At 39.0% G+C, this 60,948-nt stretch overlaps 1 protein-coding gene across 2 annotated transcripts; it reads right to left on the bottom strand.

Moving 5' to 3' along the window:
* Positions 1 to 567: 567 nt before the first annotated feature.
* Positions 568 to 19,556, bottom strand: PLAAT1 (phospholipase A and acyltransferase 1). Of its 2 annotated transcripts, none has more exons than XM_044255144.1 (5): positions 19,531 to 19,556; positions 12,154 to 12,220; positions 11,528 to 11,666; positions 7,104 to 7,372; positions 568 to 790 (listed from the first exon to the last, which is right to left on the bottom strand). In XM_044255144.1, exons 3-5 carry the CDS (start codon positions 11,664 to 11,666, stop codon positions 689 to 691), a joined length of 510 nt encoding a protein of 169 aa, XP_044111079.1. In that variant the 5' UTR covers positions 12,154 to 12,220; positions 19,531 to 19,556; the 3' UTR covers positions 568 to 688. The 2 variants fall into 2 exon arrangements, with proteins under 2 accessions (XP_044111079.1, XP_044111078.1); XM_044255143.1 differs by lacking the exon at positions 19,531 to 19,556 and adding an exon at positions 17,910 to 18,165.
* Positions 19,557 to 60,948: the final 41,392 nt, after the last annotated feature.

Genomic DNA, 60,948 nt, shown 5'->3' with positions numbered 1-60,948 from the left:
ATCCTTGAAATACTTCAAAATCCAAAGGGAATTATGTAGAAGTAACAGCCCACTCTTGCTTGTCACATACTCCTGACAAACGAGTCACTTCCAGGGAAATCACTGGATCTAAAATGCTGGAGCACAGAATTTTGTCTCCCGTCTACTCCACCTGCATCGACACAGGAACTAAGAGATGGGCGTGCACTCTCAAATGGATTGTTAATCAGAGCTCCTCAAACTGCTTAATGAAATGTTCAAATGTCCCAGTTTCTTTTCTGACCAGAAAGGGAATATGAAGTTAGATGTCAATCTCAACAATTTGGGGCTCTTAACATTTCCTTTAAAATCACATATAAACTGTCCTCTATTCCTTTGAAAAGTAGAAAATAGCCACCCTCAGGAAAAAGGAAAACAACATTTATGGTAGAAGATAAAATATGATGTGATTTTGTTAAGATCTGCTGCTGGCTTGCTCAAAAGGCTACTGCTTCTTGTGCAAGCTGCCACAGCAAATCCTTGCCTTTAGGAAGAAAAATTTCCATGGCTCAATGATGAGATAGTATCAGTAAGCAATTTATTAAAGAGCCTGCCATCCATCACTGGAATTTGGAACAATAATGATGCATTGAAAATAAGTATTCATCCCAGTTTTTTTTTTTCCCCTCCTCACAAATTCCTTCAGTTCCAATATCTCTTCAGTAAATTGTTAATAGTATTTTGCTCTTTGTCTTTTTGGAAACAAGCCCAGGAGTGAGAAGGCACCAGCAGCAGCTGCCACAAACCCAATGGTACTTATTGCTTGGTTGGCCTATAAAGAAATGAGAAACAAACAAAAAACAAATCTTATTCTAAAGGCATCTCTGTCTTAAATCCAAACTTTAGCTTGTTTCTTAAAACGAAGACCTTTTTAATGTACAAAGGATAAATTTAAAGCTTCATGTAAAATTTAACTGTGTATGAACAAATAAATTTATGATTTTTATAATTATGACAAAGATATAGTTAAATACACATATGTATATATTCTTCATATTATTGTGGTCCCCAACAATTTATAACTCATTATGGCACAATTCCTTATAAGCATGGTAGTACATCTGGGAGGTAGTACTCCTGTTTTGCAAAGCTTGGTAAGTTAAGTGATTTGCCTGAGGTCATACCACCATGATGTTTAGAAACAGGTTGAGTCATGAACCAATCTCCTCTAAACAATCATTATCTCCTAACACATACAGGTTTGGTTGGGCCTATACCAGGGTAAAAATCTGTGTGTGTGTGTGTGTGTGTGTGTGTGTGTTTTCTGACTTGAGAATGTTTACTAGCAAAATAATTCAGAGATGTCATCTAAGCTAAATACCTATAAGCTCTTATTTGGTAGATACAATTTCTATTTTGATAAACAAACTTCCAAAGAAGTCAATAATGATGTTAACTATTGTGTCAAAAATTAATTTCTCATGTAGACAAACTAAAATAAACCACTCTCAAGCTCAATTGTCCATAAAGGAGTTCAGACATTTATAGCTTTAAGGATATTAATCACCATCATGATGAGGGATCTAATGAATATTCATGGTTTTCATGGCACTCAGCTAATATTGCCTTCCATCTGTATGAGTTTGAGTGCAATTTTATGACCCAAAGGTCACATTCAGATGCTTCAGAGTCATCAGGTATTCTGAAAACAACAGTTGTTCTCTGGGATTTAAGAATCAGGCTTTCAAATAAAGCAAAACATTTCTCCCAAATGACTCTAGGGATCAACCCAAATACTGGAAATCGGGACCCAGCTCACATTTGAGCGTATCTTTTGTCTAACCCACAGGCCTTCCCCACATAGGTTGCCATCCCCACAGGACTGCTACACAGTGCTACCTCCCCAACTGTAGCTTCCCTGTTGGAAATAGACCACAAGGGCCTGGCCAAGAAAGAAACACAATGTTATACCATTCTGTGGTCTCTAGGGACAAGGCCTGTCATTGTAGCTCCCTGCTCTGCCACCATCTTCAGTTGCCAGGGAGAATGGCACTGGCAAACAACTGACAAATCCAATTTAGTTTACAATTCTAATTCTGTTTGGTTGATTATTTTATTCATACATTTTAATGAGTCACCACCTAAGTTATTTCCCAAGGAAGAGTCAGAATTTGCCGCAGCATAGAGCTACCCACTTGGCACATGGAAAGCCAAAGGGACAGGAAGATACAAGATACAGGACAACATTCCAAAGAGGGGCAAAATCAGTAATCAGACAAGAATCAAGGATTATAAATCAAGCCTAACCCTCATTTAATTTCAGGCAGAGACTGAGATCCCAGGAAGTTCTGAGATGGGGAAGTGTGGAAGGTAATAAACAAATAAGAAGGTGCAATTGGTGCCTTTAGAAAGAGGAGTCAAAAGATAGCTTGGGGAGGTGGCAGAGGCCTATGGGTAGGGTGGTCCCAGCTAAATGCAGACCTAATTCACTCTGTCTCCTTCAGCCGCTCGAAACATAAGAGGTGAGAGAAATCCCACAGATCTAAGAGGTCTGGGGAAAGCAATGTGATCCTAAACCAAAACCCCCTGAGAGCACATATGCCAGATACCATGACAAGGAAGCTACTTCCTACAGTGTAGGCAGTTTCCCAAATCCCAAAAACTTATTTCAAGTTATAGTCTAGATGGCAAAATTCTGAGTAATTCGGATAATCTCTTGGGAGTTATGTGTAATGGGATTTGACCTGCAAGAATATAACATCCCAGAATCTTCTCAGTGAACTATTATGAACAAGAGCTTTTATTTTATAATTTAGGATTACAAAATCACTTAAGCTGACTCTTCACATTTTATCCTTTACAGGGTTCATAAAGAATAAAGGTCGCATTCCGAGGATCTATACATGACCAATGAAACATTAGCTGAATCTGGAGTGCTGTGTCCTGACATAGTGTAGCTGGGTCACAGATGACTGCAGGGCTTATCAAAATTCCTCTTCCCCTGAGACTAAGGCCACAGTGCTATGCACTGAAGCACAGTCAGAGTGTATCACAGTTCAGCTTGTCCAGGCCTATTCAAGGGTGCTGCCATCTTCCACAAAGGCAGGCACATTTTAATACCTTTTAAGACTGTAACAGTGGCAAATGTCTATTTAAATTTTTTTTTTTAAAGAAAAGCCACAGACTAGAAAAAAAAAAAAACATTTCCAACAGACAGATCTGGTAAAGAACTGTTATTTAAAATATACAAAAAGCTCTTAAAACTCAACAAAAAGAAAATGAGCAAGGAACCCAATTTAAAAATCTATAATTGACAAAAGATCTCAAAGGACACATCATCAAATATGATATGCAGATGACAAAGAAGCACATGAAATGATGCTTAACTTCACAGATTTAGGAACTGCAAAGTAAGACAATGAGATACCACTCTGTACGTAGCAGAATGGCTAAAACCCAAAATGATCACAACACCAAATCTTAAAGAAGATGTGGAAAAACAGGAACTCTCATTTATTGTTGGTGGAAATGCAAAAGGGTAGAGCCACTTTGTAAGACACTTTGGTGGTTTCTTATAAAACTAAACACACTCTTACCATACAATGCAGTAATCATGCTCCTTGGTATTTAATGAAAGGAGCTAAAAATTTATATCCACATGAAAACCTGCCCACAAATGTTTCTAGCAGTTTTAGTCACAATTACCAAAACTGAAATCAATCAAGATGTTTTTTAGTAGGTGAATGTACATCCAGGCAATGGAATATTATTGAGTGATAAAGAAAAGTGAGCTACCAAACCATGAAAATAGATGAAGAAATTTTACATGCATATTGCTTAGTATGCATACTGCTCAATTGTTGCCAGAGGTTTAGAGTGAAGGACAGATGAATCCTCAAGCAGAAGATAGAGGAATTTTAAGACAGGAAAATTATTCTGTATGAAACTATAGTGATGTATATATATGTCACTATACATCTCTCAAAATTTATAGAATGTACAACACTGAGAGTGAACCCTAATGTAAACTATTTTAGGAGAGGCAAAACTTTTTCGTGTATCCCCATTAGTTTCTCAGCTAAACCTCATTAATAAAAGACAACTTTACAAAAGAAAACCAACAAGTTTACTAACATATTCATCTCATATATACATGGGAGAAACTCAGGGAAGAGTATCTCAAAGAGGTGGAGTAGAATTCAGGCTTATATGGCATGTTCAAAAAAGAACAGTAGGTTTGTAGAGTAATGACAGAACAAAAGAAAGCACTTTTAGGCTTCCCAGAGCAGCGGACCATGGGAAGGTAAATATATGAGAAACTTATGACAAAATATAGTTAGTTAAGGTTGTCATTTAGATTCCTCTGGTGTCCTCTCCAGGCTGGTAAGAGTCTTAATGATAACCACCAGTTGTCCTGGATGATTAACTTTTGTCCTTCCTGTTAGAGAAGGGCAGAGGGACACCTTTGAAAATGTATGTCCCACTTTTAGGGTTTGCTTCTCAACTGCCTTCAGCTCAAAATAATCCTTATGCCACATATTTTGAGGTGACATATTCCAGCTTTCATCACTATGTACTCTGGTGGGTAACATGTCAGTGTTGGTTCATCTTTTGTAACAAGTATACTACACTGATGTAGACTGTTAATAGTTGGGGAGGCTGTGTACATGACTAATGGGGAGGGCTTTGAGGGAACTCTCTAAACTTCCAGTTCAATTTTGCTGTGAACTATATACTGCTCTAAAAAATAAAGTCTATTATTGTTTTTTTGAATACAGAAAACCACAAAGAAGAAAAAGATGGGGCTACAATCCTTCCACCTTTCTAATCTTTTTAAATGTATTTGAGTTTTTTAAATTGGGATAAAGACACAGCCATTCCCCCTAAAAAAACAGTTCTAAGCTCAAGACCCCAAAGCCCTGAGGAGATCTAAAAATGAATCCAATATTAGCTATTATTAGTAATAATACTATTAATTATTGATAGTAATGAAAATAATAATACAAATACTATAGTTTCTATCAGGTCAACATTTTATTGAAGAGTACCAACAAAGATATATAAAATTTTTTAAATATTGCAATTAAAAATATTCATCCAAGTTTTGCTGGTTTGGTGATGGATAATATGTAATACAGTGTGCTAACAGACTTCAAATATCTCCTATAATCCTCCAAAAAACCTCAGTTTATAGATTAGGAAACTGATAAACAATGTTCCCAAAACCACCCAGCTAACCCCTGGGGAAGAAATTGGTTTAGCTCTGGTCAGCAGAATTCCAAAGTTTAGATGGCTTCTTAAAGCTGTCACAGCACTGTCTTCAACAGAACCTGTTGGAGAACCATTCTAGTTGTTGAGGAATGATTAATTTTCCTGAGTTGATTCTGGGTATGAAAGGTGAAAAGATGAGGGACTGTAAATTAGAGTCAAAGCAAAAAGGTGGTACTAATCCCTTTTTTTAAAAAAGCCACATATATACACAATGGAATACTATGCAGCCATCAAAAGAAACGAAATCTTGCCATTTGCGACAACATGGATGGAACTAGAGCGTATCATGCTTAGCGAAATAAGTCAAGCGGAGAAAGACAACTATCATATGATCTCCCTAATATGAGGGAGTGGTGATGCAACATGGGGGCTTAAGTGGGTAGGAGAAGAATCCATGAAACAAGATGGGATAGGGAGGGAGACAAACCATAAGTGACTCTTAATCTCACAAAACAAACTGTGGGTTGCTGGGGGGAGGGGGGTTGGGAGAAGGGGGGTAGGGTTATGGACATTGGGGAGGGTATGTGCTTTGGGGTAAATTGGAAGGGGAGATGAACCATTAGAGACTATGGACTCTGAAAAACAATCTGAGGGGTTTGAAGTGGTGGGGGGGTGGGAGGTTGGGGTACCAGGTGGTGGGTATTATAGAGGGCACAGCTTGCATGGAGCACTGGGTGTGGTGAAAAAATAATGAATACTGTTTTTCTGAAAATAAATAAATTGGGAAAAAAAAAGCCACATTAAAAAAATTGCTTGTTGAACACAACAGACAACTTTATCATTTGCAAAGGAGAGGGATGGACTGCATTTCCAGCTGTATCACTAGTTTTCAATGCGAAGATGAGCAGGAATTTATGTGGATAGCCTCTGTGTTCTGGTTCAGAAGCAATTTATTGTTACATGTGAATAGAACATTTGTTATATTAATGTATTTCCTAATAAAAATGAGTTTCCAATTAAATTATTTCCTAATGAAAACAAATGTATCCTTTCATAATGTTCCCTCTCCTATCTTCCCAAGCTTCCATGAGAAGAATTGTAAACTCATTCCTTAGAATAGACTTTTATATAACAGATTCAACAGTTTCAAGATACTGGAAAACTTTATTCATTCTCTTATATCACTTTAATAAATCTTTAGCTTAAAACATCCGTGTTGGAATTGGATTGGTGATATTATAGGAAAAAAGAAGGCAAATGAATCAAGCATGCTTTTAGTTAGGAATCTGCTATGCTACAAAATAGTGTGAGAAATGGCAACATTGCATGCTATTTTAAAAATAATCGATCCATTTTTAAAAAATCATCCAAAAGCTCAATGAATCAAAGGAGCTGCTTAAAAGCACACAATTCCTCTGAAACTGGCATTGCAAGGAGACAGAAACCATTTTCAAATCCACCAAAATATGCCTGTCATTAGTTGGCCTCTCTCAGCTAAGAGAAAAGAATCCCGGAGTTACCATCTATGTTTTTGGCAAATGATCTCCCACTTAAAAATGTCAACATTCTTTTCAGAATGTTCTTTTCAGTGCATGAGGTTACTGATTTGAAACTGCTGTATGACAGGGAAATGGGAAAATAGAACAAAACAAAACTCTGAAGGACGGAGAGTAATAGGACTGACAGAAAAGCTATGGTCTTCGTTCTGCTTCAAGTTCCTTCCAGCCCCAAATTCATGATGTCCACATTCAAGCTTTAATTTGGCCATTAACTTGCTACATGACCTTGTTCAGCTAGATTCCTTCCTTTATCCTTTGGAATTCTCATATTTTCTTGTCCTTTTCCTTCTGATTGCTGCCTGGGAGTCTTAGAGTCAGTAGTTACTATTTTTCCAATGTAAGAACCTTTTTATGTATCTTCTAAAGGAAACTCACCTGCTCTGAAACTCCTTCTCCATAACGAAGCAAAGTCACAAAATGCTCACAGTTGTTGACAAGTATGTCATATTCCACCTCCTGTCCAATAACCATCTCTGACCGTTGCATGACTTCTTCCATGGGGAGTGGGGAGTAGGTCCCATCATATTTATTGTTTATTCTGTATGTGTCCTTTCCCACAACATCCCTCAGCAGCTGCATCTTCACCAGGGCTTTCCTGCTGAATATAGACTTGGCGCTCGTAAATGAGGAAGAAATGCCATCCTCTATAAGGAGAATTCTAGTTAGCAAGATCAAGGGACACAACCCAGTGAAACCCAATGCCATATAATTACAGTGCCACACCTTTGGAACTGATGGAGTCACTGAGATCCCTAAAGGAAGGAAGCTCTGTTCCTAACTTACCACCAAACCAGAGGCCACTTAATCTTGCCAGACTGAACAACTCATTCTGTAAGTTTATCAGTAACACTTAGTACAATATGAGTGGGAATATAAGGAAACTCTCTGAATATTTGTATCTGCCCATTAAGCAGATTGGGTGAGAAAACTACCCATTCTTGAGGAATACAATCTCTATCAGTTGGCATTATTGTTAGAGATCTTGGTATACATATGTTCTTAGCACAGTACATCTAAGACCACTGTCTACTTTTTTCTATAAAACACGCTCTTTTTCAGCATCTGAACCTTCTAGACTACTATCTCTGGAGCTCAGCAGTTGTGTATTAGGATCAGTGAGTTCATCCTAGTCTTGAAGCTGTGCTCCTTACCCCTTCCTCTGCCTTTTACACTTGTCCTTTCAACTTGGCTTGAAATCTGCATGGTACAATTTGAAACCTGCATGGTACTTCAGTGCTCTAAAGGGTCAGATAGGGTCAACTGGGGCCCTGCTTTTGTCTTGCCAGTTTCTTTTGACCAAGAAACTAGGTCCTGAAACTGAACCTAACCTAGTAGGTGCGGTCCAATAGATGTGGCCCTAGGCTATGCCCTACCCACCCATCTGTTATATGCCCCATCCCCTGCCACTCCATTTCAGCTGCCTTATTTGGCAAGCATCTGCCTAGACTGCCAGGGACCATAACTGTCAGTATCCGAGCCTGGACAGATGATTGCTCAGTGTTCAGCTCTAACGCCAGGCCCTGGTCCCTCTCCATCTGCCTGAGACTGCTATGCTTGGCTATTTGTTCAAGTAAATCATGGGGTGGGGGGGGTGTCTCCATGTAAATAGTGGTTAGACACTCTTCCTTTTTCTACTTCTCTTTTTTCCTACCTTCCAAGCTCCTTTTCTTCAAGCAGCATTTCCAGTTACTATCTTACACGTTGAAAGTCCTTATACATTACAAGTTCTTAAAGCCTGTATCTCCTAGTTAGAATTCCTAAATTTTTTAAAGACTAGTCTGTTGCAATTAATTTACAGGTGAGGATATTGAAGTGTGGAGAGATAAACTGGCTTGCAAAATATGATGTGAGTAGTTAACAACAGAACCAGGAATTGGATTTCAGTATCTATGATCAAAGCTCCATGCTACAGCCACAGTAATATGGAGCTTAATGTGTGAAAATAAGAAAAGAACAGGAAAATCTCTTTATTATTTTTCAGATGTGAAAACTGCAGAAATAATGTAACATTGCTTAATGGTAATCACCAGACTCCGCAGAAACTAATGGCTCTTTATCATATATGTTATTTTATTTGCCATTTCTCTTTCCAATACTCTAGAACAAGAGGCAAATATCTCAAAATGTTGCAAAAACCACTTCATTAAAAATTCTCAGATGTTTTCAAGATAGTAAGACTAGGATTACTAACACTTTTTCTAAAGGTATTGTGTCCCAATCTATTTAATTGCATATATTTTTTCTTAAGAAATGATTTGTGCTTATTTCTAAGCATTTAGGAAATACAGAAAAAACTACATAAACATGTAGATATAAATCACCCATTATCTACCCACCCAGAAATAACTGTTATTATTTTGATGTACTTCTATTATGTCTTATTAACACATGAATACAGATGTATGTATATGTGTGCATTCACATGTGTATATATTATTTCTTTGCAAATTAGGTATCATATTACATACTACATTTTTAATCTGGAATTTTCAAATAAATATCATGCAAGATTATCTCATGCAATTAAATGTGGCCAGAAATATGATTTTTTAATGGCCATTATAGTAGCTATTGTTTTGGCCTATCTAGCACCCCATCCCACAACTGACTCACTCTTTCTAGAAAAGGTTTTGTATGGGTCAGTTATAGTATCTCATTCTCCTGGGCACAGGGATGGTCCAGTGATGGGCGTGGGATCCACACTATACGAACTAGGATTGTTCTCCATGCTAGTTCTTACTAGAACAGGAAGGGATTAGCTCTCTTCTGTTGGGTCTCAGGACTGTAAAAATGAGAGCCTAAGGATACTGACGGTTAATCAGTTCAGCTTCCTAGAGACACAGTCTGGGAGTATTAAGACAATATACAGAAAGGAAATGCAGATATGAGGCTTGATAATCATGTTCAATCCCTTTCATCCAAGCATCCCTGAGTCCAGTACCATCTTCACCCTTTTTGTAGTTCCCCTCAGTGAAGCAATGAATTTGCCTTTTTGCTCAACCTAATTTGTTTGTTTTCTGTTACTTGCAACTAAGAATTCTGTCAAACATAGAATATGTTTGACATATCTAATATGTCAACTATTAGATATGTCATATATCTGATATTCTGTGGCAAAGTCATAATTCATTTAACTAGTTCCCTATTGAACATTAAGCAACTGAGAATTTCTTTTTTTGTGTCTCTTAGTCTCCTCCACATATTTCATCCATTCCCCTATCCTCTCCCCTCTGGTAACCACACATTTGCTCTCTATATTTATGAGTCTGTTTCTGGCTTGTTTGTTCACTTGTGTGTGTGTGTGTGTGTGTGTGTGTGTGTTGTGTGTTTTAGATTCCATATGTAAGTGAAATCATATGGTATTTGTCTCTCTCTGTCTGATTTATTTCACTTAATATAATACCTTTTAGGTGCATTCATGTTGTTGCAAATGGCAAGAACTCATTCTTTTTCATGAATGAGTAATATTCCATTATTTATATACCACATCTTCTTTATCCATTCATCTATGGATGGACACCTAGGTTGTCTCCCACATGTTAGCCATCGTAAATAATGCTGCAGTAAACATAGGGATACATATATCATTTTGAATTAGTGTTTTCATTTTCTTTAGGTAAATACCCAATAGTGGAATTACTGGATCATAGGACTTTCTATTTTTAATTTTTTGAGGAACCTCCATATTGTTTTCTACAAAGTGGCTGCACCAGTTTGCATTCCCACCAACAGTGCTAGAGGGTTCCCTTTTTCTCCAAATCCTCACCAACATTTGTTATTTTTCTATTGTCTATTTTTTAAACTGTTATAAATGAGGTAGAAGTAAACACTCTTATAAGGAATGTTATTCCACATTTCTATAAATATTTCTGAAGAATAAAATCATGGAAGTACAATTACAGGGTCAGAATATATGAACTCTTTTAAGACTTTTAATACATATGAACACCTGGGTGGCTCAGTTGTTAAGCCTCTGCCTTCAGCTCAGGTCATGATCCCAGGGTCCTGGGATCCAGATGCTCACACTGGGCTCCCTGATGCACAGGAAGTCTGCTTCTCCCCCTCCAACTCACCTCCCCTACACCCCCACCACTTGTGTTCCTTTTCTCGCTATGTCTCTCTCTGTCAAATAAATAAAATCTTTTAAAATAGACTTTTAATACATACTGTTAAATTGCTTTCAGGAACGATGTTAGCAACTTTCATTTCTTTAAACAATAACCTTGATTTTATTTCCTTATAGCCTTAGCCACACTATTATCATTTTAAAATCTTTGCTAATGTGATAGTCATAAAATCTATTATTTTATTATACAATTTCTAGATTACTACCTATAAAGATAGGTATTGGCTTCTGGTATTCTTTTCCTAAAAACTGTTCATAGGTCCTTACCCAGTTGTTTGTTGGGATTTTGATGTTTATGTATCCACAGCATCTAGAATAGCATTTGGCATATGCTGAGTAATCTATAAATAAATGTTGAATGAATTGATATAATTTGTGAGATATATAAAGACAATGATTCTTACAATGTTTGTGACAAATATTTTCCCCAGTGGATTTTTTACTTCTTCATTTTTTTTTTCCAATTCAGAGGTTTTAAATCTTAATGTTAATTGGTCTTTGTGATTTATCCAATGCCAGTTTGGTCTTAGTATGTCCTTCTCTAAACCTGGTTCAGATAGGTTTATCTGCTTTCTATATTTTGTTTCTATTTTATTTCATTATTTCATTCATGATTCCTCCTTATAACAAGAAAACTCAAAAGCTCTTAGGAGTTGCTGTAAACAAACCTTACCTAGAGGTGCTATGTTGATAACATAACCATCACCCAAGTACAGTGCCCAGTGCTGATAGCCAGAACGAAATACTTCAATCAAGTCCCCTGGCTGGGGGTTACCAGGATAGCTCAAACTAAAGCAATCATTAAACGCCATCTGAAATGATAGACACAAAGAAGATCTAGCTGACATGACTTGCCCAAAGAAAATCTGTTTAAGACTTCCATAGAAGTATAGACACACAGAAATTATTGGGATTGCATTCCTTACTAAAGACTTATTAAAATTCATGCTACTGTCCTTTTCTTTGAATGATTCCAACACTGTATTATGTGCATACAGTTGAAAAAGATGTGAGATAGAATTTTGTTTGTTAATTGCTTAATTTTCTATAGCAATGCTTCTCATCCTGGTCAATCCCAGGGCTCCTTTACAATAGTAAGCATTTTATAGTTCCTTCTTTAAATCCAGAAATTCATAGATAGGATAATTTGCCTACATACAAAATTTCCAAAATATTAATCGGATGTCCTATTGGGAATAGAAAGGGGAATTTAATTTATAATAACATCTGTTTTATGTAAACACTCAGTCTGTGACTGTACCAAAACCCATAATAAAGTGTCCATATGCTTGTACTTACTTAGCATGAAAAAGGTCAACATTCAGAAGCAGAAGATGAGAAGTCTTTCCGCCTTTCATATACCAGCCTAGTAAAATCAAAGAACAAGGCATGGGTGGATACTGATATTCTGTGCAAAAAATACCTTATATTGCAAAACTTACTCTATCATTTAACTTAACCAGAGATAAGTTCCAGGCTCAGATGAGTGGCCAGCCAGATATTCAGTCATACTGTAAGAAACAGGACATTGCTTCCTTGTGCCAAACTGTATCGTGCAGGACTAGGCACTTCAGTCTCTACCCACTAAATAATCAGTAAATGCTCTGTGTCATATGACAACCACAAACATCCCCACAGATTTCCACCACTCCCCTACTGCTTCACTTACTGTCTGATTCCTTACTTACTGATTCCAAAAACAGTGTAAAGTAGCCATTGTAGAAGTGAGACAACTTGAAAGGTCAGGGAGTTCACCATCTTGATGAATATGTCTGAAAATTCTGAGTTGGTGAAGGTTTTTTTTTTTCTTTTAAGTCAAAAATTTTCAGAAAGAACATAGAAATCCCTGATGTTTGATTTTTATGGGAGGTTACATTTCCTATGTATGTATGGCATGGAAGTAGAATGACTCAGCAGGTGGAAGTTAGAGACATTCCTCAATACTCAAAGGAGATTTAGTGCTATATCCGTGTTGAATCTCTAATTGACAGCAGTTTCTCATCATCTCTCACTCTAATATAGATATGTATGCTCATTAACAAAATAAATCCAAGTGCCAGAAAGGGAAATTTCCAAAACATCTAAGTTATAATCATAATAGCATAGGCTAAGGACTTGGGAGTACAGACTATCATTTTTCTGGCACTCTAAAAGTCTTTTTTACAACACTTAATATTGGGAGGGTGTTTTCCCAAGTATTTGTGTGCCATCTGTTGAAAACTTCAATCATCACACTGTCACAGAAATCCAGCCAAATGTAAGCTGTCCATCTGTTGAAAAATAACTATTAAAACAACTTTATGGAAACTATTAAGTCTAACCACTCTGTCAAATATGTTTGCGTCTTATTAAGATGGAGTTCAGAATTTGGCCACACGGGCACTAAAAGGAAAAATAGATAATATACTATGAAATAAACAAACACATTTTCTATGAATAGGATTCAGCAAACACACACAGCTGCCTACTAGAATTCAGGGACCTAGCCAAGCTTACAATAATAATCATCCTTTGAACAGAGAGCATTTTTTTTTCAAATGCACTATCTCAATTAACCCTATTTAACTTTTTAAACAACTATTTGAGCTTATTATGTTGCCATTACATTTTGTAGAAAAAAATATACAATAGCTAATGCCAACTTCTGGAAAATACTCATTGAAACCTTCATACAGATCACTTACATTGGGGTTATATCCCAGGAAACCCATTGTTAGCTGAAAATATCACAGGTCAAAACGCATTTTCTTCTTCTAACCCACCAAACACCATAACTTAGCCTAGCCTACCTTCTACAGGCTCAGAACACTTCCATAAGCTTACAGTTGGCAAAATCATCTACTACAAAGCTTATTTTATAATCAAGAGTTGAACATCTCATGTAATTTATTGAGAATTGTACTGAAAATGAAAAATATGGCTGTATAGCTATATGGGTACAAAATGGTTCCCAATGCTGGGGCAGTGGTGGTGAGCTACTGTAACCAGGCTTTGTGAACTAGCCAAAGCTAGACAGGTAGATGGTAAGCCACAGAGGTGGCTGTGTGTAAATGTTGAGTAAGTAGCTCATGGCTTTTGTGTGATTTGAGCTCCTTATCCTTTCAGCCACAATAATTCCATGAAATGGATGATTCCACTGCACAATTTTAATATATTTAACACATTTTCAATTCTGACACATAGTTTGTAAACTGATTTATGAAATGTAAGTTAATTGATTTCATGAACCCTATCATTTATATATATTGAAGGATGGTGGAATAACAAGGAAAACATTTCATATGAGTAGCCACTGAAGAAACTAAGGGAGGAGATTGGAAGCTAATATGTAAGGGGAAAGTGAGTTCCAACAGTAAGTGCTTAGAAACACAGCAATTTACTGCAGAAAGGTACATCAGACATTATCCAATTCACTGCTCTCTAAACTTGTTTTTAGCAGCAGGGCCCTGAATTAAATCAAATATCAGAGGGATCCACAAAAATATAAAACACAAAAGTACCTCCATCCTGGATGAAGTCAGGAAGGAGCATGAGAGTCCCATCTGCTTCTCATTGCTGCTGCTACTGAGGTTCTCTGGGGCCCCAGAAATTCTAGGAATGGAGACTGAATAACACCCATCTAGTTCTAGTACAGCCCCTCATTTTCAAGATAGGGTAACTAGTAACAGGTGGATACTTTGACTCACCAAAGGTCAGATGTTATTTTACAAAAGATTTTCAACAAATGGCAGGAGAGCAATTGAATACTCATTAAAAAAAAAAAAAAACCAACAACAGACAGAAAACAAAACAAAAGTAAATACAAACCTCTACCCAAGTCTCACATCTTATACAAAAAATATTTCAAAATGGATCATGGAATTAAATGTAAAACTATAAAACATAGAGGAGAAAGCACATAAAAGAAATTCTCCAGGATCTAGGATAGACGGGTTCTTAGTCTTGATACCAAAAGTACTATCCATAAAAAGCAAAAATTGGCAAATTGACGTCCTCAAAATTTAGAACTTTTGCACTGAAGAAGACCCTGTTAAAAGCTCAAGAAGACAAGCTACAAAATGGGAGAAAATATTTGCAAACCCCATAACTAAGAAAGGACGAGCACTGAGAACTAGAAAGAACTCTCAAAACTCAAGAGTGAAAGAGCGCGGAATGCAATTAGAACCTGACTACAAGACACAAAGACATTTCACCAGAGAAGAGACAAGGATGTCAAGTAAGCCACGTTAAACATCATTAGCCATTTGGGAAATGCAGATTAAAACCACAATGGGATAACATCACACACTTACCCCAATAACAAAAATTAAAAATACTGACAACAGAAAATGCCGGCAAGGATGCACAGCAACTATATCACTCATTTGTTGGTGAGAACATAAAACGGCAATTGAAGCAATTTCTTTAAAAACTTGTAACTTCCATACAATCCAGAGATGTACTGCTAGACATTTACCCCAGAGACTGAAGACAATGAAGACTTATATTTACACAAAAACCTATACATGAGTGTTTAGAGCAGCTTATTCTTAATAGCCCCAAACTGAAAACAGCCTAGGAGACCTTCAATGGGTAAATAAATTGTGGGACAGCCATACCATGAAATACTGCTAAGGAAGAAAAAGAAACAAACCACTGATAGGTGCAGCAACCTGAGTGAATCTTCACAGAATTATGCTGAGTGAAAAAAACCAATTCCAGAAAGTGTGTTACCGTAGGATTCTATCTATAGAATATTCTTGAAATGACAAAATCAGAGAAAGAGAGAACAAATAATGGTTGCCAGGGGTTAAGGAAGTGGTGAGAGGGAGGAGAGTGTCGCTATAAAAGGGCAACATGAGAGATTCTAGAGATGATGGAAATGTTTTGCATCTTTTTTTTTTAATTTATTTATTTGACAGAGAGAGATCACAAGTAGGCAGAGAGGCAGGCAGAGAGAGAGAGAGGAGGAAGCAGGCCCCCTGCTGAGCAGAGAGCCCAACGCGGGACTCGATCCCAGGACCCTGAGATCATGGCCTGAGCTGAAGGCAGCGGCTTAACCCACTGAGCCACCCAGGCACCCAATGTTTTGCATCTTGATCACATCAATGCAATAACCTGTCTGTGGTATCGCACTGCAGTATGCAAGAAGTTATCACTGGGGGAAACTGGGGAAAGGTGCAAGGGATCGCTCTGTGTTATTTCTTAGAATTACATGTGGATCGAGAATTACCTAAAAACAAAAATATTAGTGAGAAAAGAGTCCAATGCTTTTTTAAAAATATAGGACATAGGATAGGACAAATATGTGGAAGTTATATTGAGGCAGATTTCAGCTGTGTAGGAGGAAAACTTCATCGAAAGTGGTCCAACAATGGCATAGAGCACCTTGTGCAGGTAGCAGTCTGTCATTGGGAATGTTTAAATACAGTCAGAGTTGATAAAAATGACATTTCCACAGTAGTGGTGGAAGGCGAGAGTGATTAGGGCTAGGAGGCCTTGTCAGGTCCCTTTCAGCTCTGATGTTCTCTCCTTCTGTTTCCCCAGCACGCTGCTAGGGGGAATCCTCAAATCAACACCACGAACGAGAGAGAATTATTTCCCCCATTTTAAAGATGAGGCTTATGGTGTCCACAAGCAGTTCAGGAACCTACCCAAAGTCACACAGTGGGAAAGGCCAGAACCCACAACCTGGACTCAGATTAGCCTCCTTCTAAGATCAGGCTCCTTATCCTAACTGCCTCTGCTCATTCACACTGTACTGCCTCCATTGCTGGCATTTCAGCAACCCTTCTAGCACACTCTTGGGCCAGTTAGCCATTGTGAGCTGATTATTATGATCACCATTTTACAGATGAGGAACCTGAGGCTCCGATGAGTTATCTGTCAGACATAAAGTCACAAAGGTAGTAAGTGGCAGAGAGAGAATTCAATTCCATGTCCGTCTTCTTATTTCAGCCTACATATTCCTTCTTTATATCATTGATTAACACCATTAACCAAAGGAACTGCTACTAAATATTTCTTATTTTCCCTCTTCTCAAAAGCCCATCACAGGGAGAAGCTGCCAAAGCACATGGAATATATATTTCATCTAACAACACAGAAAGTTTTTAAACATTTATATGCAGAACCAGAGAGTAATGGGAAATGGAACTCAGGGAATCCCTAATCTTCTCCTGCAGGAGGGGTGTCAAGGTGGGCTAGAAGCATCTAAAAGGCGCCTAGACTCAGACCTTAGACAAATGGCTATAACCTGTCTGCTTGGGTAACTTGATTTACATGGACCACATCTACCCATTTCATCTGGGCACACGAAAATAATAGTGTGCTTCATAAACATGAGATAACACAGAACCAATGAAAGATACATATTTAAAGTCCTCTATTACAATCTCTGTGTGTCTCCTTTAAGATAAAAAAGACTTTAACAGTTCATCTGCACAGAATTGTTTGTCTAGTTCATAACAAAGAGTGGCATGAAGGTAAATCTACAATCTTTATACAAGAAATTTCTCGTTTCAACTGCCAAAACAGGCTACCTTGTTTACAGCTCCTTGTTGGTCCCTCCCAGTGCATCTAAAGATACAACTGTCCCCTGAACAGATAGAGACAGGCTGATTACCTGCTGTTCATGTCCACGAGGCCACCTGTGTTACAGGAATACTAAGAGCACTTTTTCCACAAACTCCTCCCCAAAATGCAAAGCTGCTGGAAATCTGAAACACCGCCACAGATCATCCCTAGTCCAACAATCTTCCAATTTGATTTGGACCCTTTCCCACTTCAGCCAAATTTTTTCATCCATGGTCCCAGTACACTGAGATGGTTCCACGAAGCCCCACATTCCCAGAACAGCTCCTTCGCAACCTCTCAGAGCTGTAAGGCACTTTGGTCCCACATCTTCACTCTATAGCTGAGGAGATGAACCATCCTCCCCACCAGATAAACCACCCTCACTCAACCACTGCCTGGAATCCCTTCAAGGCTCCCCACTACTGACTTCCCATCTTGCCTGCATATGTTCATCCCTATGTTCTACGAAAACCAAACTATTCATTATTCCTCACACTCACCTGGAATTTTGTTGCTAACACTGAGCCTTCTACCTGGTATACGCTGCCCCTTTCCAAATGCCCCCCTAAGTCTCACTTTTAGAGATCCAGGTCAGATGCCGCCTCCTTCCCAGGTCTGCTGGCAGTCAGCCAGAAATGACGTCTCCTTGGTAGTTTCCACGGTGCGTTATCTAACGCCTATTGCGTTTCCCCCCCCCCCTGCGTCAGTTACTGGTGTCCAGGGAATAATCTCTTCCTCTCAGTATGGAGGGTTGGTTCTTGTTTGTCTCTACACCTTCAGTTTCTAGCAGAGCGCCTGGCACAAATAACTGCTGAGCAAATATTTAATGAATGAGGAAATGAGAAGCCCCAGCCCAGGGAGGACAGAGTGGTGGGTTTTTCCAACACATAAATCATATTAATAGTCCCAAATGCCAAAGTAATATCACCATCCCCCAAATCTAATATTTTGTAATACCAATTACTTGTATTATTATCCGTATTCGTTCAGTGAGGACGATAGCTTCAAAAAACTTCTTATGAAAGACCAGTTTCTAGTCCTGGTTCTGCTACTTAATAGCTCTGTGACTTGGGGACTGAGTCTCTCCTTGTGGAGTGGGTGCTTCCATTTGTAACAAGGGCACAAATACTGGTCCTTCGAGTTTTTCACATCTGACAGGTGGTGCAAACAAGGTTATTTGGGAACCTAGAGGTCCTCCCCACCATCCCCAGCCCACCTCGCTCAAGCCCGGGGGCGTCTTTTCCGCAGCTGTCGGGGTCCTGGGGTCGCCTGGACTCGCAGCTGCCGTCCCTCTGGCTAGCGGCCACGGGCCCACTCCATCTACCCTCGGGAGAGGTCAAGGCGCAGCCGCCCACCAGCCGCCCTCCAGCCTAACGCCAGCTCCCCCGCGCGCCCCGGCGCCCCCTGACGCTGCCGCGCACTCTTGCGGGCTCCCGCACTGGCCCGCGCCGCCGGGGTTCACACTCCTCGCTCAGAGGAGCCCTGACAAGGCACCTGCCCTGTGCGCGTGCACGCACACACGCGCACACCCAGCGGTCAAAGCGCGCAGCCCCAGCGCGGAACCTGAACAATGAGGGAGCCACTCTCCCGGGAGGGCCCCCGCCCTCCCCACCCCGGCCCCTAGCCACTGGGATACTCTTGCATCAGATTTTTTATGGTATCAAGGATTGTGCTAGGCACAGCAATTACTAAATTAATGTCTTGTTGAACCTGGAAATGTTCGTGTACACTCGTTATGCATGCACACTGCACCGCTAGAAGTATACACCCTTCTAGAGTTGCGCAGATTCCTTTACCCAGGAAAGGACCCTTAGTGCCTGTGCCCCCAGGAAAGCAGCTCGGTTCTTTAACTCAGCAAAAGTGGAAGGAGGGCGTGGCCTTAGAAAATTTCCCTTTTTCCAAAGACACACACCCCTACTGGATGAGAGCTTGTGAGGCTGATCCAGAGCCTAAGGCTATGAGGACACACATGGACCCTGCACCCTTTGGACTCCTACGTATCACCACCCTCTAACCTAAGATCAGCTTCAGAATGGGAAGAGGAGAGGAAGGAGAAAGGAGAGAGGAAGGGCCTGCCACCCCCTCGCAGCCAGGTACTAGTTTCTCCCAGCCCAAATTTACCTGGCTCTTGATGGGATGGGGCTTTCCTTAAAGACAAGCCACTCTCCTTCTCCAGCTGCCGGTGTGCCCCTCCCTCACCTCTTCTGCCCTTCCCTGCCAAAGTTCTGGTTCTGCAGGTCCTTTATTCAGCATGAATTGGGTGCATGTGACAGAGCAGGGCCTAACTGACTCTCTTTTAGGCCAGGTAGGTCAACAGAGGTTTCCAGGAATAAAGCCGTGCAAGTTTAAAAATAAAGCTGGGCATGAAGAGTATCCCTTTTCTTACTGCTAAAAAAGGGAGGCGAGGAAGACTAGCCAGCTAAGTAAGGAAAGCCTGGTGGACTGCTAAATGAACCTTTTGGAGCTCTGTACAAGACTTTCCTTCAAACAAGTCATAACCTAGATTTTTACTCTGATTTAAATGGAATCACAGCTAAAAGGGAGGAGTCAAGGGCTGAAATAGCTTGCTAATTTTATGTGTTTTGCCACAGTAGGATAAGAATTATGTAAAGATGCAGCTGTCTTTATAAAGGAATCAGGTTTTGTTATGAAAATTAAGGGTGAATCTGTATGGTTTGAAACTAGGTCTGGCTTTGGCAACTTTGGAGACAGAGAGAGAACATAGAAAGACATGGAAAGCATGAGGGATCTAGATATAATCACTGGCAAAGTGGAAAGGAAACTAGAACACTTGACAGGCTGTAGCTTTGGGTAGCTTTTTTTTTTTTTAGCTTATATTTTTATTATATGTTTCCTTTTTGATATATTTTTAGAGTTCTAAGCTGAATCAGATATGCCTTTCAATACCCATTGAATGTCTGTAAGAGAAAGCCATAAACATGCATTTGCTTTATGTTCCCCAACTATTTCCATTGAGTCATCACTGAAGGAAGTGGTTCATGATTTTCTACAAGAGAGTTATTGTGAGCATTTATAAAGCCATCCCACTTATGAGTTAAATTTATTATGTTTGCCAGGTTAATCTGTTTTCTCTAATCGGACACTTAATCATCCCTTCTCCTCTCTGTATTATGGATTCATGAATATGAACCAAGGAGGAATGCTCAGTCAGGGCAAAATGATAAATTATCATTTCTTTTTGGGGGTATTTGTGATTAAATGCATCATAATAGAATTAAAATGAGATAAATCTTATAATTTTACTTCTTGATCCTTGCCAGGTATAGATAAAATGCATTCAGTTCAGAGTAAATTCAATTTGATACCCGAGTGAAATTTGCAGGGAAAACAGAGAGAACCTTGTAGTCCAGGAGAACCCTGAGTTCTCTCTTCCTTTTTACAGGAAGGACTAATAGTTAATCACTCAGTGGTTCTCTATGAAGCAGCAGCACAGAATTCAAATTTCCAGGCAAAAGGAATGAGGAGTTAACCTTGGGCAGTTATAACCAAAGCTGATCTGAATCCAGAGCTGTGATCCCGGGATCTCATGGGCTTCACGTGGTATGGAATGGGAGCAGATGTCAGCTTACAACCAAATCACCATTTTCTATTACTTTGGTTATTCTGTTAACTGAAGCACCACGTGCATGGCCCCCTCAGTTGTTGCCTAACTGGGTTGGTTGAAACACGTTGAAATAACTATAATGGAGACGATTTAGTCATGTTTGTTGCTAAATGAATAAAGTCCACATTCTAGCAAAAGCCTGTGATGTAACAAACCACTATTTGCCATATTAATACATGGAGACTAAAACCAGTTTGTATTGTGTGATGTCAGACAGAGTGCTCAACACGATGTTTGGTGTGTGGATATTTGCACACACACACACACACACACACACACACATCAGTAAATACTTTCATATCCATAGTCTCATTTGATCCTCACAACAAACCCATGACTCCTCAGGTCCTGGAAAGTTGCCCTTGAGGCCTGAGCCTCAAAGCGTCTTACTCCATGTCTATGGGGATTGGACCAAGATCAGGCCTCTTATTGGAGAATTCTTCCTCTACCCAAACTCTCTCTTGTATTGGACAGTGAAAGCGAAGCCTTCCTTCTAGATTAAACAATCAAGCAAAACAAAAATGAAACAAAACCAAGAAGACACCCACATGCAAAACACCAAAAAAACAAAAGTCCTATACAAAATGAGGTGAATGAGGCCTCGAGCAAAAAACAATCTTAAGAAGATTTCCCAGTCTTAGCTGGGGTATTTGCTGAGGTGACAGAGTTTGCTGGCTACATGAGCATAGTAAGTGAGAGTTGAGACAGTCACTCGAATAGTCCCACCCCTGTACCCCAAAATCCATGTTATTAAAGTAAAAGCTTTTTTCTTGACTGCAATATCTGGGCTCATGTCTGTTCAGACTAGATTTTTCTACAAAGTGCTCAAGCCTCTCATTCTGTCTGCTTTGTACATCCTCAGTCAGCATGATCGGATCTAGAAATCTCTTTCCCTGAAGAGTCCTCATGCTGTGCACACCCAGGCTTTGTGATCTCTCTAGGATTATTACTTCTGAATCGTCACGTGCTTTTGAAATTACTAAGCTCGGTAAATCAGGTTGAACAAAGTCTCTGGGGCCACCAAGAGGATTGGTGGAGAAAAGAGTGATTTAATGAGGCCCCAGGTCAGAGGCACACAGAAACAAAGAAGGAAGGAAAGGGGTACGCTTTCTATAGAAGTTGCCTGCATTCCACCCAATAAAAAAGACAATGGAAAAGCCCTGAACAGTGAGTCAAGAGTCTTGGGTTCTAATCCCAGTTTTACCACTTGCTAGCGCACGTTCCTTAAGCCTTCTAAGCCTCAGTTATACATGTGTGAAGTAGGAAAAATAACACATATCCTGCCATTCTCATAGATCTGTGGAAAGGTCTTTAAAATATTCAAAAAGCTTAATTGAGTAAGAGAGAATAAATTCAAATTATGCTCAGTCAATAAATACACTGAGATATCCTTGGAAATGATACTTGAATTTCACCATATTCAGGCAGGAAAATGGCTCAATATATACATAATATTCCTATTCCTACTTTCCCTATTTGCCTCTTCCCATTTTAAATTCAGGGCCAGTAGTCTTATTTATTAATTGTAACATTTACATAGTGTAAATATCTGCCACTTAAAAGTGATACTGACAATGTAGTTAAGCCTTTATTGTCTTTTATTAGTCTAATAAATGAAAGCACATCACTAAAAAGAGGCCACAAATATAAATGATTTCAGGGACTTTGCCGTAAGGGAAAATCCTACAATGCATCTGGGAAAAGGTAATTCTGACTTGGTTCTCTGTAAAATGCTAAATTTCTGCACAAAATCTTACAACACAAGTGTTTACAGGACTCTCGGTGACAAGAAAAGCGATAGTAAATGCGCCTCAGCACTAAAATTCCTGTATCCATGGAAACCTGTGAAGTTCTCTAAGCGCACACGCACGCAGCCTACGTATTTATTGAAGGGCTGAGGCAGCGATCAGTAGGTTACTACGCTGTGAAAAGCTGACAGATTGCTGGGAGCTGCTCAGCACAGCCGTGGATGTTTTTCTCCTGCTAAATGTAATTACAGAGAAATTCAGAAATCTCAGACATGATGCAGGAAAAAAAAAAAGCATGTTTATATATTTATAGGTACTTCCATCTCTCAGAATACGGTGTTCTTAAATCAGATATTTGACCAGAAAAGGCTTGAGAAACCATCAGTGTTTTTCTCCCCCCAACACTGGCCTTCCCCCAACGTTTTTAGCTACATTGAGAAAGACTTTAGATTTTCCATGTGTGCACATTCAGATATTTCCTGACTGGCTGGAGAAAATGCTGCAAGTCTTTATCAGACTGATTATTTCTGGGAATTTGAATGTGTTCCTGGTCAGTGCTTCCAAATGTATAATTGGTTTAAAGGCAAAGAGCGTAAAAACATAGGAAGGAAAGAATCATTTACAGATGATTCTATTAACGCTACAGATATTTGGAGTGTTTACATAGCCAAGGACCAATATTCTGATAAAATAAAAGGAATGTTACTCATAGAGGTATATTCACATAGTGTTCTATTTTTTCAGACATACATATCATCTCATTTAGGGGCAATATCAGTCTTTATGAGTATTACTATCCCCATTTTACCCTTCATTACCTAGTACTGAATTCTTTCTCAAATGTTATTCTAGATTTTAATGACTTAGAAATGGTCTGTGTTTGGTTGAAATACATTGAAACAGGTAACACTGCTGAGTTCTTAAAAAGATGTTGTTTGGGGACACCTCAGTAGGTTAGGCATCTGACTCTTGATTTCAACTAGGGTGGTATCTCTGGGTCAAGAGATCAAGCCCCACGTCAGACCCTGGGTACTCAGCATGGAGTCTGCTTGAGATTCTCTCTCTCCCTCTTCCTCTGCCCCTCCCCCAATTCATACACTCTCAATAAATAAATAAATAGATAAATAAAATATTACAAAAGGAAAAAGACTGTGTTTTATCCTCACAGAAGTTTTCTCATTAAAGATATTTTCATGTTTATTTCTCTGAAAATGTGCTGTGCAATGTGGTAGCCATTAGCTGCAGGCGACTGATGAGCATTTGAAATGTGGCTTGTCTCAGTTTGAAATGGTAATATTTGAATATATTGAGGTAAACTAACTATATGACTCTAATTCACCTGTTTCTTCTTACTTCTTAAAAATGCTTACTAAAATATTTAAAATTATATATGTGGCTAGCATTCTATTTTCTACTGGACAGCTCTGTTCTCATGAAGCTGTCCCCAGCCTTTAAAAGGGGTCTTTTTCTCATCATTCCCAGTGTACCAGGTTGGCTCATTCCTGTAATTAACCTGCCATACTTTTCACCAGAATAAAGAGATTAACAGCACTAATTGCTTTCACCTAAAAAAAAAAGTGCTTTATATTTGCTTTTTTTCTGGGCCAGGTTTTTCTCCTTTTCTCCCATCCAAGTCTCCCTGACAAAATCCCACTAAGCGAATCAACCCAGTTCCTTTTTCTTTGCTTCCAGAGAGGCAATGAGGAGAGTACCTGCCCTGGGAGACGCAGGAAACCCTGCCCTTGCCTGATGCACAGTTTGCCAGGGAAAGCACACAGGATACGGGACAAAATCTGTTAAGTACCTCACAAGAGAGGGCTGCTCCATGTTGAAATTGGCTCAGCCACTTCCAACTCTTCTGGAAAAATAGTTGAAGTACTTTTCTATTATCATCTTTTCTTATTGTAATCCGAACATGGACTACAACCTGAGCTGTAATATACTTGTGAATTGGCTATGTGACTTTTGTCAAGGCACATAAGCTCTCCAGTCCTCAGTTTTCTTTTATTCTATTCTATTTCTAATGGACTTTAATAATGAAGTAAAGGTTAAAGGTAAACCTTAGGCTAAGGGTACAAAATGGTTCAGGACTCTAATGACTCTGTTGGAATTTGTAAAATGGGAAGAAAAGAACATCTGAAGAAACAGCAGTTTTGCTTCCAACTCTATCAGTAATACTTTCAGCCTTAAGTAGAACAGCCCATCAATAGTGGCTTAGACAGGAGGAACTTAATATTTCTCATGTTTTAAGAAATCTGAAGATAGACCCTCATTGGACTAATACCTTGCATGGAACCCCATCAGGAAATTCAAAACATACCTAGAATCTAACTTTTCTCTCTTCCTCACCACCCCCACCTGTAGCCAGCCACCATCATCATCTCTCACAGTATTTTTCTGTCTCTCAGTTTCTTCCCTTGCTCTTTTTTTTTTCTAACATTTCTATATCCAATGGCCAAAAGCTTTTTTTTTTAAGTATCAGAAAGGTAAGATTAAAGTATCATGTTTTCTTACACAAAATCTTCCAAAGATTTCTTATGTCTTTCAGAATGAAATTAAAAAGTCTTACCTCGCTTTTCCAGCCTTTAAATTATCTGGATGCCTGCTATCTCTCTTACCTCATTACTCCATTCTCCCTGTTGCTTGCTCAGTTCTGGCCTCCCTGGCCTTTCTGGTGCAGGACCTTTGCATATGCTGTTCCCTTTTCCTGAAACACTTCTTCCTACACCCCAAATATCTGCATAACTAACTCCCTCACTTCCTTTGTGTCTCTCAAATGTCACTTTATCAGGCTTCCCTTTATCAAGCTATATAAAATGTCACCCTGTCACTCTCCAGTTCTCTTATTTTTCTTAACATTTTACATAGCTCCTAACTCTACCTGGTATATATTTATTTTTGGCTGTCTTTCCTTCTATTAAATGTAAGTTTCCTGTAAACAGGGACTCGGTTTATTTTGTACAAATGGACATGTGAATTCCCAGCACTAGTACAGACTGGTACAAAATAAGCATTCATTATACGATGGCTGAGTGAGTACTTGAGCAACTGAATGATATGAAGGCCCTCTGTTGGTGTCTTTGCAATCCCCTTGGTGTTCTCCTCCTTGGGGCAAGATGGCTGCAGCTGCCCCAACCACCATGTCCTCATGCAACCACCTTCAGAAGTAGGACACATTGGGAACAGAACCTTTTCTTTCTGCACTTCTCTTTTAACAGAAAGACGAATACCTCCCCTAGAATCTTCCAGGAGACTTCCATTTAACTTTTACTGACTAGAACTGGCTCAAGGGTTACCTCAGTCTGAAAGAGAGGTGAGAAAGTATTTGGCCTTAAGAGAGAAAGAGAGAGAGACAGGCAAGGGAGAAAACTATGATTAATAAAATCACCAGGTCAATAAAATGTTATGCTTTCTATTACCCCAGTTATATCACGTGGCTGATTGATAAACCATGAGATCCAGAGGCAATCAATAGAGTGCTTTCACCCTGTAATGCTCCTGCTTTTTCCACCCTTCACATCTTGAAAGTATAGCCATTTATATGACTTATCTTTCCAATTTAATTACTGTTTCATTAAACAAAAACATTTTCAAATAATTACATAAGAAAAAATACATATGTAATCCTACTAGATAAGGTTGATAGAAAAATATATTGAGGAGAGAACTGGATAGACAGATGAAGGAAAATGACCAAAGGCATGCATATCTCAGAACAAGACAAAGGAGAAAAGCTGGGGCACCTGGGTGACTCGGTGGGTTAAGCCTCTGCCTTCAACTCAGGTCATGATCTCGGGATCCTGGGATTGAGCCCTGCATCGGCCTCTCTGCTCAGTAGGGAGCCTGCTTCCCCCTCTCTCTCTGCCTGCCTCTCTACCTACTTGTGATGGCCCTCTCTATCAAATAAATAAATAAAAATTTTTTTAAAAGGGAAAAGCTAAGGAAAATTCGCTCTGCTGAGAGACTGACACAATCATATTGGTAAAGGAGCTAGAGGGTGAGATTGGGGGTTGAGGACAGGAGCCAGAGACCATACTTTCCTACTTGATTTCACATCCTTATTCACACTTTGCAAAAGAACCAAGACCAGCTTTTTAAGTAACATTGTAAATCACACACTTAGAATGCTGCATAGGAATTCATTTTTCCTTTTTATTAAATTTTTATTTTTTATTAGCATATGAGTCATTTGTTTCAGGGGTACAGGGCTGTGATTCATCAGACAGCGTTCACCATAGCACATACCCTCCCCTATGTCCTTCACCTGACCACCCCATTCCTCTAACACCCCTCCCCTCTAGCAACCTTCAGTTTGTTTCCTGAGATTAAAAGTCTCTTATGGTTTGTCTCCCTCTCTGGTTTCATCTTGTTTCATTTCTCCTTCCCTTCCCCTATGATCCTCTGTCCTGTTTCTCAAATTCCTCACATCAGTGAGATCATATGATAATTGTCTTTTTCTGATTGATTTATTTCACTTAGCATAATATGCTCTAGGTCCATCCACGTCATTGCAAATGGCAAGATTTCGGGGGGGGGGTTTTGATGGCTGCATAGTATCCCATTGTTTTTATATACCACATCTTCTTTATCCATTCATCTGTTGATGGACATCTAGATTCTTTCCATAGTTTGGCTATTGTAGACATTGCTGCTATAAACATTCAGGTGCACTTCGGATCACTACATTTGTATCTTTAGGGCAAATACCCAGTAGTGCATTTGCTGGGCCGTAGGTTAGCTCTATTTTCAACTTTTTGAGGAACCTCCGTTCTGTTTTCCACAGTGGCTGCACCAGCTTGCATTCCCACAAATACTGTAGGAGGGTTCTCCTTTCTCCACATCCTTGCCAACACCTTCATTTTTCCTTTTAAGTAACTTCCCAAAGCTCAGTTCTGGGCAGGTTGATGCTGTGGCACATGACACAATCCTCCTAGTTCTAAGGGAATCTGGGAAAGACGCTAGGATTGCTGTACTCTTCATGTCTTTCATGAGCTACCAATGGCTTAATATCTCAACTGCAAGGTGAAGACGTGAAGTTCAGGTCTAACGTGTGGGGCAATAGATGAGAAAGCAACCTGTACAGGACTCTAGATCAGACAGAAGAGGCCAGGAGAGCCTCCTTACCTTTTTATCTCAAGCATTCTGACACAGAGGAAAATAATGGCTCAGAGTCCCAGAACCCTGGAATCAGAAGGTCTGAAATGTACAGGTGCCAGCACTATCAGAGTTTCACATCAACCCCGCCTGATGTGGGCAGGCAGACATTATGTGATCCTGCTCTTTCCGCCTGTAGCCATTCAAGGAGGAAGGAGAACTTTTCACGTTTTGTCATGATATTTAGGATGACATGCGAGGCAGACATTTTAAAATAAATGACATATGAATGCCTATTCATTTAGATATCTTTTGCAACAAAGCACGGATGAGAAACAGGTAAAATGGACTTAATGGAAATCACCGCTGGCTGTGAAATCTTTTGTCAAATGTGACGTCTGGGATAAGGACACAGGCTCGTTGCCCTCTGTTCACACATAGTGCATCTTGGTATCAAATTGGCGCTTTCTCTAATCTATTAAAAACTGGCTTTCAGTTGAAAGAAAATAAAAAGAGACTGGACAATAAAGGTGAACACATTGCCCTTGAGATCATTGATTTTCCACCAATTTTTAGTGCTTGTCATATATGACGCCTTGACCGGGCTGTGCTGTAAGAGGTCAAAAGGACAGAGTCCCAGATTTTCTATGGTAGTTTACCCATGCATAGCCCTGTGACTGACCGTGGCAGATCACTTTACCTCCCTGTCCCCAATTTTCCTATATTCTCTGAAAACCTACTTTTTCAGGCTAATGCAAGGATTGAACAAATTAATAAGTAATAAAAATGTGGAATAATGCTTGATAAATGTTATGTAGGTGTTAGCTATTCTTATCGTTGTTGTTACCCAAAATAGATATGTGGTCAGTGAGTGGACACTTGAATGAATATGGTGGAAGTGAAACTTTGATAAAGTAGATTCAAAGACAGAAGAAACATAAGTATTTTCTAAGTAAAAAAGAATGGCAAAACCCATGAATAAGACATTGTAGGATGTTGTTTATTTCAAAAGATATAAAAGACATTGTCTTGCATAAAATGGATCATAGATGCCCATTTCTCTCTGGTTTGGACTGTACATAAAACTAGACTCATCACCAAACTGGCTGGAAAATTGAGTCAGAAATTAATCATTCAATCCAGGACACTAAATCATTGAAAATAAGTTTTTAGCTCAGACTGACCTTGTTTTCTTTCTCTGCCCAAACGGATGGATTCCATTGGGTGGTAGAACCAGCTGAACAGGTATCTCTTCTATCCTCTAGGCTACTTGGAACAGCCTTTTTGTTTTGTTTTGTTTTTGTTTTTGTTTTTGTTTTTAGCAGATAAATAATCTTTACTCTTCCCAGGGCAATGTGAAGCATAGCTTGTTAATGTTAAACTTTAAATCGTGATTCTCTGTGGCTTATTGCTATAAGAAATGTCAAGAATCCTTGGGCTTCTGATTCTCAATATTTGTCTTAACCCAGCTAATACTGTCGGCTTAGAGGCCAGGGCCTAGCATTTTGCATATAAAGTACAGCAAGATTATCCGTGGTAAATTGGCTGGTGGTGGGTCCAGGGGCGAACACGCACTTGAGAGTGCTGGGTCTCCATGATGTCGCAGGTGCAAAGCAGTCCCCCCATGCACACAAGAGCGACTCTGTAAAGCACAGCCCAGTACTCTTCGCACTGATATTTAATGGGCATAGTCTGTTATGAATATCCAGGTTAACCATTAGACATACTTCCTGGACTGGTTAGAAAGAGCACTAGTATCTCCAAAATGCCTGGAAACTACTGGAACAATATAAGTGAACAAGTAGAAGAAAATGGAAGGGAAAGGAAATACAAAGAGTTCCACTACCAAGGAAGCATCCACCTTTTTTGCAGTTACTTTTCCTGCCCACCCCGGACCACCCACCTCAGTTTAACCTCCTGACACAGATGTGATCACATTCCTCCGCTGATTAAATCCTTCTCCACCACCTGCAGGATAAAGTGTAAATTCCTCAGTCCTTCCTTTCGGTCTTGATATTATCCCATTACACCGTTCAGACTTCACCTCCCATTTCTACCTCCATCTCCCACCCAGCCACCTCCAGTCCTACACCATATGTCCTCCCTGAATATGAACTATTTAAAATTCCCTGACCATGACATGTGTCATCTTATCTCCATGTCCATTACGCCCTTTTGCCTCCTGTTTCAATGGAAAAACTCCTCAGATCTCAAGGCCCGGTTACCAGTGTTACCACTCTGAAAATGAACAGCATTTTCCCTTCTTCCATTGCATTTCATTTGTAACTTTCTGGAACAATGCCTGACATAGGTGCTTTCCTCTCTTCTCTGACCTCCTCAGCATCAAAAGTATTGATGGTTTTGAGACCTATTATTCACATTTGTGTCTCTAATAGCTAACTCAGGATTGCAGGTGTTAGGGTGGTTAAATGATATTAGAAGAATGAAAAAGTGAACATTGCCTTTGCTTTATTTTCTGTCTCCTTACAATCATTTGGCCCTTCTCATCAGGGAGTCATTTTGCTAATCCTAAGTGCCAATTCTTGCTGTTCTGATACCGGCATCCCTGCAAGACCTCAGAAACGAATGGCAGGAAGGTGCATCTCCCTAACTCCTTGAGGGTAAATGAAGGATGTTCTATGGATACTTATCACACAAAATTATAATCTGGTAAAAACAGCTGCCCTCTGTCACCTGCTGTCACCAGGACTGCTACTGAAACCACTTGCAAATTCTGATTTCTGACAACTCAGAAGCTGTTCAGCAGCCTCCCCACTGACTTGCTTTCGGCAGAGCTGAGAAAGCACTGGCTTGTAGTCAGAAGGCCTGAATTCTGGTCTTGGCTCTGTAGCTTGAAATCCATATGACTTAATGTAGGCCACGTAGAGCTGGGTCTGTTTCCTCATGTGCAAAAAGCAAAGAAAATGATCCTTTCCCCAGCCTGCTGACCTTGTTGGATTTTTATGAAGTTCAGAGGCTGTAAAGAATTTGAAATCACTTTACAAAATAGAAAATTCACTGGGGAGATGGAGGGTAGTGATTTAGCATTATTTATTCCTTAATATTGGTCATCTGAGATTTTTCTACAACTGTTTTTTCTTCAGGAAGATCCAATTAAACACAATGCCTAAAATAGAGACATTTATTTCTTTAGGAAGCTCAAACTAAATACAATGGCTGAGACATATTCTGTTATCCAGGTGAAAGACCAAACTCTACACCAGTAACCTGGGACATCTCCAAGCTACTCTGCAAAGCAGATTGACCAGTTGTCACCTTTGGTACCATTTAAAAGTAACACCACATGTCTGGCTCCATTTAGCTACATGAGAATTATGGAGGATTGATTATAGAACAAATAAAAACCATGTCCTAGAAATGTGTGTACACGTCCCTGAGAAGTGATTAACTAGCTTGCATGGACATTTCTGGTTATATCCCTTGAGCAATATAGTGGCACTATGTCATCAGACACAGAATAGGACAGTCTTGTTCTGCTTAGATTAGGATTCTACATCTACTTTGATTAAAGTTATTAAAAGCCAGGTGGGATAAATGATGAAGAAAACTGTAGCAGACAATAACAGTAGCAAACACTTCCAGCACGCTCAACTAGTACTAGGCACAGTCCTCAGGGATTATCCTATATTACTTTCACCCACACAACAGTTCTTTGAGAGGCAGGTTCCTTTGATATCCTTATTTTACACTGAGGAAAATTAACTCACACACCTACAGAGTGTAGACAAAGGACACAAACCCAACTCCACCTGGGAGCTTAACTCTCTGTGGGGCCTGGCTTACGTATGTGAGGACCACCAGCAGCTAAAATTTCCTTGAGGCAAACGCTCTCTCTTTTTGCCTAAAAAGTCTGAGGTGTAAATATTCTGTATGGTTTGTCTGTATAGTTAACTTCAATAAATTCAAATGGGAGGAAATTCCAAAGTATGGATGATTGTCTATTTTTTCAGATCGTTGTACAGATTGTTGTAATATCCTATCCGAAAACTTTTACTTCTTGCTCAATAAAAGAATCCAACTTCTATTTGAACTGGTAATATGTTCATCTGAAACTTATATTTCCCAGCCTCCCCGATGCTATGTGTAGCTATGTAACTGTTACGTGCAATATGATGATAATGGAAGTAGTACCCTATCATAGTTTGTGGTAGTTCCAGAAAAGGGAGTTCACAGAGCTGGCGGTGTACCTTTCTTTCACTTGTTTTTTTCTTTCCCTTATGTGAGTTTTAGATATGTTTGGAGCTCTGGTAGTTGTGCTGGATCATGAATGGCCTTGGGGATGAAAACCATATGCAGAGACAGAAAGAGAGAGAGAAGGAACCTGAGATTCCAGTTCTTTTTTGGAGCATTCTGTCAACACCAGATAGCCTCCTCTACCTCCTTTTATATTAGAAAAAGATAAATCCTCAGTGTTTAAGTAGATGTTATTTTAGTTTTTCTCTTACATGCAGCCAAAACTAATCCTAACCAATATGAAGATTACTTGGAAATTTTTTGGTTTCATCTGTGTTTCATAGACCTTTCACTCTAGATCAGTGCCCCAACTGCAGAAAATTGTATTATAAATTATATTCACTCTGCTTCATTAGAAATTTTTATTTATTTATCTTGAGACAGAGAGAGAGCACATGTGCATGAGAGTAGGGGATGGGGGGAGGTTGTGAGGAGGGGCAGAGGGAGAGGGAGAGAGAGAATCTTAGAGCAGTCCCATGCCCAGCACAAAGCCCAGCACTGGGCTCAAGCTCACGACCTTGAAATCATAACGTGAACCAAACTCAAGAGACAGATGTCGACGGACTGAGTCACCCAGGCAGCCCTCATTTTGCTCAATTTTTAATAAAACTCAAAAAAAGAAATTTTAAGTAGAAAGAAAACTGAATTTATTGATTAAAATGAAATCTGGAGATTTAATTTTTTTCTAGCTCTAATTGGATTTGAATCCAACAAAAAAGAAAGAGAAGAAACCTATTTTAAGTTTCAGTGCTCTCCAAGATAAGCACACAGTGGGGCCTTTATGTTATTGTATGTAATAAATTACCTGAATCACCCACACTGAGCCTGATTGTGTAGATTGCTTATTGAAGATCAAAAAGTCCAACTGGGATTTGCCTATGTTTGAAATAAATCATGAAATTTACAAAACCCTAGTGCATTCCTTAAACACCTTCAACTTTTGTATGTCTCAGAACACTGTAAAATATAGTTGACCCTTGAACAACACTGGTTTAAACTGCTTGGGTCCACATATATGCAATGTTTTTCTAATAAATGCAGTACTGTGAATGTATTTTCTCTTCCTTATGATTTTCTTATAGCGTTTTCTTTTCTCTGGTTTATTTTATTATAAGAATATAGTATATAACACATATCACATGAAAAAAATATGTGTTAATTGACTATACATGTTATCAGTAACCTACTGGTCAACAGTAGTCTATTAGTAGTTAAGTTCTGAGGGAGTCAAAAGTTATATGCATGGGGGTTTGGTGGCCCTAACCCCTGCATTGTTTAAGGGTCAGTTGTATATCCATTAAAAAGTGTTCTGAGGAGACTGACTTCTGGCATGACAGCATGAGAAATTCCAGTGATCCATTTCCCAGTGAAACTTGTAAAAATCCTTAAAAGACAAAAAAATAATAATAATTAAAGCTCCTAGAAATGATTGTAAGAGCAAAAAGGAAATGAAGAAATATCTATTCAAGAATATCTATGAAAATTCGGTAATAAAAGTGAGAGTTTGTGATATTTGAATTACATTGTTTCTTGCCACAAATTCCAATTCTGCTTTTAAATTTCTAAATTATATTCACCTTTGGCTTCCTTCCTTTGACCTGGATACAAAAATTTTAGAGCTTAATAAATGTAATGTTTAAATGTAGTAAGTCCCTTTGAGGTAAAATTCCTGACACCATGACTAGCCATTATAAGCAATTAAAAAATAATAGCCACCATTCCCATGAGAATACACCATCATTATCACCTCCACCATCACTCAGGTTCTTGACACCTCATCTTTGCCCTCTTCTACCTGGTACTTTCTGGTATTTTCATCTGAATTTGTTTTTAGCTTCTCCATGTTATTGGTGTGTACATCATACACGTGAGTGCTTGTGTTTGTCTTTCTGTGTTTGTGTGTAAACTGAAAATTTCCTAAATACTTTAAGAAGTAGTTAAATATAGTTAAATAATTTCATTGAGGACTACTACAGAGACCTGCAATTAACTACCAAAAGTTATAATCACTTTGCTAAGGAGCTCAAATGTGTTCTTACCGCTTATAGCTGTCAAGTGTAATGGCTGCAAATGTCCACCTTTTTGCTCCTTTTATTCCCAGACAATTACATTAGGTGTGTCTTTTAAGCCTTAGAGTGATTTTCAGCTCCCTGTTAAAAGAAGAAAGGTGGGTAAGAGGGAAGTTTATAGCAATAAAGGCCTCCCTCTAAAAGCAAGAAAAATCTCAAATAAGCAACCTAAGCTTATACCTAAAGGAGCTAGAAAAAGAACAACAAAGTCTAAAGCCAGCAGAAGGTAGGAAATAATAAAGATTAGAGCAGAAATAAAAGATATGGGAAGAAAAGAAAAAAAAAAAACCATTGATGAAATCAGGAACTAGTTCTTTGAAAAAAATCAATAAAATTGATAAACCTGTAGCAAAACTTAGCAAGAAAAAAGAGAAAGGACTCAAATAAATAAAATCATAAGTGAGAAAAGACATATAACAATCAATATCAGAAAAATACAAACAATTATAAGAGAATATTGTGAAAAAAAACCATGTCAGAAAGTTGGACAACCTAGGAGAAATAGATAAATTCCTAGAAACATCCAAACTACCAAAACTGAAACATGAAGGAATAGAAAATTTGAGCATACCCAGCAAACAAATTGAATCAGTAATCAAAAAACTCCCAGCAAACAAAAGTCCTGGGTCAGATGGATTCACAGGCAAATTCTATCAGACATTTAAAGAATAGTTAATATCTATTCTTCCCAAACTATGCCCAAAAAATAAATAAATAAGGAAGGAAAATTTCCAAATTTATTCCCTGAGGCCAGTATTATTATCCTGATACCAAAACCAGATAAAGATATGAATAAAAAGAGAATTACAGGCCAATATCCGTGATGAATATAGATGCAAAAATGCTCAACAATATGTCAGCAAACCAAATGGACCAATACATTAAAAAAAAAAAAAACATTCACCACAATCACTTGAGATTTATTCCTGGGTTGCAAGAATGATTCAATATTTGCAAATCAATCAATGTGATATGTCACATTAGTAAGAGAAAGGATAAGAACCACATGATCATTTCAATAGATGCAGATAAAGCATTTGACAAAATACGACATGAATTCATGATAAAAACCCTCAACAAAGTAGGTTTACAAGAAACATACTTCAACATAATAAAGGCCATATATGAAAAACCACAGCTAACCTGTTATTCAATGATGAAAAACTGAGAACTTTTCCCCCAAGGTCAGGAATAAGACAAAGGTGTCCACTTTCACCACTTTTATTCAGCAAAGTACTAGAAACCCTAGCCAGAACAATCAGACCTCAAAAAGAAATAAAAGCCATCCAAATTGGTAAGAAAGAAGTAAAACATCCATTATTTGCAGATGACATGATCCTCTATATAGAAAACCTAGAAGACTCCACTAAAAAGCTGCTAGAGCCTAAAACAAAATCAGGTAAGTAGTGCAATACAAAATCAATGTACATAAATCTGTTGCATTTTTATACACTAATAATGAAGCAGCAGAAAGAGAAATTAAGAAAGCTATCCCATTTACAATTGTACCAAGGATAGTAAGATACTTAGGAATAATCCTAACCAAAGAAGTGAAAGATCTGTACTCTGAAAACTATAAAACACTGACATAAATAAATGGAAAGACATTCCGTGTTTATGGATTAGAAGAACAAATATTATTAAAATGTCTATAATAAGCAAAGCAATCTACATATTTAATGCAATCTTTATCAAAATGCCAACAGCATTTTTCATAGAATTAGAACAAATAATTCTACAATTTGTATGAAACCACAAAAGACTCCAAATAGCCAACGCAATCTTGAAAAAGAAGAGCAAAGCTGGAGATGGCTCAATTCTGGGCTTTAAGTTATATTACAAAGTTATAGTAATCAAAACAAAATGGTACTAGCACCAAAAAAGGCATGTAGATCATTGGAACAGAATAGAAAACTCAGAAATAAACCCACAATTATATAGTCAATTAATCTTCAACAAAGCAGGAAAGAATATCCCTGGGAAAAAGACAGTCTCTTAACACATGGTGTTAGGAAAATTTGACAGCTACACGGAAAAGAAAGAAACTGGACCACTTTCTTATGCACACACAAAAAATAAATTCAAAACTGTTTAAGGACCTAAATGTGAGCCCTGATGCCGTAAAAATCCTAGCGAAGAACACAAGCAGTAAGTTTTATGACATTGGCCATTAACAACTTCTTTCTAGATATGTCTCATGAGGTAAGGGAAACAAAAGCAAATTTAAACCAACTGGATTGCATCAAAATAAAAAGCTTCTGCACAGTGAAGGAAACAATCAACAAAACTAAAAGGCAACCTACAGAATAAGAGAAGATATTTGCAAATGATGTAACTGATAAAGGAGTAATATCCAAAATATATAAAGAACTTATAAAATAAATAATCCAATTTAAAAATGAACTGAAGACATGAATATACATTTCTCCAAAGATGTACAGATGGCTAACAGACACTTGAAAGGCTTTTCATCATTACTGCTCATGAGGAAAATGCAAATCAAAATCATAGTGAAATATCACCTCACATCTGTCAGAATGGCTAAAATCAACAACACAAAAACCAACAGCTGTTGGTGAAGATGTGGAGAAAAAGGAAATTTGTGTATTGTTGGTGGAAATGCAACCTGGTAAAGCCACTGTGGAAAACAGCATGGAGGTTTCTCAAAAAGTTAAAAAGAGAACTACCCTAGGATCCATCAATCACACTAGTAGGCATTTACCCAAAGAATACAAAACACTAATTCAAAGGGACATAGGCACCCCTATGTTTACGGCAGTGTTATTTACAATAGTCAAAATATTGAAGCAGCCCAAGTGTCCGTTGTTTAATGAATGCACAAATTAGGTGTGGTGTGTATATACAGTGGAATATCACTCAGTAATAAAAAAGAATGAAATCGTAGCATTCGCAAAGACCTGCATAGAGCCAGAGAGTATAATGCTAAGCAAAATAAGTCAGAGAAAGACAAATACATTATTATTTCACTCATATGGAATTTAAGAAACAAAATGAGCAAAGGGGGGGAAGATAGAGAAAAATCATGAAACACACTCTTTTTTTTTTTAAAGATTTTATTTATTTATTTATTTATTTATTTATTTATTTGGCAGACAGAGATCACAAGTAGGCAGAGAGGCAGGTAGAGAGAGAGGGGAAGCAGGCTCCCTGGTGAGCAGAGATCCTGGGATCATGTCCTGAGCCAAAGGCAGAGGCTTTAACCCACTGAGCCACCCCAGACGCCCCCACACTCTTATTTACAGAGAACAATATGATGGTTACCAGAGGGGATAGGTGAAATAAGTGATACAGATGAAGGAGTGCATTTGTGGTGATGAGCACCAGGTGATGCATTACTAAATTCTACAGCTGAAACTAATATAATGTTGTATGTTAACTGATTGGATTTTTTTTTAAAGGAGAAAAATAGAGAATTTGTTTTCTCCTTATTAGATATATGAAATTTAGGTGAGTTAGGATTGTCTATTTTGGAATATGGTACCAATGAGACCATTTCATGGTGTACCTAAAATATCAAAGTATGTGTATATGTATATGTGTGTGTATAAGTATATGTATATTCTGGGCCTTCCTCAACTATATATATACAATATATATAAAAGCCACTAGTTGAATTTCTCAGGACAGAGGATAAATGTTGAAACAAAATATTTTATTTTTCTCACCTGATAATAGTCCCTTCTTCCCTCCTCTGATTTTCCAAAACAAACAATTAAAATGAAAACTTAATTGAAAGTTACCATCTGGTAAGTTTAGTTAAATAGGATTTTGTTGTACCTGAATACCATTGTACCCTTAACTCAAGCATCTGAATATTTTCTATTTTTGTAACTCAATTAAGTGTGACTAACTTCACATTGAGTTAATCATTAAAGCAAAGATCATTAAAATGCTGATATAAAATGTTTTGTTTTCATTGCTTTTTGAACAGTGGGAAAAATTAAATAAGTATTCAAAAGAGAAGGTAGTATGAAAATTTGCATGAAGAAATTCAACCAACTGTAATATGCCAAAATAAATATCTCTACTAATAAATATCAGAATCTTTTATAGGGAGGTAAAGAGAAAAGCATTCCATTCTTAAGAATAATGGATGTTGCCTTTTACTAAACTTAAGTAGTGTACTAATAATTGACACTATTCTTATTGAAGAATAACAAACAGCAAAGGAGTACCCTACATTTAAGTAGTAGTTTTTAGTTCCTGAATCCCCAAATATTATTTGTTTTGCTTTCAACTATACTGTAAGAATAGAGGAGACATTGTTCTACTTTATTTAGATTTCATATTGCTATATGAAACTAGAAGTTAGGTACTGTAAGATTTTACAGGTGAGATAAACATGACACCAGGCGAGGTAGATTTATTAAAGGTGCCCTCAGGTGACGTTCAGTGACTCTGGAGAGGAGAGTCAGGAAAGTCGCACTGGGAGGGAGTTGGTGGGGTCTTTCATGGGGCCAAGGCAGGGCATGGGTTCACATCCCTATCTGGTAAGGTATTTGGTGATCGGAGGGTTGGGAAAGTCTTGATGCTCCTGTTTCCTGCATAGGTATCAGGTTGCTTGTGGAGATGTGACTTGGGCATACATCCTTATGGTGGGAGAGTCAAGAGTTAAGGAAAGGGGGGCGGGGCTAGAAGATGGCGGCCCGGTGGTCATTTTTATTGTTTCTCCTGCATTCCCAGAGCCGCTGACCCAACACATACCTTTATTAAACTTTAATAGTTAAAGTGCTGTACTATGAATCATCCAGGTGTTGTTTCATTATGATTTCACCATGAATTTGCTGCTTTTCTTGAATAAATCAATTGAATGTTCTATACCCTGGATTTTTATCTGAAAGACTGGCTAAACATGTTGACCAAACTCTACAGATTGTTTTAAAAATTAACAATTCTAAATGGCTTCTTTTTGAGCTAGAAGGAAAACTAATGTATTTTTTAACTTGACCTCAACCACTTCTACATCCTAGGGAAATTGCAGAATTTATCTTAGAGGGATAAATCGCTTTTTCATTTATGAAAAGCACATTAATGGACCTCTAGTTACAAAAGAAGGCCCCAGGCTAGTCTTGGGACAAAAAGGCTGTAAATAACTCTGCATAAAAGAGTAAAAGACCACAAGGTTTTCCCATTGCTGGTGGTTGGTTTGGGTAGGGATGGTATTAAGGGGAAGAAATCCCCTGATAAAAGCCACAGCTAAAGAACTTTAGAATGACAATGACTAATAGAAAAGTTTCAGCAGAATTCATTTTAGCCAAACCTTCAATGGAAATTGGCTAAGAATATTTCAGTTGTTGTTCTTTGGGAAGCAAAGGAGATGGGACTGTGGCCATATTTTGGGAACAAAGGAAGTCAGAGAGGGCTAGAGAATATAGAAGGAGACATTTACGTAATAAAGAATTGAATGAGAAACAGGAGTTTAGAGTAATGTATAACAGATAATCCCCAGGAATTCTTTGCAAGACTTCCTACAATTCCATGAGATCATGCCCAAGTTTTCTTTCTTTGGAAGGGGGAAGGGGAAAATAATACTAATAAATAATAGCTACAAGAACTATGATGACCGAGTGCCTAAAATATGGCAGATACCCTTCTAAGTTCTTTTAAAATAGAATCTAATTACATTCTCACAGCAACCCTGTGAAGATTTGTAGTTATTCTCTTCCGTAGATGAATAAATTATACATATAGAGGTACTGGGAGACAACACTCCATGGGTCTCTCACATTTCTGTACATCTTGTGAACAGAAATACTGGCTTCCATGTTTCTAGACTGTTTTTTCAAGGATGTTTGTATAGTAAACAGGCTTGGAGCATAGAGGTAGCGTCTCCCTCAGGTACAAAGGCAGGTTTGTTTATTTTCCAGATGTAACAAAGGTAACATCTCCTTTCAGGGCAAAAGCTAGGCAGGTTTACTGTCTCTCATAAAAGATTTGGGTTCTCTACACTGGAGGTCCCTCTCCTGTAACAACCCACAACCCATCTAAACATCTCTTGCCCTCTTTGCCCCATAAAGACTGACGCTCAGGTACCTGGCACAAAAGCTGAAGCTCTGGCTACTGCTGTTGCTAGAGTAATGATGTCCCTTGTCTCTGACTCATGAGTCTTGTGTCTTCTGCTAGAATCCGAGAGGCAGTGGCAGACTAACTTGTTAGCTTGCACTTAGGTAAATTCGCAGACTCCTCACAATTCTAATAAGAGATTAAGAACACGTTCAAGGCCTCTCTGCTAAAAAGTAGGAAAGCCAGGAAGAGCACCAGCCCAGGAAGTTCTACTCCTATTCCTAATACTTGCTTTCCCCCACAATGCTGTAGTAAAAAACAAACAAACCAACAAAAAACCACAAATGGTGGCTCCAAGTGACCAGAAGGATACAACTCAAATATGTATTATATTATATAAAAGTTCATAAAATATTTATGTTTCCTCAATAAGCCAAATCAGCTTTATTTGATATAGGCTGCTTTCATTGTATTTATGGTCAAATTCAGAGTGAATATAATATATACAAAATCATTGGCATAATTGAATGTCTGACAGAAATGCTTTCCATCCTGTCCTAATTCTTACAAATTTCCAAGTTTTTACTTTCACAGTTCTTCAAAGAGATAATTTAGAATACTGTATCTTGCATGAGCCCATTCCTATTCCTTCAGTAAATAAAAAATAAATAATATTACATTTCACTGAACTCAGTAGGATTTTGTACTTCTTTCTAGAGTCAATATGGCAGAGTGATTAAGAGCATGGGCTCTGGATCCAGACTGCTCTGATTCTTATCTTGTCTCTGCCACATCTTAGCTCTATAACCCTAGGAAATTCAATTAAACCTGTTGGGTCTTAGATTCTTTACCAGTAAAATGGAGATAATTTTGACAGCCACTCATAGTTACAGTCATGATAAAGTGAATACATCTCTGTGTTACTACATCCCCAAAGTTTAAGAAGGAAAACACGTAGTTTCTATGAGGACACATTAGTGGTTTGTTTTTTTTTTTTTTACCTTTGCAACCCATAATGTAAAAGCCCTGTGTTATGAGACCAAATGAATTCATCCATTTAAAGCACTCTGAATACTACCTGACACATCATTAAGTTCTCAGTAAATGTCTGCTATCGTTATCCATTTCTTATAGCTCTTTTTAATTCTACCTGGCTTTATGATTACTTAAGTCTGTTACCTGAATGTCTCGGGCTTCAGCATTCAGTGAGTATAAGTGTTGTCCCATCTATTCCACCAAATATCAATGACTCTGACCCTCAACTTGATTGTTTCAGAGACACAACCAGAAATTCAGTCCCTTTTCAATTGCCCTCAAGGCTGTTTTCATGCTTCCATAATCAAATCCTGATAAGAACTCATCCCCTTTAACTAGCCTGAGCCCAATAGTTCCTCAGTGGTGTCCCCTGGAGTTGGAACTCTGCACCTACCAACACCACTGCCATCACATGGAACCTGGCAAAGCTGGTAAGCTGCCATACCTAATCTTGGTGGAATGGGAACAATTCAACTACAGAGGTCCCCACATTACTCTTATGATGTGAAAAAGACAACACATCTTTTGTGATACTTGGGCAGAGGAGAGACCCTTAGCAAGGTTTCTTGTATACTTTGGTACTACAGGCTTCAGGGATGTAATAACTCTGTCCCCTGTGCATATGCATAATGCTAGCAAAACTGGAATAAGATGAGTTCTGCTCTCACCAACACATAGTTTTCAGGATTGCTAGTCTCTTCCATCTTTGTTGCTAAATCTGGTATCCTGTGAAACAGTCTTTTTCCCCTTCATCATAAGTTTCTTTTCCCCTCAATGGTGCATTTTGTTTCTCTCTGCAGGATCAGGCATGTATTTCTGAAAACAAATGGTAGAATGGATTCAAGGTTTTTTTTTTTTTTTTATAGAGGTTACCAGCCTTTCTGTAAGTCAGTGAATGTAAATGGATAATTTTAGAAAAGCTGAAATTAAAAAGACTGACCATATCAAGTGTTGGCAAGTATGTGGAGCAACTAGAACTCTCATACATTGCTAGTGAAAATGCAAAATGGTATAGGCACTCTGGAAAACAGTTTGGCCTTTTCTTAAAAAGTTAAACATCTACATACCATATGGCCCAAACACTCCACTCCCTGGTATAAACTCAAGATAAATGAAAGCATTTATCCACAAAAATGAAGACTTGTACATGAATGTTCATAGTTTTATTTGTAAAAGCTAAAAATTGGAAACTGCCCAAATTTTCAATAACAGACAAATGGATAAACAATTTTGGTGATTGCAGGTAGAGATATAGATATAGTATCATTCCACTGAATAATTTTACAGTATTATATATAACAAAATAAACATACTTATATATATTCAGTGGAATATTAGTGATAAAAATGAGTGACCTGTTGATACACACAACAATATAGGTGGATCTCAAAAAAAAAGCTATGCTGCATAATAAAAGCCAAACAAAAAAAGAATTTGATGATTCCATTCATATAAAATCATAGAAAAATGAAACTTAATCTATAGTAATTTACAGTGAAGCAGTCAGGATTTTCCTGGGCTTGGGGGTGGGGTCAAAGAGAGGTGAGAGGAAGGGATTGCAAAAATGCATTAGCAAATTTTGCAAAGTTATGAATGTGTTCTTCATCTTGACCGTGGTGATTTTTCATGGATGCTTACCTGTGTCAAAGTATATCAAATTGTTTGCTGTATAAATATATGTGTTTTTTCCTGATAATCATACTGTAATAAAGCTTTTGTTTTTAAATGGATACGTGGGGAAAACATGCCAGCTGAACTTTTTCTACAGAAACATCAGAGTTTTCGCTCCTCCTATAGAATCAAAATACCATGTCTAATACCATTACTTAGTTCTCCTTAACAGACCAGAAGCTAGTTCACTGATAGTAGACATAGGTCTTATTTGCTTTTGTATTCCCCATGGACCTTAACACAATATTTTGCAAACATCACAAGAACTAAATATATACATACAGAAAGAGTGAAGAATGAGATAACTAACTGAATAATTATCAACCTTAACCATCTTCGCTGTCATTTATGTGTTGCTCTATAATTACTACATCCCTCTCTCGAGGGTAAATTTCTTCTTTTGACAAGCTAATATTTCTCACTCCAGATTATCAGGCAATAAATCTTTGTTTGAGGAAGATCTGTGAGTATAAAGGATGCAATTCATAATGGAATTCAGGAGCACTGTTTGCTTCTCTTCAAACAGAGCATGGAGGTTGCCTCTTATGTGTCTTTTCACCAGTGTTAAAATTTAGAATTGTACTTGATTATCTAATAGTAATGGATAAAAATGTCTTTTATTCAGTTGATGTCTACCAACATTCAGAAATCTGAATGTGAATGGAAAAGTGCTTGTAAACAAGAGAAAAGCTCTGGCCCAGGAGATGGGAGCCTGGAGACCTAATCCTGAGTCCTGTGTTTATTAGCTATTTGAATGTGGATAAATTGCTTCATCATTCTTGGGCTTAGTTTTCCAGTACTTACAACAAGGGGATGAAGGAAAATTGCTTATGGAGCTTTCTTGTGCTAGCACTGTGTGGTTTTTGTGATTCCAGGAAAGATCTAGATTGGGTCAAGGTTTAAATGAACCCTTTGGGGAAAGGGACTAAATGAAGTAGGCAGTTCAGGCATGATGTGCAGGAGAAGAGGGTTAAGTTTGTAAGATTCTTATCTTCTTAGAAAAGTCTTATACATGGGTGGGGCATTCAGGACCCAATTCTTTGTCACTGAACTGTCTACTTGGAGTATACCTCTAATATCATAATACACATTTTCCAGAGAACATACAGGTCTAGTTTTGTATTCCATGTACTTGCTGTGGATAAGTTGTATAATTTAAAAAAAAAAAAATCAGGGCAGTCTTGTTCTGAAGGAAGCATGAGCCATGCATTGAGCAACTTTTCTGTGCATATTTCGAGTCCAGGGATTCTGGGCAAAGCTTTGGCCTATCTATGTTCAATCACTGTCAGATATTGGAATTGCATTTTTTGCTCCTGTTTCTACCTGGCAAGAGTCCTTTTTGTGCTGATGCCTAATGGGCTGCAGTCTCCAGAAGAGTGACTGATTGCCAGGTGCAGGCATGATCAAGCCAGCACAACTGTGGACCACCTTATCCCCACAGTGGAAGAGGAGCATGCATTTTCTGTAAGGACACTGTAGCTTCCTTTGGCTTTGTAGCTCATGGCATAAATACCCCAGAGTTAAATATAAATGACAACCTATGTATATACCGATTAAACTGGATTCCTTCATGGAAGCAGGAAAATAAATCAGTTACTATTAGGGTTCAGAGTCAAATCCAAATTGTAAGATATTAGAGCATAATACTCATTTAAGAAGATTGTTTTACTAATGCTGTCTTTCCTAGGCTGTGCTTCATTAGCCCCTCCCCCGCCAAAAGAGTAGTGATGTGTTTATCTCAGTTTATCTCAAACTTTTGCTCCCGCCTTAAAATCTACCTGTGTTTGGGAAGAAAATAAAAATAAATTTATCTCTGAAAGTTTTGAAAAATATTCTAAGTGTGTGCTGAAGACCTGAAGAAGAGAAAAAGTAGGAATGAATGGGATATATGAAGCAAAACTTCCTAAACTCTTCCCCATCTGTTCCCCAAATTTCCACTTGCCTTCTTCCCAAAGGGAGACAATCCAAAGTCCCATCTTACCATCTCCAAGGCCAGGATCACTTGGTGATACGTCCTTTCCATTGATTCCGGATATGGCAACTTATGGTTGGGAATATAGGAAAGACAAATTCCTGCCACCAGTCAGGGACAGGCCTGGACAGGACATCCAAACTAAAGCTCCCCTTTGCCAACTCTAGAGGCAGTGGTCTAAGGCAGTGGTCCAAGGGAAGGATGAGATACTGATGGATGGGTCTTGTGAAGAACTCTGGTTTTTTTTTGTTGTTGTTTGTTTGTTTGTTTGTTTTAAGATTTTATTTATTTGAGAGAGAGAGAGAGAGTGAATGATGAGAGAGAGTACAGGAGCAGAGAGGCAGAGGGAGAGAAAGAAGCAGACTCTCTGCTGAGCAGGGAGCCAGATGTGATCCCAGGACTACAGGATCATGCCCTGAGCCAAAGGCAGATGCTTAACTGACTAAGCCAACCAGGCACCCCAAACTCTTGTTCTTTAGTAGAGGAAATTCTTAATAAATCTTGGACCTGGTTTTAGGGAGGAACTCTCTAGTCTATTGTTTCTATGTCCTAGCTTTGCTCTCTGGGAAGTTGCAGGCTCAAAGATTTCTAGCCAAGAGCTTTTAAAGCCAGGTTCATCATTTCTTATAGCAAAGCATTTCCCTAAAAAACAGAAAGTTTCTATCTGATCTGTTTATTTCCTGTCAATTCTATGTTCCCAGGACCATACCCCAAAATTTTCCCCTCCAGCTGACTGTGGTACGTTACTTCCTCAAAGCCATGCTGGATTCACTCAACATAATAGCATTCTAAAACAATAGGCGTTGGCAGGAAGGGAACATTCTTAATCTGACCTGCGCTACAGGACTGAGTTTCTTCATTAAATTGGTAATTCTTACATAACCTCTTTGCTAAAGAGGTATATTTCCTGCTCTTCGGAATCTGGAAACAGTGGGCTTCTCAGACCCAAATTTCTAGATTGTTATCACCGTTATTTCTAATTTCAAATCAGCCAGTCCTTGTATGCTTATTTCTCTTTATAATATCTTGCTAACTACACCAATAGTCATAGTGCATGTGCAAACATGCAAACAACTGGCTTTTTCTAAAAGCCATTCTTTTCTTTTCACTTTTATCTGATGGAGAAATAATCCAACCCTGTCAACAAACAGACCTTTCTATATCCATATAGAAGAGAGAGGGAAAACACAATTCATTATTGAGTAACCATTAATAGATTTACACTTGTATGAGCTAGAGAAGAATGACTACCAAATCTGGGAAGCATTTTACTCAAATTTATGCAGTAAAGTGGTAGAAAGAGCAATTAAGACTTATTTTATATCCTTGAGAGACAAAGGGGCTGAAGCTTGTGACAGTCTCCGTTCATCTCGTGAGGCCTCTGAGCCCATTCAAAAGGCACCGTTTTACATAAATAGAGGTTATTTGGCTCTTGCCTTCAGAAATAGCTCTATATTATAAAATCTGGAGGCTATGCTTAATCCCTAGCAAGATTTATCTTTATTCCGAGGTGAGATCAAAACCTCAGATTTATTATGTCTCCAAGGAAATACTAAGAAAAGGGAAAATGGTCTCTTTGCCCTTTATAAATGGAGAAAATAATTTTCATTTACCTTTACATTACTTAGGATTGTGAAATAGACCTACTATAAGCAATGGCTCCAAACCAGTGAAAGTTTGTTTCTCTTCACATAAGAGTCTAAAGTAGGTGTTCATGCTCTGCCGGTCTGCTGTCTGCCCCCCAGTCATCCAAGGAGCCATGCCGCCAATGCATCTGCCCTCTGCAAGTTATGATTTATAAGATCACCCAGTGGGGTTGCTATCCCAATTAGCCATAAAGGGAAAAGGACAGGGAGAAAACACTCTTGTTTCTTAAAAGCCTTAGCTTGGAAACAATACCCTTTATTTGTGCTCATAGCCCATTGATTCAGACACTGGGCCACATGGACCTTCAAGCGTCTGAAAAATCTGCCCCGGAATATTAATTGCTAGAAGAAATTAATTTGCTGAACAGTTAGCCACCTATACCACAGAGATTAGACAAAGCAATATGAAATTATGGGACCTATAGATAAATTCATTAAAATGCAGTGCCTTTTTAATGTCATCACTTTTCCAGTCACTGGTGCAGCCTCCCAACCCCTCTGTCTCCCTCCTCCTAGGGCTACAACCTGACAATGCTTCTAGTAGTGTTACCTCAACTGATTCTTTTTCACCGTGCTTCTCTGTTTATTTAGAGAATGTCTGGCTGAGTGTGGTGGTGAGGGAGTTGCCCAAGAGTGCTCTGTATCCTTCTGTTCCAAAGGGATCTGTTCTGAATAAATGGTCTAAGCCTGGAGTTCTTGAGAGCTTTGATTCTTCCAGGCAAACCTCCCTCTACTTTAATTACCAACCTCAGCCCATGACCAGACACTTTATTTCTTTGCCACCCTTTTAGTAGGCTTCTTACATTTGAAAATGCCCACTGCTTATCTCCAGGCATTCATTCCATTCTAATGTAAGAACATTGAGAGCAGGAGCCTTGCCTGTCTTCATGCATCATGGAGGTTTCTCAGTCCCAGCTACTGTAGCATTTTTGTTTGGAGATACGAATGGTCCCCAAGCTATTCCATCAGTTCCCATAGCTTCCTCCTTTCTCACTTGTATTAACCATATGTCTCCCCCACCCACTGTATTTTGGTGTTTTGTGACATTTAAGACCTTCCTGATACTGGAGGGATGTTATTTACACGGTTAGTCAATTCTTAGAGACAGTCAACCACTCACATCCATACTTTCAAACGCAAACCATTCATCCCAGAGCCCACATCCCTGCCTACCTTTACTGAGCTCTCACACTCCTGGCCACTGCGCATCTGCCCCAATCACCCAAGGTCCAGGGAATTAGACTTCGCTAGAGAGAGAAACAAAATGATGGATGTGTGTGTGTGTGTGTGTGTTAGAGACAGAGATAGAGAGAGAGAAGGAGATTTGCTTTAAAGTATTGGCTCATGTGATCATGGAGACTTAGTAATCCAAAATTGCAGGGCAGGCTGGCAAGCTGAACATTTAGGGAGGGTTGCAGTTTTAGTCCCAAAGGAGTCTTCCAGCAAAATTCCTTCTTATACAGGGGAGGTTAATCTTTGTGTTAGTCAAGGCTTCAACTAGTTAGATGGGGGATAATCTGCTATACACAAGATCCAGGGATGTAAAAGTCAATCTCACCAAAAACAAAAACAAAAAACAAAAAACACCTCCACAGAAATATCCAGAATAATGTTTGAGCAAATATCTGGATACTCTGACCTAGCTAAGTTGACACCCAAAATTAACTGTCACAGTGAGGTACCGGATGACTAGAAACAGCCTAAACCCCAGAGCCCACTGAATTTACTCAAACTAGCCAAACTTAAGCCTGCTAACCCTCACTCCCACAGAAATCTCTTGCCTGCATTTTCCTCTCACTCCCTCTGCCTCCTGATTGACCCCGATGCTTCTCCATGTGCTCCCCCTGCATAGCATGCTGAATGTTCTGTTCTAGGGATCTATAAATGTAATACATTTCCTCCTTCATTATTGTCATTTCCATGTCTGTGTTTCTTACCATATCTGATTAAAAACAAATCCCAGCCATCCGTAAAACATCACTGAATAAGATGCTCTGTTATTTTTCCCATAGTGAAAGTTTTGTTCCTCGAAAACCATCTCTGATCTGGAATTAAAAATCCTTATCATTTCTGTCATAGCTTAACAGATATCCCCCCCTTCTCCTCATGTGTTAACCCTTACCCTTGAGCCTCTTGTATCTTTAACTAGTAACACAGTGGTACCTGAAATACAGGTACCCCAAATACAAGGGCAAAACCAACCACTATGTGCTTCTTTCTCTAAGGCCTAACCATACTCTTTTTCAATCTTGAAGCCATATTGAAGCCTCCATCCCCTACACCTTTCAAATATAATCAACAAATTGTTCCAGTGACCTAGCTTTGCAAAAGAAAGAACTTTGTGGAGGTAGTATTCAGACTTCACACTCACCCCAGAGCTTAGGTTTTAAAAATTCCATGGAGTTGGCAGGGCAACGCTAGTCATACATTTGAACCTGAAAAATTGACATTTACCAGGCCATCAACTCTCTGTATATCTTAATCCCTTTATGACAACCGAGGACACATGCTGTTGTTCTTCCACAGTATCTACAGCCATAGTTTATTTTATTTTATTTTTTAAAAGTGGGAAATACATCCTTTTTAAGATTTTTATTTATTTATTTGACAGAGAGAGATCACAAGTAGGCAGAGAGGCAGGCGGGGGGATGGGGGGAGCAGTTTCCCTGCTGAGCAGAGAGCCTGATGCGGGGCTTGATCCCAGGACCCTGGGATCGTGACCTGAGCCAAAGGCAAAGGCTTTAACACACTGAGCCACTCAGGTGCCCCTCTACAGCCATAGTTTATAAATTGACTTATGAATTGATGATTCCTTGCTCACCCCAATCCACCTTGCTCTCTCTTGATATGAAAACATTTCCAGTTATTTTCTACTTTCCATCCCCATCTCCATAGTGATTGTCTGTTCTTTTCTGCCCTGCCATATGCCCTAGGAAGTTCTGACTTCATAATCTAGGCTCCTCTGCAGACCAGCTCTTGCTCGTGCAGTGATAAGCACCAGCAGGAGAGAAAAACTTGGATATTTCTTCCCCCAACCCTCCTGCTTCACCAAAGCATTTCTGAAAGTGGCTTCATGTCTCCAAAACTCTGTCTTTTAGAAGGCAGCCTCTCCTCTGGGGTTCCAGTGCTCACTGGGTTTCAGTTTAAGTGACTACTCTCCTTATCTGTCAACTCTGGAGAGGGGTGCTACTGGTGGTAATGGATTGCCATTGTTGCTGATATCCAGGTATATAACAGGTTTCTTTAAGATTGTATTTATTTATTTGAGAAAGAGAGAAATTGTGTGTTTGTGTGAGCAGGGGGAGGGGCAGAGAGACAGAGAATCTCAAGTAGACTCCACACTGAGCATGCAGCAGACATAGGGCTCGATCTCACAACCTATGAGATTAGGACCTGGGCCAAAAACCAAGAATCAGACACTTAACTGACTGAGTCACTCAGGCACCCCTCCAAGTGCCTAATTTTGACTTTATTTTTTTCTTTAACCTGGCCATATCTCTGATTGTACTTTCATTAAAGTCTCTTCATTGAAAATATCAGAGTGAATTATGCTCCCTGATTCAAACAAGGGCAAACAAAGGAACATTGTGACAAGCCTGGTGAGAAAGAGAAAAATAGCCCTTACACGGTGACTTGGCCTGACAAAGTATGGCCTCAGTATTATTAGAAGTTGCCTAACTGCTCACAGCTAGGCCATGCGTTCTCCCTTTAGACAAAGTCTCTCGGAATGCCAACATCAGACAAGGTCATGCTGTGACCATGATCAACTGCAACTAAACATGGCCACTTCATAATTTTTTCTGGGCACAGACAAAAGCAAAATCACTGTGCATACCACAAAATATCAAACATCCCCCTCTCCTGGCTAATACAAGTGAATGTTGCTTCTTTAACTAACTATAGCTATAGCCTTGCTTTTTTAGCCATCCCTCCATCTTGATAAGGTTTATTAAGAGACCCAATCACAGAATTGTGCCCACTTTTGATAGCACACAATACAGAGCAAACTGACATTTCTTTGGACCCTCTCCTAAAGCCCAAATCCTCTAAGTCCTTTCTGACACCCTCTAACTGAAATATCTCAAAGTTCTCCATGGTCTCCCTCACTTGAAGAGATAAATCCAACTTGTTCAACTATAGGTGTGCTTCCAGTGGTCTTTGACTATAGGGCATTGACAATGGAAATGACCTATACTAGGAAGTCCAAGTTCTTTGATTCAAATTCTCCATCTTCTTTGTTCCAAGCAAAACTGATGGGCAGAAACCCTATTACAAAAGCTCTCAAACTGGAAGGTGGTTGAGACTGCCGCACCTAGAAAAATCATTCTTTCTAGAAAACTCTGTGGTCATCTATCCCACCTCAGTTCTAAAAAGAAGACAATCCAAACTAGACATCCACTTATATATATGTATAACAATACTTGGAGTAAATATGGCTGCTAGAGGCAACCCAGGGAATGGGATACAAGAGAGACTGATAATAAGAGCTATCCCCACCTAGAAACTGTGACACTGTACCAACCAGTCTGGCTGCCAAAGCCCACTAAAGGCCATAAACATGATCCTGAGTTCTTTTGGTACCTTGTTATGGGTTGAGAAATAGAAATACAAGAGATAGTTGCTCTTGTACTAGAAAGGCCTGGAAACCTGCATTTCTCCTCATCTCAAAGATCCTATGACACTTGCACATTCATACTAACCTTCCCATCACATACCTCTCCTAGGCTAACAACAAGCTGGTAAGGTCAGTGGGACCCTAGAATATTGCAGATAATGGAATGGGTCAAACCATACCCTGAAGGCTTTGTGTCTTCCACACAGACTACCTTTTTCAAATAAGTATTGATTCTGCCCCCAAACTCCCTATGCCCAGCACTACCACCTCTTCAGTAGCAAAAAGCTTCCTGATAGGGTGCCTGGGTGGCTAAGTGAGTTGAGTGGCCAACTCTTTGCTTCAGCTCAGGTCATGGTGTCAGGGTTGTGGGACTGAGCTCCCCATCAGGCTTCACGCTTAGTTCAGAGTTTGCTTCAGATTCTCTCTCCCACCCCCTTTCCCTCAAGCTCACAGTCTCACTCTCAAATAAAAAATAAAATATTTTTTAAAAGATTTTATTTATTTATTTGACAGACAGAGAAGTAGGGGAAAAGTAGGCAGAGAAGCAGGGGAAGCAGGCTCCCCGCTGAGCAGAGAGTCTGATGCAGGGCTCGATCTCAGAACCCTGGGATCATGATCTGAGCCAAAGGCAGAGGCTTTAGCCCACTGAGCGGCCCAAACGCCCCAGATAAAATCTTTTTTAAAACATTTCCTAGAGTAGCCTGAGAGTGTTTAAGAAAATGTAAATGTACTCTCTCTTACACAGTAGAACAGGGAATGTGCCAGCAAAGAATCTCAGATGGTAGATGATACAGAAGAAATCCTTGTACCTGCTAAATATTGAAGGACTGTGACCTTGAGTCTTTCAATTTAATACCCATAATCAGCCTTATGATTTTGCAGTTTGCAACTCTAACCACCATCCTGTATTATTTTTGTCCACCTGTTCTTACCACTTTCTGCTCCATCTGTCCAGTTAAAACTCTGTTCTGTACATCTCTCAGATCCCAGAATCTAACATGGGTGACCTGAATATATTGTCAAAGGCCCTCTGGACCCTTTCCAAAGTCATGTTCAGCCTTAGGCCTTAGAAGTCAGAATGTATGGAATGGGGCATGTACTCTGAAATTTGGTGCTCTGACCCCTAAAACCTGGGATAAATCTGAAGGATCATTCTGGGAATGAGTGTCTCCATCATAACTGACTCCATAGAAAAGACTCAATCCTCTCATAAGCTCTAAGATAGACACATCAGATCTAAAAGAGACAACAATATCTGTTTTAAGTAAATCTACCTTTTTTTTTTTTTTTTTTTTTTTTTTAAGATACAGCTTCCAGTTCCAGGTTTAGATGTTGATTCTGGTTCCTGGGTGATGATATATTTGGCTTCTTCTCTCTATCCTACTGAACTCAGCCTTCTGACTGAAAGTTGTGCTTCTCTCCACCCCCAGGGAAAAGGTTCCTTTGGTCACAACCTAAGGCAGACTTTGTACCTCATGCCAACCCTAGAAAGTACTAGGTGTATTGGATACTTTGAATGCTCTTACTCAATAATCTCCACTCTTCTCTCTCTCTCTCTCTCTCTCATAATCTGGTCATCCATCCATCCAACCATCCATCCACTCATCTAATCCCCCATTCAAAATTTTTAAGAATTACTATGTGCCAAAGACTGTTAGACTCTTGGAATAAGACAGGGTCTACATCATCAAGTCTACAATATAGCGGTAGAGAACAGCTTCTAAAAAAAGAAAACCGCCTAAGATGTGGTGTGTACTATAATAAGAAGTCAGAACAGCATGGTGTGGGAGCTTGCTGGTGACTAGCTGCCTTCCTTCCCACCTCCTTCAGTTCTGTGACTCCTCTGATCTGGCACATCATTCTCCCCCAAAAGGTCTTCAGCACCTGAGCCAGCTGTTTGCCCCACTACCGACATGCCTCCCTTTTTTCACCCACCTCTTCTCTCTTTTCCTTGTGTATGAAGTGAGACCCCAGAAGAGATCTATTAAAATGTGTTAGTCATTCCATGAGAGAGACTTGAAACTGGATTTGGAGAGGCTGAATCTCAGGGTGGAAAATGTGTGTCAGGATAATGAGTTGTCTGTGTACGTTTAATATCTATTATAGAAAGGCAGATGACGTGAAATGCCTGCTGAAACTGGTCTCTTTGGGGAATGATATGGGAGACAGGACTCTATTGACTATATTGACTATTAACCCAGCACCACGAGTTTAAAAATGTTTATGTGAAAGTACCAAAAAGGGATACATGCGACACTGTCACACACGTATAAGGAAGATTTGAACCAAAGTGCTGGAGATGGTAACCAAAAGCAAAGAAATTTGTCTGCATCCCCTGAGCCATAGAATATGAATGTTCAGGCCTGGGTCAGAGTCCCTGGCCCAACCAAGCAGGCTCAGAGACTTTCACCTTGGAGTGTCCTGGCACTTGGTGGCTGCATGACCCTCCCTCACAGAGACTGAGGCAGGTTGTTGGGAAGAGCTCATCAGAAATTCTTTTATTTGTTTATTCATTTACTCATGAGGCAAATATTCACGAAGGGCCTCCTGTATGCCAGGCATGGTGCTGGGCTGGCAATGTGGGTGTGAACCAGAAGGGAGTGATATGCACCCTCTTGGAGCTTGTATTCTAGTAGCTACTAAGGATAGCCAGAAGCAGGCAAAACTCCAAGGAATAGGATGTAATCACAGCAGCTCTAACGTTTAACTTCTGTGTGCCGGTGCTAAGAGCCTTCCTTCTATTCTTTCATTTAATACTCATCGCCACCCTATGGTTAAGGTTATTATCCTCATCTTTTTGATTTTTATTAAATGTATGATACTCATAGCAGAGGAAACCGAAGTTCAAAGACATGGAACAACTTGCTCCAGATCATAGAGTTAGTAAGTGGCTGTCTTTGCCATGTCTGTGTGCTGAGCCCTTGTGCTCTATACAAAGTTCCATGGCAAGAAAGCTGCAACCCATAACCCAGCAAAAGCAAAGCACATCTCTGCCTCCCCTTCTTAGGCCAAGGAAGGAGTAGGCAAGTAAGGAGTGGAAGGGATGGTGCATGGTCCAACTTCAGCCCCATGACTAGGTAGCCCATAAAAATGGGCATCACACCCCTGCTTCTTCCTCCCAGTGACTTTCCCTCATCCACCTCTTGTACCACATGTTCCACTTTCCACTCTGTTCCTCATCTTCCTTGCTTTAAACCTCAGGTCTCCTTTCCCCTTTATGCATTTGCCTTGCCCTCAGGCTTAACGCTACTGCTGTATCTGTATGTAAGAATCCAACTCTCATCTGGACCTCTTCTGGTATTGCTCTCCACAGCTCTAGGCAAATGCTCTATCTAAGGTAGTGCAACCCACAACTCTTCAAGTTCACCTGGCACTTGGGTAGGACAAGAACAAAAAGCCTCCCATGCGTGTCCGTATATAACGGTCTTATAGATGGATGCACTATTGGATGTGTCTGAAGCTCCAGGGAAAACAAAGATTTTGATCTTTGATGCTTCCCTTTTGCTAAACCTAAATCAATAAGGCAATTGAAGATAATGTAGAGCGGTACCAGGAAATACTTTTTCACTTTGTATTGAGTTTGGCTTATGGAGAAGTAACAGCAACTGTTGTTTTTGTTCTTGTTGTTGTTTTGTTTTTTTCTTTTTCTGCCTTTGTTAGCAGCTAGAATCAGAAAGATTTATTTATTTCTCCTGGTTTCATTTAGAGATTCGAAAACTTCTGGTTCTCTGCAAAATTCATTGTATCTTTGGGGAGAGAGTCTCTGTCCTGCCTTACAACCTTCTCTTATTCGTAGGAAGCTAACATGGAATAAAGTTCCAGGAGAAAAGCCATCGCCTTTGTCACTTGACAAGAGCTAAAATATGAGGCTTTGACAGATGACAAATTGATTGTGATTGGGGGAACTATTTATGCCATGAATGCCATATCTGAAGGGTAAGAATTTTTTTATTTACAGGCCTAAAGCTAAAATAAACCTACAAATTTCTTGACAGCCATATTTTCCATTGCTTCTCAGAACTCATCTCTTTTTCTCCCAGCCCAGAGAAGCAATATTCTACAGAAATGACATTCTTACCATTTTTTAGTTAATGGAGTGCTATTCAAAAAGATCTGTGGAATGTAAGAACTGAGCCAGAAGGAAACTGAAGTCACTCCACGCAAAGAACTCATTGTCCCCTTGGAGAAACCGAGGTCCAGAGAGGGGACCTGCTGGGCAGAGATTAATGAAAGAGCCAAATGGCACCCTGTGCCCAGAGTCTCTCTCAGTCAATTATCTTCCTTTCTGTTGCCTTTCTGCTGGTTCCACATAATTCCTAGATATGTAGCAGTGGGCAGTTGCCTCCAACCAGCTGCACCCAGAGCTTTGTGTGAGTGTGTTGAAGGAGGAGGATTGTTCATAAGAAACACTTAAAATAATTGAATTATTAGTGGTAAAGACGAGATCCAGCAGCTGCTGCTGCTCCTGACGGCTCATCATTCTCGCATCCTTAGTGACATCTCATTTATCAAACAGCATGATAGGATGATAACTTCACAGAATGAAAAATGCTGACTCTATTTTACAGGGTCTTAAAAAAGTGACTTTTTCTTTTGGGGAAAAAAAAAAGCCAAAATGAAATACATGTTTTCATAAGTAAAGTTTCACTTCTCCCTTTAAAATTATTTTCTCTTCTTTTCATATTACATAAAATATGGAAGAGTCTACTATAAACTCACCATTGGGAACCTACATACCTGTTCTCATAGATCTCCATACATTTCTTGAGGACTTCCTGAAATAATTTTGGTTGGAAGGATATTAGAAGAGGAAGGAGAAACTATGCTTATTTTCCAACTAAAAATTAATTTAAAAGATAGTTGTAACCATGATTGCTTTTTAATTAGGCATATAAATTTTTAATAAAATTAATAAATAGCAACTGCAGAGCAACATTACCCAAAAGTGGTCCGTTGTCTAGTACTCCCATAAGGCAATCTGTTAAAAATTCTGTGGTCAAATGAAATTGAAAAATGCAAATAATATAGTCCCTTGAAAATTTACAATCCATATTAGCTTTTTATGGCTCTGAGATGTCCTGCTGTCAAGACAAATGCATTCCCAAGCTATTTTAAGACAGAGTCTTTTTAATTTTTCATGGAACACATTTTGCAAAACAATGCCATAGATAATACACTTTAAAAGATCAATAATAAGTATTGAAAAATATAAATACATTTGAAACAATGGAGTAAAGGCAAGAAATAACTTTCTTTGGTACTGATAGTGATAGGCTTCTACTTTGAGCAGATACAAAAGTGAACATAATACCGGAAGTAACTGTTTTCAGACACTGGATAATAGGTAGCTCATAGTGTGACACTTATGAGAAGAAAAACCCTTTAAGTGAGCCCCAGGGCTGGCTGTCCTTTAACCTGGGGCTGTTTCCGGATAGGGTGCAGAGAGGGGAACCCAAATGGAGCAATTTCACTGAGCTGAGGAGCAGAGATCAGACTTGGGGATGAGGCAGCTGGGACTGTGTGGGAGGGTACCAGAAAGAGGGGTCGCAAGGAGAAGGAACTCCAGCAATCTACCCAGAGGTCGGTCCTCTTGTTTTTGGCCAAATACAACACTTATGTAAAGGGGAGCTCAGTGCCAACCTGGCAGAAAACAGCTACGGGGTGCCTGGGGTGGTGGTGAGCCTCTGGGAGGTCTAGGACTTCTCACAGTTCTCGGAGACATAGGGCTCAACCATCCCGAGTGAGGAGACCCTGCTGCATGCTGGGCTCTCCATTGAGCACCAGCGGGACTCACGCTCGACTAAGGGCTGCACTAAATCTCACCTAACAAAGCTTAAAAACAAGCCTCTAAAGAACCCATCCAATCTGCCACTCAATCACTTCCATAACAAAATTCAGTAGTCCTTCCAGAAGGAAAAATATCCAGACTCTCAAAATTAAAGCATTTCTAATGGTGAACATATGATAATAAATAAATAAATAAATAAAATCATATATCCATTGTCATATATTTATATGATATGATATTTATATGTATTTATATCTCTCTATATAAAAATATATCTAAATATATAATTATATATCTTTTTCTTTAAAATATACCATATTGTATATCTATATGATATAATATCTAAAGATATATATTTATATTTACACATACAAATATATATATTTATATATATATGTACATGTATCTTTTTCTTTAAAAGATCAAAGGATGTAACACATAACAGGAGGTGGTGGTTGGTGGGGGAAACAATAGGAACAGACTCAGAAATGGTCAAGGTGCTGGAATTAGCAAATAAGAACTTAAACCAGCTATTAAAAATACATCTGTTTATAGATTTAAAGAAACATAGACATAGTAAGTGAACAATGGAATTAAACTGAAAAATACAATCCCTGACATAAAACCAAGAAACCCAAGTAAGCATGCAAATATACATTATTCTTTTCAATGACTACTTTAAAAACAACTAGTTACTAATTACTTTCTATAAGAAAGTTTACAGTTTTATGCTTAGGTTTTGTACTTGGATTTTGCAGATTCTGAGGATTTGAAAGAACCCCTAGAGCAGTGAAAAAATCCTATAAGTGTGACTGGAAAAGACATAGAAATTATATGTAGATATAAAAATTAGAACTTGGCTGTTAACGGCAAGTTATAAATGATTCATTAGCTGGTTCAACCACAGAAAGTCAGAAAGAATAGTTTCTTTAGTGAGAAGCAAAGAGAAAATATTTCAAAACTAGAATATGAAGCAAGAGCAAGTCATAAAGATGGTCACCCACATGAAAGGAGTTTTATATAATTTTGTCTTCAATCAAAGCAAATTCTTCACATTTCCAGGAGACATTTGCCTCCCTAGGTTTAATCTTTCCATATTATACTAAGTCAGCCTGGCAAAGCTTTGGGTTTCCTAGATCAGCTTCTATCTGAAATCTTGTAAGATCCACTAGGTCTTGGGTTAGAAGGGCAAACAGGTATTGCTAAATGGGGTGTGTGTGTGTGTGTGTGTGTGTGTGTGTGTGTAGCAGTTGTATCCTTAGCCTGTGGATTCTTCTTGCAGGAGGAAGTTCTATCTTTATTCTTGAACAGAGACAGACATAACAAGGGGGAAGCAGGGGAGAGCTGTGGTCCATCCTGAAAGGGGTAGTGTCTTACCACCAACATGGTTTACAATCATTCGCACATGGTAGTAGTAAAATGAGATTGACTTCTGGTTGGTTTGAATATTGTTCTACAATTCTTCCACTGGCCACAGGCATACATCATTTGTCACTCCCTGAATATCTTGCTTGTTACTTTCAGAGGCCATCCTCAATTTAATCAGGCATCAAATAGTCAATTTGCAATAGTGCTGTTATACTCTTACATCTAGAGCAGATACCATTAAGGGTCTGACCTCACCCCCAGGGCTTTAATCTATATTATATACACCTATTTTTAATCGTTCTCAACAGAGAAAATGTTCTCATGCATTTTCCTTTCATTTCACTTAAATCTCTTAGTCTTCTTGTACCCTTATAGACACAGATGGATATTTTAATTGTTACTTGACATATGATGAAACTAAGGTCCAAAAAGTGATTGTCTAAAGTCACAAAGTTTGTTGCTGACCATAACTCTACTTGGCTCTCCTATTGCCCAGCTCTGGTTTTGTTTGCTTTTGTTTTTGTTTATAACCAAATCCATGCTACACCATTTAATGTCTATTCAACTTAATTACTTTTTAATAAAGACTATCAAGAAAGGTATTTGCAAATCTAGATTTTTATATTTAATATTCCCATTTAGCCAGTAAGAAAGCCAAAGTTCAGGAATGTTAACCAGTTTGAGGGGATGATTGGTTCCATGAAGCCACAGGGACTAGAACACAGGGCCCATACTTTGTTCACTGCACCATAGCCAACCTGGGCTCTAATAGGATCACTGATTTCCATAAGTCTTAGTGACAGAGAATTTTACACCCTGGAATAACAGTCATACAATAAACATTATGTAAAATAATTCAATCTTCTGGTCTTTCCTCTGGTGCTTTAAATGTTTTAGATCAAACTGTGGTGAATTTCCCGAGGGCAGGAAGTTAAAGTCTACACCAAAACAAAGGTTTAGCAACTAATTCAGGAGTGTCTCTTGTATGGATGAAAATTCTGGCCCACCAAGAATGGCTAGACTTGTGGCAAGAGTGGGAAGGCAGGAGAATGTGACCTGAAGGAAAGTCTGCTCTTCCCAGGCCAGAAGGATGGTGGGGAAAGGAAGATATCAGGGCACAGAGACAGTCAGCGGTAGTGAGGAGGCCAAAGCATCCTGACTTCTCATCTCTGGGCTTTAGGCTATAGATAGGAGGTGCGTTAAGATAAGTAGGCATTTACCCCAAAGATATAGACATAGTGAAAAGAAGGGTCACATGCATCCCAATGTTCATAGCACCAATGTCCACAATAGCCAAACTGTGGAAAGAGCCAAGATGCCCTTCAACAGATGAATGGATAAAAAAGTTGTGGTCCATATATACAATGGAATATTACTCAGCCATCAGAAATGATGAATATCCACCATTTGCATCAACATGGTTGGAACTGGAGGGAATTATGTTAAGTGAAGTAAGTCAAACAGAGAAAGACAAGTATCATACGGTTTTACTCACATGTGGAGCATAAGCAATAGCAGAGAGGACCATAGGGAAAGGGAGGGAAATCCCGAGGCGGAGAAATCAGGGAAGGAATTGAACCATGAGACCTATGGTCCCTGAGAAACAATCTAGGGGTTTTAGAGGGCATGAAGGTGAGAGGAGGGAGTAACGGGGTGATGGGTATTGAGGCGGGCACATGCTATGATGAGCACTGGGGGTTATACCTAAGTAATGAATCAATGAACACTGAATCAAGGACTAATTATGTACTATACAGTGGCTAACTGAACATAATAATAATAAAAAAAAAGCTAAGCAAGTTCCTACTGTCATTTAAGACTCTGGAAAGAGATCTTTGGTGGGCTGAATTCACCATACAACCATATCAAAATAAATTTTGCAACATGATTAGGTAGGAAGAGGCCTTGATATTTGTTTTCCCTAAATAGCCCTAAATTTCCTAAATAGCTCTAGAACATACCACATTTATTTTACCTAAATGCTAAGCACTTTTAGATGATCTAAAGAAGATCTTGAGGGCAAGTGCCCATACAGATACAGACCTGTATTACCTCTTAGAGAGATATCTCAGAAATGGCTGATTCTCAAGGCAGATGATGCATAGCAAGGGGAGGTAAAACTCCACAGTAGAGACTGCACAGCTTGTGGCAGAGGCCAGAGAGAAGGCACAGCAGAGATCCAGAACAGTCTGAAATGCTAATGAGAGCTAAAATAGGGTAGAAACAGCCAGGGAGCATCACTAGGCTGAAGCAAGCCCAGGGAGAGACCAGATGACAATAGGCATTAACTGCAACCAGTGACCAGAGACAGTGCCTCAGAGATCAGTGAAGATGGTCCAAGGAAGCCTTGTGGATATGGTTCCTCTCCCAATCAGGATGTTCCATAATCTGGTGCCCTCTATTCACATAAGTACTTCAAACTTAGAGAAGCACAGGGGAAAGGCAGACAGGGTAGTTTGTCTATTTTTGATATTCTTAAATATCATGTGAAGGGACTATCTAAATCATTGCATCAGATTAGGATTTTTGTTCTTTAATTTTGAAATAATCTGAAACTTATAGAGGCATTTCACGTATAGTACAAAAACTCCCCCTTCAAACTGTATGAGGAGTTGTTGACATGATAACTT

This window comes from Neovison vison, chromosome 6, assembly GCF_020171115.1.
Source record: "Neovison vison isolate M4711 chromosome 6, ASM_NN_V1, whole genome shotgun sequence".
NCBI lineage: Eukaryota > Metazoa > Chordata > Mammalia > Carnivora > Mustelidae > Neogale > Neogale vison.
Note: the sequence above shows the minus strand (reverse complement) of the source record. Positions and strands in the feature narration are given on the sequence as shown.

Coding starts and splice junctions, on each gene's coding strand:
- PLAAT1 (XM_044255144.1), bottom strand. CDS start 11,666: ATGGCGTTTAATGATTGCTTTAGTTTGAGCTATCCTGGTAACCCCCAG. Junction 7,373..11,527: donor TATCAACATAGCACCTCTAG/GTAAGGTTTGTT, acceptor TTCTCCTTATAG/AGGATGGCATTTCTTCCTCA. Junction 791..7,103: donor GAGAAGGAGTTTCAGAGCAG/GTGAGTTTCCTT, acceptor ATTTCTTTATAG/GCCAACCAAGCAATAAGTAC.